Here is a 70,757-nt window from a genome sequence, read left to right on the forward strand (position 1 = left end):
AGAAAGTGTCAACAATCAAATGTAGAGAAACAGATTTCATGATGCTTCTACTCACCCTGGAAAGCCCTTGTTGTGACCTTGACACTTGTATCTGCCTGATCAGATATATCTGCCTGATACAAAATGTGACTATAAGATGGGGAAACAGTTACACGGAAATACCTGTCTTATCCTTTATTGACATATCTTGGGGACATGGCTATGTGGGAAGTTGAAATAAAAATTAAATGTGTCCTGAGAGGGCTTCCCTGGTGGCTCAGTGGTTAATAAGAATCCGCCTGCCAATGCAGGGGACACAAGTTCGAGCCCTGGTCCAGAAAGATCCCACGTGCCGCGGAGCAACTAAGCCCGTGCGCCACAACTACTGAGCCTGTGCTCTAGAGCCGCGTGCCACAACTACTGAGCCCACGTACCACAACTGAGCCCGCGTGCCACAACTACTGAAGCCCACACGCCTAGAGCCCCTGCTCCGCAACGAGAAGCCAGTGCACCACAACGAAGAGTAGTCCCCGCTCGCCCCAACTAGAGAAAGCCCGAGCAGCAATGAAGACCCAACGCAGCCAAAAAAAAAAACAGTGTCCTGAGAATTTTGATTTTTTAAAAAATAATTTTGGAGACGCCCCTGCCTTGGGGATTTCAGAAAAACAGGTATTACTGACCCATGGCTTCTCAGGAGCGGAGCACCCACCTACTCTTAACAAGAAGCTCGTTGGTTTCCCCCAGATCTTCAGCAACGCGTTAGTGGTGAGGTGAGCGCTGGCAGGAGGGACTGGCAGACAGGAGGCCGATGCCGCCACGAGGTAGTATGAGAAGGGCAGGCGGCAGCCTCCCTCGGCGCTGACCATCAGTCAAGTCCCTGAGACGGTCGTGGGCAGCCAGTGCTGACGTGAGCTGCAGGGCCCCACCAGGGAGGCCTGGCTCAGCCTGGTCAGATCAGAGCACCTGGATGGTCGCGATCACCTGATGTCACATCTCTCCCCCCAAATGAGATGTCACCGTCAGAGAAAGATTTAACTGGATCTTCCCAGGTAAAACAAGAGGGGACACCGAGAGAGGAAACACTCACTGGGAAGGTCCCCTGAGACACAAAGGACCCTCTTAAATGTGGGATCCCTGGAATGGCCTGATCATCTATCTCCAGTGTGTTTCACGCAGAGTTAGCTGGGGACAGGAGCGCAAGCGTGGGGCAGGGGTCTTCCCTGACAGAGCTGGGGAACCAGAGCCTCCTGCCATCAGAGAAATCCATCTACTGAGAAAAGGAGCTGCAAACCACAGTCACACGATTTCTGGATCCATTTTAACATCTTGTTTGTCACCGTGTTGCTGTCATCATCATCTGTCCATAAATGGGGCATCTGAGGGACAGCAAAGAAACAGAGAGGGGGTGGGAAGATCTCCATGGTCGGGGCTGAAAAGAAAGACACCCGAGATGCAGAGCAGGTGGAGGTGGCCCTGGAGGAGACAGGACAGCAGGCTGCGTCAGAGGCTCGGGAGGAAGGGGATGGAGGAGAGGGGAGGGCTCCCAGCAGCCTGCTCTGTGGGGGGCACAGGGCCACTGGTGCCTGGGCTCCTGCTTTCTACCATCCACGTTCTGCTTTTCCACCAGAGCTGGCCGAAGGGTCCCGGCCCGCAGGAAACCCCCCCGTTAACCTCGGCCCACCACATTCCTGCTCAAGCGGGGAGCTTTCAGACCGTCCTATTTTGCGCTGGCTGGTGTTCACGTGTGACTGCTGCAGGTCTTTTCTTAAGGTGGACATTTCTCTCCTGACTTGGATTCGAAGCTTCTCAAGAGCAGAGACTCCATTTCTTCCTTGCTCCGGTGTGTACCCACCGCCACTAGGCAGGGACGGTCACAGGGGCCGGGGAAGGGCTCTGTCCTTCGCCTCCGGGAGCCTGACCACGAGGCATCAGATTCCAGAGAGCAGGGCAGGCGGGCTGGGGCAGGGCGGAGGGGGCGGAGAGAGGACGGGTGAAGGAAAGCGCGGGGGTGAGCGAAGGGCGAAGGCGCCGTCACCCCAGAAACGCGTCGTAGTCCATGTACCACACCAGCTGGCCGGACTCGGGCCGGACGCCCGAGATGGGCCACTTCCTGGGCTCGCGGCCCACGCGGCTCACCAGCAGGGCGATCTCGCGCTTCATCCGGCCCATGACCAGGACCGCCACCTGGCGGGCGCGGTTGATGACGGGCAGGCTGAGGCTCATGCGCCGGCGCGGGCCGGAGGGGCTCGTGGTCAGCACCACCAGCTGCTCGCCGTCCAGGCCGACGGGTGACTGAGGGAAGAGGGAGGCCGTGTGCCCGTCGGTGCCCATGCCCAGCAGCACCAGGTCGAAGCTGCTGTTGGTCACCAGGGTGGAGATCTCCTCGGCATAGGCCTGGGCGCCCTGGTCCTCCTCGGCACAGAGCCGCTGGCGCCGGTGCACGGGCATGGGGTGGATGTTGTAGTAGGGGACACGCACGTGCTGCAGCAGGTGAGCCTGCAGGCCCTGGAAGTTGGACTCGGGGTCCCAGAGCGGGACGCAGCGCTCGTCCACCAGCCACAGGTGTGTGTGGGCCCAGGGGAAGCCGTAGTGCCCCATGGCCAGCTGCTGGAACAGGGCCACGGGGCTCGAGCCGCCCGAGAGTGCCAGGTGGAACTCGCCAAAGCGCCTCACAGCCCGCACAGCTGCAGCCTCGATGTCGCCGGCCAGCCTGGCGATCAGCTCCTCCGGCCAGGCCGATATCAGCGGGCTGTCTCGGTACTTGGCCCCGAGAACCTGGAAGTCGCTGGGCATCGGAGCAGAATCCGGCCCCGGCACCAGCTGCTCCAGTGGTGGCTGGGAGAAGGACAAGTGGCTGCCACTGAACTCAAAGTCCAACAGGTGTCCATTCTCCGCTCCTCCTGGGTAGAGGCGTGGGACCTCGTGGGCCAGGCTGTCCAGCAAGGGCGTCCAGAAGACCCAGGAAGCCAGCAAGTTCTCCATGGCGATGAAGGAGTCCTTCCGGCGGTGGAAGATATGAGAGATGAGGATGGAGTAGGCGTCCTGCTCCCTCACAGGGCTGTAGGCGTAGTAATCGGACAGAGGGCGGCCAAAGAGGCGAAGCCCAGGCTGGCCCTCCACTTCCTTCCAGCTGGCGGAGGGCAGGGAGGGCCTGAACAGGTTCCTGCTGACCAGCACGGCTGGGCTGCCCAGCTCACCGTGGCCAATGTAGAAGATGATCTGCTGAGGAAGGCAGTGGCTCTGGGCCGGGACCCAGCGCTTCTCGCTCTGGGCACAGTACGCCTGGTCCTTGAACAAGATCCGAACGTAGCCCACTCTCTCATCCAAGGCTTTGCCGGACATCAGGATGAAAGGGACCCCCTCCCAGCGAAGGTTGTCTATGTGAACGAGGATGCCTGGGGTGACAGGGGGACAGTGGAGGTGATGCTCCAGCATAAGGACCAGGTCCTCTCGGCCCCCTCGCCTTCCTCTCCTTTCCTTCCTGCCAGCAAGCCTTCCCCTCTCCGAGCCCTCCTCTGGGCACCCCTGGCCTCGCTAGCCTCACCCCCACCTTCCACCTCTTCTGTTACCTTCTCTTCCCAGTCGGTGCTTGAAAAGCAGCCTCTGGGGCCACCTCGGACCCCCAGCTCCCCGAGGCACCTCTCAGAGTCACCGTCCCCAAGCCAAGGGGAACTGGGCTGAGAGGCTCCACCCAGAGGCTCCGAGAAGAGTCTCAAGGAGGGTGGGCAAGGCAGCGGCGATCCCGACCGAGTGGGTGTGGGTTCCTAGGGAAACGGACTTCCTTCCTGTTTGCAGAGCACTCAGGACACGCTGAGGCCGTCACATACAGGGCGAAGGGGAGGGCGGACAGGGTTCTCAGCCACAGGCCAGTGGGGAACGGCCGTGCAGGTGAGGAGACCTGCAGCGGGGACCACGGCACTAAGAGCCGGACGCCGAGTGCCCCCCGGACTCGAGTCCCAAGCCTGGTTTTCCCACATACTATCTCTGCGTGACCTTGGGCAAGTTTTGGCAACTTGACTGAGCCTCACGGTTCCTCACCTCTAGAGGGGGATGATAATCACACCTGCCTGACGCGTCTGTACACGTGAGGATTAAATGAGATAATGTATATAAAGTGCCAGGCACGTGGTCAGTGCCCGACGAGCAGCTGCTGCTCTGGCTGTGGCGGCTGTTATCTCAGTGGCAGGGAGCCAGCTTCCCCCAGAAAGCTCTGAGCATGTGTAAGTGTCCAGAGGATGGCCCCGCTGGGCACCTGCCTGACCAGCGTGGTGCCTGCCCGCTGGGGGTGCCCCCGGCTGCAGCAGGCAGGCCTGCAGCCTCTCTGGGGGCTGATGTAAGCTCCACAAGGGCAAAGCCAGGTCTGAGCCCAGACTGGCGAGCCCTGGCAGGGTCCGTGGACGTGGACTGAATGGAGACCATCACTGAGGTGTCCTCCGCCCAGAGGGAGCCAGCAGGTGACCCGCTGCTTTGAGCTGGCGGGAGGTCAGAGAGGCAGGGGCATTTCTTCCTCGCCACTGAGCACCCTTGTGAAAACCCCACTTCAAGTCCCTTCCAACCCAACCTGAAGGGCGTCCGGTTTGGGAGCACTGCTTCCGTCTGGGGGATATGGGTGGGGGGCGGCCCAGCAGCCCGTGCCCAGCCCCGGAGCCCACCTGCAAACGTCGGCGTCAGGCTGTGGAAGCTGTCTGGCTTCTGCAGCTCTCTGCGCACCTGCCCACGGTAAGCCTGGTACTGGCCCACGACAGCACTGCCCCTCTGCAGGCCCCGCAGGGCCCGGAAGGCCTGGAGCTTGTGGCCCAGCACCGCCTCTGCGCTGCTGATGTTGAGGGGCAGCTCCATGGCCACCAGCATGAGGATCTCGGTCAGGTGGTTCTGCAGGACATCGCCGATGACGCCGTACTCCTCGTAGAAGCTGGCGCGACCTGAGCGGCGGGAGGGAGAAGGTCGTAAGGGCCCGGCAACTTTTCCACCAGAGCTGGCCCTGACCTGAGGGCCGCTGAGCCCGCCCCACCTCCCTGACGAGTGCCAGGACCCCCGCCTGTGCTTCGGGTCCCTGCAGCCACACTCCCCAGTGCGGAGAGTGGGCTACGGAGCAGAACAGGGGAAGGAGGGAGGGCAGGCGTCTCTGAGCCACCTCCCTTCAAAGAGAACCATTCTACCAGAAGGTGTCACACCCCTTGGGCGTCTCCAGGCATCTGCGTGGGTAAGGCTCTGGTCCCCGCAGAAGCCAGACTGCATTCGTGGATCCTGGGCCCTGGCCAGCAGGTCTGGCCCTGCGCATTACAGCGAGGGCCTGGGTGGCCTGCTAGCGCACGACCCTGATGAGTTAGTTACCTGACTTCTGAGTCTCTGCTCTGCATCCTGCCATCAAATGGGGCTCACTGCCACCCCCTACCAAGCGCACGAGGCGCCGGGCAACAGACAGGTCCTTGCCCACAGCTTACAGTGAGTGGGAGGGAGGGAGGGAGGGAGGGAAGATGGGAGGGAGAAAAGCCAATAAAGACATTACAGACAGAGCTCATGACAGAGGGTAACGGGCGGGCCCCTCTGAGACCTGAAGAGGCAGCCCTGCAAGAAGCTGGGGAGAACATTCCAGATGAAGGGGAGCTTCGAGAGGAAAAGCCTTGAGGCAGGAACAAGCTCGGCTGCCACGCGTCCAGAAGGAGGTGAGCGGGAGAGAGCAGGCAGGAGGGCAGGGCTCGTAGCACCAGGGGACGAGGCTGGACTTGTTTCTAAGCTCAGGGGAAGCCACTGGAGGGTCTGAAGCAGCAAACATCAAGATCTTCCGTACATTCACGGCCGCCCGGCCTGCTGCGGGGAGAGTGGCTACAGAAAGAGGAGACCGAGGAGAAGGCTGTGCGGTTGCCCAGGGGAGACAGTGGGGCCTGGACTAAAGTGGCATCAAAAAGGCAGCTGGAGGGAGCAGACGGTCCCTTCTGGTGTCAGAACTGACTGGACCCGCCGACCGATGCGGGTAAGCACGAGCAAGGGAGGGACCAAAGACAACTCCTAGGACTCGGGCCTGAGCAAAGACGGGCAGCGGCGGCATCTACTGAGACGAGGAGACTAGGAGAGGGATGGTCTGGTGGAGGGGAAACCAGGAGCTCCGTTTTAGGTGTGTTTAAGCTTAAGACATACAGGTGGAGACGTCAAGTTGCCCGGTGGACAGTTACTGAGAGGGTAAAAGAGGGTGAGACACAGAACACTGATCACAGAGCCTGGCAGTGACAACACCGACACCTGCTGTGCCTGGGACAGTGCGGAGATGCTAGGCACCGCCCCCCGGTCACATCCACGAGATCCCGCACGGCGGGTACCACGACTGTCCCCGTCACACCCACGAGATCCCGCACGGCGGGTACCACGACTGTCCTGGCTCTACATGAGAGGAAAGAATCAGAGGCCCAGGGCTAGGATGAGCCGAGTCAGGAGCTGGTCAACCACACACATTACTCTCCCTCCTCCAGACCTCGGCATGAACTCTGATCATCAGTGACTCAAATACATACAACGCAATGGTCTAAAGGCTTAGGGTTCAAATGCACAACAGCTCAGACGACATGTTCACATTCAGCTGACTTGCCAAGATTTGGGCCAATCACAGCCTTACATACCGAAAAAGGTGACATCACAATAGGAAGAGCAGTCATTTATCCAAGGTTCCCGAGCATCACCTATAACATGGGATCAGCTCTCCCACCCAGCAGCTCCTACTCTTCCTTCAGGTCTCAGCTTCTAGGAGATTTTTACCGACCTCTTGGCCTCCCCTCCTGGGGGTCCTGTCTTTGGCCAGTTCACCTGACTAACTTGGTGCCTGTTTATCTCTCTTCGCTGGCACCCTTGAAGCTCCATCAAAGTAGGACTGCATCTGTCTGCTCCCTGCTGCGTCCCGAGCACCAGATGCACTGCTGCAGTCACATCGCAGAACACTGTATGGCCGAGAAAGTGAACACACACGTGTCGTCAGGAATCACCCTCAAAGGCACACTGCTGAGAGAAAGAAACCTGACTGCTTTGATAAAAATTAAATTTGAAAATATGACATAAAATGACCAGAATAAACAGAATTTCAATCAATGAAAAATATAAGGGGAAATTAGAAATTCCATAGATGGGTTTTATGGATTAGGAACAGCTGGAAATAAAGTCAGTTATTAGAAGACTGATCTGGAGAGATTATGGTGAATGCAGGTTAAAGGGACAGAAAGACTCAACTCTCACACACACACAGTGTGACGGCTCTTCGAAATGAAACAGCACGTTGTTTAGGGAACCGGACACACATAGAAACAAGAAAGAGAAGCAAGGGGAAAGTCCACCTGAAACTTGGAACGCAAAGGACGGGGACTGGGATAGAATTTGGGGGAGGGACACAAGGTTGGCAGGTACCCCGGCATTCGTCACATCATAGTTTTGCATATCTTCCCTAGATTGTGTAAGCATTCTTTTTTATCCGGTCAATATTTAATTCAAACAAACAAAAAGAAGTGGCTCCCGGTTCAGACCTGCCCGGCCCACCTGCCCTGACCGGGCTCGCCATCTCTCTCGAGCCAGCTGGATGCTGAGCAGGGACCACCTGCCCTGAGTTCAGCCCCACAGGCCAGGCCTGGTGGCGGCACCAGCACTGCAGGGCAGGAAGTGAGGCCCACAGCCGGCTCGTGGGAAGGTGCCCTCGTCCTTAGGGGTGGAGCGTGGGGCTGCAGCTCTGGCTGAGGAGGCAGAACCCCAGACGCACAGGACAAGCAGCCCAGCGTGCCCGCCGCTGAGAAGCCATGGCTGAGCTCCCGGCCCCGCCGCGGTCTGGTCTCCAAAGTTTGCACACTATCACTGAGAAGACATCAGGAAAAAGACAGTAACGATAATATTGATAATAACATGTATATCAGTCCATTTACCCCTCACAGTAACAACAGATAAAGGGGTCCTACTGCTACCCCCATTTTAAAATGTAAGGAAACTGAGGTTCAGAGAAGTCAGGTAACTGGCCCAAGGTCACACAGCTGGTATAAGGGGGTAAAAATGAGATCTGACCCAGGCAGCTGGCCCCAGAGCCTGCAATTCTCAGTGCCGTCACAGCGCCCCTGTAGCTGCCTGGCACTCCCATCTAAACAGCCGCCTGTGTGGAGCTGAGCAGCACCAGCTCCAGCGGCTTTCAGAAGTGGAGCACGATGGTCAAAGCAGCAAGCCGAGCTGGGTGGTGGAGGGATGGGTCTAGGTAAGAGGTCAGGGACCCCAGCACCTAGCAGGCCAGGAAAGGTGTGAGAAGGACAAGGTAGGGCTGTGTCCCTCAGCTGCAGTCAGGCAGGGGGTACCTCACAGGTATGTGGGCCCACGGTGACCAAATCTTGCAATTTTTAGAGAACATGAAAATCTGGATCATTAAGTATAATCTCACTTGCACAAATAATTCAGATTTTTTAAACCGCTGTGTGTCTCAAAGAAATATATGTGTGGGCTGACTCTGCCCCTGGACCATGTCCTAGTTGGGGTGAGAAGCATGAGCTGGAGATCAGAGGCCCCGACACGCAGGTCAGACGGTGAGGGTGAGCCTGGTCTGGCAGAAGCGGCCAGGTTGTGATTTGGAATAGCAGATATCGAGAACAGATGGAAAGGGCTTTGGAAACTAGACGGAGGGGTTTGAGGAGCTATTAAAAGTTCTCGACCTCACCAGTTAAACAGAGTTACTATATGATCCAGCAATTCCACTCCTAGGTGCATACCCAAGAGAAATGAAAACATATGTCCATGTAAAAACTTGTACATGAATGTTCAGAGCAGCGTTATTCACAATAGCCGAGGGCTTCCCTGGTGACGTAGTGGTTAAGAATCCGCCTGCAGGGGACACGGGTTCGAGCCCTGGTCCAGGAAGATCCCACATGCCACAGAGCAACTAAGCCCGTGCGCCACAACTACTGAGCCTGCGCTCTAGAGCCCACGAGCCACAACTACTGAAGCCCGCATGCCTAGAGCCGGTGCTCCGCAACAAGAGAAGCCCCCGCAATGAGAAGCCCGCGCACCGCAACGAAAAGTAGCCCCCACTTGCCGCAACTAGAGAAAGCCCGCGCACAGCGACGAAGACCCAACGCAGCCAAAAATAAATAAATAAATAAAAATAAAGTTCCCTTCACAATAGCCAAAAAGTAGAAACAACCCAAATGTCCACCGATAAATGGATAAAATGTGGTACATCCATCCACACAACAGAATGTAATTCAGCAAGAAAAAGAAATGAAGCACTGACACAGAGAACCTTGAAAACATTACGCTCAGTGAGAGAGGCCAGACACAGGAAGTCACATATGGTATATTCTATTTACATGAAATGTCCAGAATAGGCAAATGCACAGAGACAGAGAGTAAGTTAACAGTTGCCAGGGGTTGGGGGCAGGGGGAACTCAGAGGTGCAGAGCTTCTTTTGCGGGGTGATGAAAATGTTCTAAAATTGATTGTGGCGACGGATGCACAGCTCTGTGAATACACCGAAACCCACTGAATTGTAAACTTTAAATAAGTGAACTGTATGATATGTGAGTTGTATATCAAAAAAACTTTTTTTAAAAAGGTGTTAAGAGTAGGGAAGTGGAACCCTGAAGGAGGCGCTGTGGGAAGATTAAGCCATCTCTGATTGGCAAGATGAACAGCGAGGGGACTGGTGGAAACGAAATCAACGGGGCAGCTTTTGCTGCAATCAAAGGAAGTAACAGGAGCCAGAGCAAACAGTGAAACACAGAGACATTATTCAGTGCACGAGTGAAGACTGCATGGTCACTGGCTGGATCCATGAAAGGCAGTGCAAGAGTTGTGATCTGGAGGCTCTGGAACCACGCTGCTCGGGTTCAAGTACCCACTCTGCCATCTTTCAGCCCTGTGACCCCGGGCGAGTGGCTCTACATCACATATAAAAGAGGACTGGTCACAGTACCTGCCTTGTAGGGCTGCTGTGAGGATTAATGGGGCTTGGAACAGTGCCTGGCATGCAGGAAACACTAATAAACATTGGCCAGCATTATTATTACAGGGGCTGTGAGAGAAAGGCTACCAGCTGGGCAACTCAGAGAATGGTCACCATTTGAAAATAAAGAAGTTAGAAAAAGCAGACGGTACTTCATGAGAAAAATGCAATGATGGTTTAAGTTCTAAATCTGCTGGGTCTGACATGGTGATACACATCCAGTGAAAATATCTCAAGGGTAGCTGGGCTTGGAAAGGCAATGAATGCTGGAGATAGACTAAATCTCATCACATCAAAGATGCCAATGATGGTGAAAGCATCATTATTTTGTCACCACTAAGAAACAGGCTGCCAATTCAACGATATCACCCCATCAATGGCAAACCCAACTTTACAGAGGTTCAAATATGTAAAAATGTGTGTCTTAGAATCAGTGAAATACAGGAGATTAAAGAGTGTAAAGAGGATAATTAAAGCTTTGAGAACAGATGAATTCTTTATGGAGAGAACACAGCAGAGTCTTAAAAAGCCCTGTTATCTTCTTACTAGTCATTAGTTCAGCAAATCCCTAAGTGGCCCCCTTCCTATTTTTATCCTCTCTCACTCCTGGGGAGAACGCATTCATAGGTTTGCTACCCGCTGTGTAAAAGAGAGCTTCCTTCATTCCTTAATTTCAAGCTTCGGGATGGGGTGGAGGTGCGCCTGTGTTTAGCACAGCCCATACGTTTGTGGACTTTGATCCTTTCCTGCTTAGCTGTACTTCCAGTTAACGTGGAGTGATCAGGCCCAGGGCTGGCACCTCATGGGGGAGAGGACAGGCAGGGAGAGGAAGGTAGGGGCTGGTCCTCCTGACGGCACCCAACAATGTGATTTCTTCTGGTTACCACCAGTTATTGTGGTCTGATTTTTCCTGAAAATGATCCATAATGACTCCTAGCATCCTTCCTAGGTTGAAAGCTGAGGGGTAAAAACCCATCAATACATGAACAAGGACAGAATAAAGCAGGACCAGGTGGGACGACAGGAACAAAGACCCCTATGAACTTGGCTCCCAAACTGTTGAAACCCAGAGCTCGTCCAAGTCACAGGGTCACAAGCACGGGAGCCCCGTCACTTTGCCCCTTGGTCGTGCTGCCCTTCGAAACCTCACGGGGCGGCGCCCCACGTGAGGCAGAAGCAGCTGTGTCCCCCACACCTGAGAAGAGCTGCTGCAAACCTACCAAACCGGCAGGGACAGGGGAGACGGGGGCGCCCGATGTGGGCAAAGCTGTAGGAATACCACTAGCGATGGATGCTGCTGTTGCGAATTTTCTGGAAAACAGTCCGATAAGATGTAATAACCGCCATGAAGTCGTTTTCACCCTTCTGGCCTAGTCATTCCACTTCAGAAGTATACTTTAAGAAGAAATACTTTTTAGAACACTCATAAATGTTCTAGAATTAGACAATGGTTGCGTGACTGTGTGAATATATTGAAAACTACTGAATTGTACGCTTTAAAAAAGGGTAAATTTTATGGTATGTCAATCATATCTTAATTTTTTTTTAAGCGTGCCAAGTACTATTTAAAATAGCAAAAAGTGGAAACTGAGATGCCTAATAATAGAATAATTCATATTCTGTGATATAAACAGAATTGAACAGAAACACAGAGCTACTGAAAGGTATATATTACACAAATTGTCAATACATGGAAATTTAAATACATATGTAAGTGAGAGAGAGAGAGAATATTATGTGAAAAATGGACGTAAGAGAATGGCAGATCAATTACGGGTCTTTATATAACCCAACACAAGTCACCTACAAGCCACGTCGAGCCCAGAGAGACGGAGAACACTGCTGCTTCCCCGCTCCCTGCCAACCTGGAAGGAGAACAGCATCTCCATTTGTAGAGTATTTCTATGCACATTATCCGCTTTAATCCTTAAAACAATCCCAAGAGAGAGGTAACAGGGGTTACCATCATTATGTAGAGACTGTGCTGAAGATGAAGCCTTCAGATCTGGGACCAGAAACCCCCTCCTCATTGCCTCCACACTGTGGGAGATCCGGATTTTCCCAGCAAAACAAAAAAAAAACTAAAAGCCAGCTGCCATCTCTACCAGTAGCTTCTGGGACCGCTAAAAATAAAAAGGCGGAGGGCCAAGGAGAGTGAGGGACCACGGGCTGGAGGCCCGGCAGCTGCCCTGGGCTCACCTTGCAGACAGCCCTACAGACGGCTGGAAGGGGAGCTGAGCGACCTCTCAGCCCCTCCTCACACACCAGGCTGGGAGGCAAGACAGCTGGTGCGTACCTGGGAGGATGCTGGCTGCCTTGGTCCCTCAGGGAGGGGTACGGAATGATCAGTCCAACCCTCAGAGGTCAACGTGCATCATGCCAGTGTCAGAACAGGGACCCTCCCAAAGCAGTGACAGCTACACTGTCCTCAGGAAGTCTCCCTGCTTTCTCCTGCCAAAAAAAAAAGAGCCTTCCAGCCAGAGGGGAATCTAGGGCAGCAGAGAGACGGCCCGAGCACATCCTGGCAGGAAGGCCAACTGCCGACGGCCTGGACAGACTGAGGCTGCAGGCACAGTGGTTAGGAGCTTGGGTTCTGAGGGGCCACCGACCTGGGACCACATCCCAGCACCCCCGGAAGAAAGGGCAGCCTGGCCTGCACAGCTGCACCTCAGTCCATGAGCGACCAGCCCCCCTTTCAGCAGAGCCCTTCCCAGTGGCCGCGATGAGGGCCGGCAGGGGTCACCTCCACACACAGGCTAGTGGCCCAGCCAAGGTCACTCTTCGGACGGCCCGGAGTGCTGCTTCAGGAGACCCCGGCAGGTACCCAGGGTTTCTGTGACTCTCAGGGGCTCACTGGATGGGGACTCCCCAGAGGGGTACCCCAGATGAGGCTGAGAGCAAGCTGGGCGCTGGGGCTGCAGAAGGACCACTTCTCCTCCCACCTCCCCTTTGCTCTCTCCCCCTCCTGTCTATGCAGTAGCCTTGACTGCAGCAAACTCCTCTGGGCCAGAGGCTACGGCAGAAAAGGAGAAAAAACCTCTCCCACGGCCGTGGAGCGGGGGAGCTGGGGGCCTGGATGGTGGGGCTGGGGGTCGGGGAGACATCCAAACCACCTTGCAGCTCAGAAGCCCCCGTGCCAGCGCCCGCAGCCCCTCCCTTTCCAGCACTCAGGCCGCAGTCTAGGCTGCCACCAGGAGCTGGGCCCTCCGGGGCCTCCTGGCACAGGAGTCAGCGAGGGGGATGGGGGAGGGGGAGTGCCGCCACACTCTGTCCTTCTGCTTAACGGTCAGACCACGCGGCTCGGAATCCTGCCTGGACGCTTGCTGGCCATGCTCAGTCCTGCTGCGGCAGCTCGCCTGCTGAGCTCATCAAACGACATCAAGACACTGTGACCTCTAGCGGGGAGGGCAGTCTTTCCTCCTGCAGCCTCCCACCCCCAACCCCACGAGGAGGCACAGCCGAGGCCCTGATGTGCTGGGACAGGGCCTACTGGCCATGGTGGGGCGGCTGCAGGGTCCCCAGCTCCTGCAGGACCTCCCTGGGGGACGGGTTCCAAAACAGGACCCAGAGGGGAGAGCAAGGATCCGTGCTGGGGCCACAGGGCTGTACCAGGCCGCTTCCTCGGGATGCAGAGAACCCTGTCATTCTGGGTCCCTGAGCCCCAGGGGAAAGAGAGGCAGGCAGACAGAAGGTGGGGGGGAGGGAGGGAAAGAGACAGACACAGACAGAGAGAAGAAGAGAACCCTCTGTCCTCACTGTTACCGAGGACCCAGGTCCACAGCCCCACCCTGCGGGGATGAGCACAGAGGCAGGAAGTCATCCCACCATACACTATCAATGCCTGTGTATCCAACCAGCAGGTAAATGGGCCGACCAGGGAGACCCAGCACCCAGAACAGCTGCAGTCCTGCTGGCCACCTCTGACAAGGACAGTGGGCTGAACTATCCCCCTCTGGCTGCAAGCCCCTCAGGGCTGGTGGCTCCCCGCCGCCTGCCCTGCTCTGTCTCTCTCTGCCTCTGGGCCAGGTGAAGCAGCACGTGCTCTGGGGTTAGCAGCAGTGAGATCCACTGCTCGGAGCCCACACCCCGAAGGCGACAGGGCCTGAGCTTTGGTCACACACAGCAGCCCTGAAGGCAGAGGCGCGGCGCCACCCTCCTTCCTGGACCTCGGCTGTTACATTGCCGCTCAAACCCGAGACTCTCCCTGCCATAGGCCTGCCGTGGCAAACAGACCTGCCCAGGCCTCTCCCTGCCTTTCTGTTTTGCCTTCTGTTTTCCTTTCTCCAACATCCAAAGGTACCTTCGCAAGGATAAGCAGGCCTGCAGTTTGCCTAGCCCCTGGCTCCGCAGGGATCCTGCAAATGACATCAGATAGCAAGAAGGATGGGGTGGCAGGGTTGGAAGAAATAAGAGGCAACGACGCCAACTGGTAACTCCAGACATCACGGCTCTTCCCCAACCCGGGGTGGGCCCGGGAAGGAGTTGCCAGAAATGGGCTAGGAGAGAAGACCCCGTGTCAAGCCCAGGCAGAGAGGTGCTGGCCCCTGGCCCTGGCCCACAGCTGGGTTGCCAGGCCTCCTCCCATCCCGCCCCACGCTCTCAGCACCGGATCTATAGCTCATCTCTCTGCAGATGAAGCCAGGGCGCAGCCCAGCCCTCACTGCCGCCAGGACACCCAACACACACAGGCACAAGGAGGAAACCCACGGCCTGAGCCCTTGCTGAGGACAGGAGGGGAAACGTGGGAGGCTTGGGAAGGATCCCCGAGACCCACGAAGGCTCGCTGCAGTGCGGAGAGCACCTCTTTTCTCCTATGGGTTCCAGATGGAGAAACCCAGCTCCCCTAAAGGACAGCAAAGCCCTTCGAGGCCTGCCTCCTGCCTGACACCCCAGCCCACCGTTCCTCCCCTCCCCACCCGCCCGGCCCCAAAGCACCAGCTGCATCATTCACTGTGGAGCTTGTCCTGATATATCACCTCCCCCAGTGAACCCCTGAGGTGTCAGGGGACTGCGGCTGGGTTTCACACCTCTCTATCACTGCAGCCCCCAGAGAGCTTCTATAGCGCTAAACACACGTTCAAAGACAAAGGGGAGAAAGCTGAAGAGAGTCACCAAGGGAAAGAGAAAGAGACAGACATCCTGGTCCCCCATCCAGGCCCGAGGGGCCCTCCCCTCCGCCCAGGCACACACTGTGGGGTGGGGACGGCGGCCTCCGGCACTGCCGCTCAGGCTGCGGGACACAGTGGTGGGGACGAGCTGGCTGCAGTGGTGCAGAGCCTGGTGCCGGAGCCAGACTGCCTGGACCGGGACCCGGCTCCACCACTTCCGGCCGTGACCTTGGGCTCGTCACCAAACCTCGTCTGTAGGTGGAAGCTGGTAACAGTGCCCATCTCATATGGCTACTGGGGGCATCAGCAAACAGTAGAATGAGCTTTAACGATTTGGGGTAAGAACCGATGCTTTGAACACACACAGTCAACGCTCACAAGACGTGATGGAATCACAGAACGCTGGAGCTCAAAGGGGCCTCAGCTGCTGTTGTCGACACAACCCGCTGGCCTCACAGATGAGGGACAGGAATGGACGTGCTGAGGTCGCTCGGACGCAGAGACAGGCCTGACACTCAGGTGTCCCTACTCCCAGGTCAACACCGCTCATTCCTGCGGTGTTTGGTCAGCACTTCCCAGGTGCGTGCCAGGTGCCAGCGAGGAGCTGGGAAAGACAGACGGGGCGGGGATGAGACGAGGCCAAGAGCGCAGAGGGGCAGGGACGGGAGGCACGTGCGCTCTGAGTGTGCGGCAGGAGCGGACCTTGTCAGGACGGTCAGCAGAGGCTCCCCAACAAAGTGACCAGCGAGCTGAGAACGAACGCACAGGAGGGACGGGAGGCGAGCAGGGGAGGGAGGAGAAGGCCGAGGGAGCCGCTGGTGCCAGTACTGAATACAAGCCCGGGAGCCCTCGTGCCGGCTGCCGGTCTCCACCACACTCCCAGGAAAGCCAGCTGACCTCCCAGGGTTCGTTGCCAGCCAGTGTTTCAGCACCTGGGCCAAGTCTACTTAACGGGACTGCATGCTCCCTAAGGGCAGCAATGACCACGTGGGGGTTGCCTGCAGGCACCCTGGGGTGTGGCATGACCCAGAGCTGGGCACACGGCAGGTCCTGGAAGGAGACCACACACCCGCAGAAGCTTCCCTCTGAGAAGCACCGGCCAAGGCGTGGGGGCCAGGCAGACCCTCCAGTCCTGCGGGCCGACGCCTCACAACAGACGCGGGCCAGCGACCACGCACACACCTTCTGCGTCCACGGTCTCCTTCATGATGATCTCCACCCGCTCCACGTGGTACCGGTTCCAGAGGCCGTCCAGGGCCTTGCGGTTCTGGTCTCGGAAAGGCAGGATCTGGGCCACCACCTGCCAGGGAAGGAGACTGTGGTGCTGTGGTTCCTCTCAGGACGAAGAGGGAATCCTGACCCAAGGAAGGGCCCCCAGCCTCTCTACCCCCTGCTCAGAAGAGACGCTCTCTGGTGCAACAGTCCCTGGACGCCAGGGCTTCACAGCCCAGTAAGGACTCCAAAAACCTCTCAGTAACCTATACAGGGTTACCAGCTTTTTATTTTGCAAAGAAAGAAAATATTTAAGGATTCTCTATCTTCTATTATCATCAATTTTTAATAAAAGAGATATTTTAACACTAAAAATGGAGCAAGAAAAGCTTCAAACTGAATACCATCCAGTTTTGGTTTTTTTTCTAATTTCTCCCATAAACAAGAGAAAAAACCTACCAGGATGGGCAACTGGCCTGAGGATTTGTCTTTGGAATATTGCAACTCCAAATAGGGCTGGACGGAAGGCGATGCCTCTGCCCCAGATGACTATGTGGTGCCCCCGCTGTGGCCCTGGGCCCACGTCCTGGTCAGCACCAGAGAACACAGGTGCCTGTGTATTCTCTGCGGCGGTTTCCGGGAAGAGGTGTCCCGAAGGGGCCGTGAAGGTATGTTCAGAGTGAACTGGCCAGCTGACTAGCATCACCCAGGAGGCCAGCCCCTCGCTCCACCACAGGGCCTGGATGAGAAGCATGGACTTAGGGTCCCTATTACATTTTAAGATCTCGTTACCAGCCTTCTGGTTCAAAACAGAACTCAGGAAGAAAAAGGTACTGAGAAAGAGCCGATGGGCGTGGAGGAAGGTGGTTAATTCTAATTCCCACAGCATGCCCAGCTGGAAGCCAGGTCCAGACCCCAGAGTCTCAGGGCCCCCTCTGCAGAGAATGCAGGGCAACCCGGAGACATCAGAGCCTGAACCCTGGCTGGGAAACAAAGAGCTCAGGATACACTAAAGAACAGGTGGCTGGACACGTGGACATGGCCCAAGCAGTCCTGCCCTTGCCACTCACCGCCTTTCCTCTGGCCTCCTGCCTCCTGCCCACAGTCAAGATGACCATGGGAGCCCAGATTTCACGATGCCTTCAGGCCCAATTCCGCCATTGGTGTGGCCCTGTGGACGGGGTCTACCTGCACCAGCTCCCTCCACCCCAGCAGGCTCCTAGCTGCAGGCTCACCTGCTTGCCCAGGTAATGGTCCACCCGGTACATCTCCTCCTCTTGGAAAAAGCTCCCAAGTTCTGTGGCCAGCTGCTGGGCTGAGCGGTGGTCACGGCCAAAGGGTTTCTCAAGGACAACGCGCAGCCAGGCACCTGGGCCTGGACGGCAGCTGCTGTTGATGCTGCGGGCAATGTCTGCATAGGCGAAGGGTGGCACCGAGAAGTAGAAAATCCTGCCGGCCTCCTGGAGGCCTTCGTGCTGGACCCGGGCCTCAATGTCCTTGCTCAGGGCCAGATAGTCCTCAGGTGTCTTCAGGCGGCGGTACTCGCTCAGCTGCTGGAACTGAGCCTTGAGTTCAGCACAGCGACCGGGAGCTGTGTCCCTGGGGCAGGAGAGGGACTCCAGGACCTTGGCTATGACCTCCTGGCCCTGCTTGGTGCTCGTCAGAGCAGTCCCGTGGAAGCGAAAACTGTGGCCCTTCCCCGCCTCCTCCAGGTACAGCTGGAACAGCCCCTGCCATAGGTATTTTCTGGCCAGGTCCCCGGTGGCTCCCAGCAGGATTACGGAGACGTGTCCCTGGAGCTCCTGGGCCTGCAGGCAGCCCAGCAGGGCCACGCACACGGCCGCCGTGAGCATATTCCAAGCGCCTGCGTGCCTGGGGCACATGGGGAAGACAGACAAGGAACAAGGAAGGATCAGACACGGCTCAGGCGGCTGCGACGCGGGAGGGAAACACACTTCTAGGTTATCAAACACTTCCTGCCTGGCAAGAAACAGCCACCTGGTTCTCAGGAAAATGTTACAGTCCCGCAGCTTCCCTCTCCCTCCTCAGCAGCTTGGCTTCTCTGCCTCAGTGGGTCAGGAGCCTGCCCCGTAAGCAAGGACGCCGCCACTTGCTAGAGGCGGGCAGTCCTGCTGCAGGAGCAGGGCAAGGGGGCACCAGCCCCCGGGGAGGTCCCAGTGCTGCCGTGCGCTTGGGGCTGTCCACTCTACGACCGAGGCCAGTCCCGTCCACAAGCACGGGTGGCCGGGGCCATCGGAGCAGCAGGCCTTGGTCTCGGATGACGGCTGGAACTTTGGGAGGAGACGTCACTGCCCCCTCACTCCTTCCTCTGCTCTTCCCTGTCTACTGGGCTCCAAGCACAAAATGATCACTAATCACTGCTACAGCACGGTGATCAAAAACATGGACTCCGGAACCACGTGGCTGAGTTTGAATCCCAGCTCAGCCCTTACTCTGAACAATTATTTAACCTCTCTGGGACTTCCCTGGTGGTCCAGTGGGTAAGACTCCGTGCTCCCAATGCAGGGGGCCTGGGTTTGATCCCCGGTCAGGGAACTAGATCCCGCATGCATGCCACAACTAAAAGATCCTGTGTGCCGCAACTAAGACCCAGTGCAGCCAAAATAAATAAATAAATAAATAAACAAACAAACATTTTCAAAAAAAATTATTTAACCTCTCTGTACCTCAGTTTCCTCATCGGAAATGGGGGTATTAGTGGTACCTACACCATAGGGCTGTTACAAGGATAAAATGAGTTAACATTGAAAACATGTTTAGGACAATGCCTACCCCCTATAATGCACTATGTAAGTGTAGCTATCATTATGGAATATTGCTAATAGCAGCAAACACTGAATGCTAGCATGTGCCCAACACGGATCTAAGCAGTTCTGTGCATTGGCTCTCACTGAATCCAGACAAGAGCCCTGAGAAGAACCAGTGGAGGGGGTACTATCAGAGCCCCCCCATTTTGCAGATAGACAAGCTGAGGCTCAGGCAGGTGAAGGTCCCGTGGTGAGAAAGCGGGGAGCCGGGCAGGCACCAGGCTCCTTGGCTCCAGAGCTGATGGGCAGCAATTACACACTGCAGCCTCGCCAAGGTTAGCCTAACTTCTTGGCTAGTTTTCAGCCTCAAATTTGAAGCAGCTGACATGCAGGAAAGGCGAGAGGCCTTGGACCTGTCACAGATGCACCAGAGGGTTTAATTTCTCTGGCCTTCTGCTCTGACCAAGGCTGCAGGGCTTGATACGCTCAATTCTTACTCCGTGGCTCTCCCATTCTCCAGTTTCCTGCCAAGGCCAGTGCTTTGAAGGAAAGGCAGAGGAAGTGGGAGGAAAGCAACTCGGGTTCTCAGACATAGGTGCGGGGACCGGGGCCCAGCCTGGGGTGTGGGAAGACTGAAGAAGGAACAATAATAATTATTATATGGCACTTATTATATGGCAAGTATTCTACTGATAAAGGATTAACAGAATCCTCAACAATGAGGCTACAGTCTAGTTATACAGATAGGGACACTGAGGTTTAAAGAAATAGCAGGACTTCTGAAAAGGCCCTGCAGACCTTCCCACACCCCGTTACCATCCCCTATATCAAGGGACCAGACCTGCCCGACTCTGACATCGACCCCTCCTCTCACTTTGCCCTTTGCCTCTTCCCCATCTCTCTTGAGATCCAGCTCCAAGATGGCCCTGGTTAGGGGCCAAACCAAGATGAGGTTCCAGCAACAGTGTCTGCACCAGAATCTATAGGACACCAGACATTCCCATCACTGGAGCTTTAACTGAAGGACCAAGGGACCACATGAGCAGCCCCCCAGCTTCCTCTTCCACTGTCCCTTTATCTGCACTCACGCCCAAATCCACAGATGGCCTGGAGAACCATTCCACTTTCTTCTCCTGCTTTCCTGTCCTTGGCCCTTCAAGCATTTCTTTCTCACCTGGCAACCGCCCCTGTCTGGAGGGAAGGAAAAGCTGCAAGGTCAGTGCAGGAAAGAGGCAGCGAGAAATCTGAAGCCCAGAGAACAGCCTGGTGAAGGAGGAGCCGCCAGCTGGCAGCCGCGTCTCAGAGCTCCTGACCGGATACTGGTAGCCAGAGGTCTGGACGTGCCTGGATGGGCAGGTGAGGGAGCCCTGAGGGCCAGCACGTCTACCCCACCCCAGAAAACTGCAGAAAGCCGTGACGCTTGGCCACTTGGCCTGAGCCGACCCCTGGGCCTCTATTTAACCGTGTTCTGGCTCTGAAGTCTGCTGCGGTCTTCCCTGCCCAGCCCTGTCCGGGCTCCCAGTTCTCAGGTTAGCCGCCCTTATCTCTTGCTTCCGTCCCCGGCCTCCTTTAAACAAACACAGATCAGAAATATCAGTTACTGCAACATGGTTGCTTACTCTGTGGTTGCTAAACAACCAGGGAACCACCCTTTCCTAAACAAGTCAGGGGGTGGGGCTCTGTGTGTTTGGTTTTCTTATCACCATGTTTTTTAACCTTAACAGTGTTTCTCAAACTTATATGTGCTTATGAATCTCTTGCGGAGCTTTTTAAAATGCAGATTCTGATGCAGAGGATCCGGGGATGGGGCCTAAGGTGCTGAAAGCTGGTCCAAAGAGCCCACTGTGAGGAGAAGGACTCTGGAACACTGAGCGGTGAAGCCCAGAGCCAGGGCTGTTGTCAGAGGAGCATCAGATGAGCCGGAGGGTTTTCAACCTGCCTCCTACTCCCTTCACCAAGGCAATGAACCTCTGATCCAGCAGGCCCAGGGCAGGTGCAAACATGGGTATTTCAAAGCAGCCTCGAATGGTTGAGACTTGCCCATCCCCCTGCAAAACCTGGTTGCTAACGACCTCGAGCCTAATACCTGACGTTTACCAAGCAGTCAGCGTGTGCCAGACGACGTAAAGGCACTATCTCAACCTTCCCTCAAAACACTGTTGGGAAGGAGTTCTGCAAGGATGCCCATTTTACGGATGAGGAAACGGTAGGTAAAGTCAACTGTTGAGTCCCAGAGCCTGAGGCCCCAGTCACTGTGTTAAACAGCTCCCTTAGTCGAGTGGAGGAAGGTGGCCTTTGGGTAAGAGGATGGGCTCAAGGCCACCTCTGAGCTGTGTGACCCAATTAAGTCACCTAGTCAGTCCTCACCTTACAAGTGGGCTAATACCCCCAAACTAATGGAGGCTTGCGAAGATGAGCGGAGATGGTAAAAGCCTTGCCATTTCCTCCTCTCAGGGTCTACAGAGCCCAGCCCTGCAGACAGCACAGGACACACCCCAGCATCTGCTGGTCCTTACACCCTGAGAGGAGGAAGACGGGTGCACAGGTGTCCTCCCTGCTGCCCCGACAGAGAATAAACAGGCTCAGAGAAGCCCAATTACGTCAAAGTCGAGGTCAGGGTCCCCGCGCTGGAGCAGAGGGGAGGTAACAGGGAACCAGATGGCTCTACACCCACCTGTGGCCTAAACTGCTCTTGGGCTGCGAGGCTCTGCTTTTGAAGGATTTTCTGAAGCACTTCCTCCTGCCTCCTTGCCTACTCTGAGAGGAACGGGCTGTGAAATACAACTCCTAAGATTACATACTTGAACTTAGCCAAAAAACACGGAAGTGGCATTCCAACGGCTGATCCTGCTATGCATCACTTCTATTTTTAATTAATAAATAAGAAAACTATTAGTGCAAAGTTTGAGCCGCTCCAGGACAGGAGGACAGTGTATTAGACTGTGGATTGGAACACATGATGATCCTTCCCCAGAAGAATCTAAACACCACGTAACCTTGAACATGCATGTACCCTGGTGGGCCTCAGTTTCCCCATCTGTGAAGAGATGGAGCTAAAGGACCTCTACAGCACTTTCCTGCCCCTAAACTCTGTTTTCCAAGGAAAGGAGATAACATCTCTATTATCAGGGAGACGGCCACAGCCTTTCCGTAAGGGCAGTTTAGTGCTTGCAGCCTTAGGCCAATGCAGCAGGGCCCGGATATACAGGACTGAAATAGGAAGCATGGAGGTGATAACTGAGTGTCACCCAGAAGTTAAGGCCAAACTCTTCGAAGCTATAACTTCAGTGTGTGGAGGATGCGATTTCATTTACGACAATTATTATTCAAGATACTTGCCAGAAACACACTACGCTACCAAGTGCGGGGCCGCGGCGGCATCCTCTGGGGGTGACAGGCTCGGGACGCAGAGTCGGGACTGACCGGGCCCACGTCCAGAGTCCAGGGCACCTCTCGCTGCCGCCAGCTCCAGGGTGAGGGGTTCCTACCAGGCATCCTGGGAGACTCACCTTGTAAAGTGCGGCTCTGCTAACATCCCCAAAGCTGCGAGCACTGACGTGGCCAGCCAGAGGGTACGGACCAGAAGCGGGGTTCCCGTCTGTTCTGCCCAAAGTGAAAGAGGCAGATGTGGGGTGCACCCAGGACCAGTCCCGGCACAGCCCCGGCCTGAGCGGGCGCTCCAGCAGCAGAGACGTTTCTGGGAAACCACAGGACGAAGCACCTCTGATCCTCTGGTCCCAGCAGACAAGCGGCAGGAGAAAGGAGCTGGGAGGTGAACGCCAGTGGCTGCTGCCGCTCTGATCCCTTTCGCAATGCCACGTTGACACCTTTGACCTCTACCTTCTGTTTGCCCAGCAGGAGGAAGGGGGATTTCCTTCAAATCACAGCTCAGGAGCTTGGAATGTTTAAAAGAATGCATGGGAGTAAAACAAGAGTTCAAAGTGAAGGTGACTTTTAGCTAAAGTACAAGGGGAAGTGGCCAGTCCCTTCTACACTCGCCAACTCCAATATGTTTTCTGCACTCTCCCCTTTGTGTTCTGGGTCCTCCGTACATCCCCAAGCAGATGCCAGCTGGACCCTTCATGATGAACTGTGACCTGCAGGCATCCCCCTCAAGGCTGGACAGGACAGGGGACAGAATCCGTAAGATCAGCTCTGAGGCTTTTTCCTCCCTAATCTCAGAGAATCCTTATTCCCATCACCTCGTTACGTATCAATCCTGGGTCTCTGTGACCCAAATGGTGTGCATACCTGCACACAAGACGCCATTGCTAAATCTTCAGGCATTCGTCAAGTCAGTTGTTAAACACAGCCATTATTAAAAACCGAATTACACAAATTTATAACCAAAGAAGTTATATTAAAAACAAAGGGATTAGGGGAATTCTCTGGTGGTCCAGTGGTTAGGACTCCAAGCTTTCATTGCCAAGGGCCCGGGTTCAATCCCTGGTCAGGGAACTAAGATCCCGCAAGCCGTGTGGCTCAGCCAAAGAAATAAATAAATAAATAAAACTCTTAAAACAAAAACAAAGCAAAAAAAGTTATTAAATACTCAAAACTCAACACTCCCTAATTGATTTACTTCATTTTACTATTATCTATGCTCTTGACATTATTTAACCTATTGTGTCCGTAAGGTGAAGATAGATACTCTGTAACGGTGTGCTTGAGGCTGGCCAGCGTGGGAACATTTACACGGCAGGTGTCTGTCGGCAAATGCCATCAACCTGCCTCCCCACCACCAACCGCCACCCTTTCAGAGGTTGTTAAACATTCACCAGCACACAAATGCCCATACACCAAGTGGTTATTTCCAGTCTGGACTTTCTCCCCCTAAACTCCCTTCTCGTACAATCAACTACTACTCTGACACCAACAGCTGGATGCCCGCAAGACTTAACCACGTTCAAAACTGAACTGACTTATCTCCCAAATGCTCCAAATGCAGATCTTCCCCATCCCTGGCAAATGGCACCTCAAACCTTCCAGGTGTCAGGCCAGAAACCTTGGGGTCATCCGATCTGTCAGCAAGTCCTACAGTTTCTGCAACCAACATTTGTCTAGCATACAACTACTTCTCACCATTCTCACCTCCTTCCACCTCTCCACTCTGGTCCCAGACACCATCACCTCTGTCTGGACCACTGAGGGAACCACCTCACTGGCCTCCCGTTTCTATCTTTGCCCGAACCCAGCAGAGTGATCTGTTTATAGCATCAGTCAGATTATGTCATTCTTCTGTTCGGTGGCCTGCGGGGTCTACACATTCTGGCCTCCCATCTATTACCTCTTTGATCTTTTCTCCTATTCTCTGCCCCTCTCTGGGCTCCAGCCACCCATCCTCCTGCCTCAGGGCCTTTATACTTGCTGTTACCGCTGCCTGACCTACTTTTCCCTGCAGATGTCCACGTGGTCCACTCCCTCACTAACTGCAATTCTTTGCTGAAATGTCACCTTCTCAGTGAGGCTTTCTCAGCCGACTCTGAGTAAAATTGTAAACCTCCAACCCTCATCTCATCCCCTGCTTTATTTCTCCCCGTAGTACATATTTGTATGTGATAAGTATATTTATTTTGTTTATTGTCTGTCACCCCTCCACTCAAAAATGTAAGTGCCAATGAGGACAGGGGTTTATGTGTTTTGTTCACTGCCCACCTCCAGGGCCTGGCAAAACAGGGCCTAGCACACAGAAGGTACACTATAAATATTTGCTGAATGAACAAAAGAATTCCCATTGCCCAAGTCCACCATCACCTGTGTACGAGCACCTGCGTGTGAACGATGGCACGAAGGAATACATCTCTAATGGTGACTTCAAGCACGGTGACACAGCACACAATAGCAGCAGCTCACTACCTGAAATGATACTATGAACAATAAAAGAGAATATAGAGTATTTAACTAAATGCCAAATACTGGGCTAAGAGCTTCACAGGCACCATGCCCTTTAATTCTTGCCACAGCTTATGAGATACGTACTATTATTGTCCCCATTTTTAGAATGAGTAGAGAGAAAACTAAGGTGCAGAGAGATAAAATAACTTACTCAAGGTCAGGCAGCTCACAGGTGAGAGGATTTGAATACAGGCAGCCTGGTTCCAGCACTTACTTCCCACCTACCTGTAAAATGTGTGACTACAACCCCAAATAGCAAATTTAAAACACTGTTTTAGGGGCTTTCCTGGTGGGGCAGTGGTTGAAAACCCGCCTGCCAATGCAGGGGACACGGGTTCGAGCCCTGGTCCGGAAAGATCCCACATGCCATGGAGCAACTAAGCCCGTGCGCCACAACTACTGAGCCTGCGCTCTAGAGCCCGCGAGCCACAACTACTGAATCCCGCACGCCACAACTACTGAGCTCGCGCGCCTAGAGCCCGTGCTCCACAACAAGAGAAGCCGCCGCAATGAGAAGCCCGTGCACCGCAACCGAGAGTAGCCCCCGCTCGCCGCAACTAGAGAAGGCCCGCGTGAAGCAACGAAGACCCAATGCAGCCAAAAATAAATAAATAAATAACCCAAAAACCCCCACTGTTTTAGTGTGGACACTGATTCTGCTCCCCTCCAAGACTGGAATGACAGCGGTCTAAACACTCCCGTAAGCAACCCAAGCTGGTTGGCAGCTCTGCTTCCCTGCTGTGAATGGCCGTGGCCTTCCATGTCCACTCCACCAGTGATTCACTCCCCTTCGTTCTGACGTCATGAAGACACTGTATTTAAGCCTGAGTTGCTTTCTTAAAACCTGGAAGGCCCTTTGCCGGGGAAGGGCTCGTTTCTGGACTCCTTAGCCACTTAGTAGCTGTGTGAGCTTACACAAGTTATTTAACCTCTCCCAACCTCGACCACAGAGTGGGAAAACAAGTCGATGAGAAGCACAAAAGGAGACAATCCATATAAAGCACTTGGCACGATGCTTGGCAAACAGTAAGCGCTCAAGAAACGTTAGCCTCTGTCATTATTAACCAAGAGCATCATGAGTAAAGCGACTTCTCTTGCTCGTCTCTTGGAACTGCTGCAGAACCAATTAACTTCCCACAACAGAAAAAAATGCCAAGGAACAGCACATCGACAACTTTGTGACCTTCCAGTCATACTGATGAAAAATCAAAGGGATATAATGCTGAGATGGTTAAAAAAAAGTCCCCACCCCAGCCCATGAGGGGTTTATAATCTGGCCCAAAAAATACAGGAGTAGAGTAAACTTCTAACTCTGCAGCCCTGGGCCTTTCACTTAACTACTCAGGGCCTTTTCTCCAGCTGGAAAATGGGGATCATCCACCTCATTTTAATGTCTTGGGAAAAACCCCCCGTATCATGACGGTGAAAATACTTTGAGAGGTAATGGTGGTAAGAGGTCTCCTAGACAGAGAGCCACCCAGTTCCCAGCTCAGGGCAACAAAAAGCCAAACCAGACATCCTGCTCTGTCCGTGGGTTAGGGCCTGGCAGAGTCCATGGTGAAATTTGGCAACAAGCGATGACATTTTGCCTCGTTCCATCAATAAAGTGAGAAGTGGGTAGGCCACAGATGACCAAAGGTGCCTCCTGGTTTCCCTTTGTCTGCCCACAGATTTGACTGTTTCCCTTTTAAATAGCCTAAAACCATCTGACAATAAAAGTCACTTAGTAAATTCTAGTCTTTGGATAAAAATAACTTTGAGTGTTTGCCTGGAGTGGTTATTTGCTGAGCAGTTACGTACCTCAGAGAAACATGTACACAAAATACCACCTAAAAATGAGCTCTGTGCATGTCAAACACTGAGCCTTTTTATCTCAGGTGCTCCTAAAACTTGCCAAAAGATTAGCCTCATAAGCTGATCACTGTAGAAAATGTACAACATAATTTAAAATACACCCAGCCTGCTGGATGCTGGTGGGGGACCTCGACGCCCAGGGAGACAGGAGGAACCCCCAAACGAACCGGTAGGACGTGGGCGGACTGAGCGGGGAGGAGAAGTGGAGGCCGGAGGGCGCCCCTGAGGGCGTGAGGGGTGGCTGAGAGGGGGGAGGGGTTCCCACGCCCGGAGGGACCCCTGGGGGCTCGGATCAGGGGGGAGTACGCCCAGCGTTTCCTCTGCCCAATCTGCTGGGGAAGCCTGCCCAGTTATCGGGCCAGGTCCTACGCCCGCCCTCAGAGGCCCCCTCAGGGCCCCATTTGTCCTGGGGGCATAGGAGGGAGGCGGGGGGGGGGGGGGGGAGAACAGGAAAGGCAGGCGGGAGGGGCCCTCCATGACCGGGGCAGCGGGAGCGGGAGAGGAGCAGAGGGTGTTGGCCCCGCCCACTCGACCCTGGAAAGCATGCTGGGCTCCCAGGTGGGGTCCCCCGCCCCCTGAGACCAGAGGCGGGAGGCACGCCTGGATCCCTTCTGTTCCACTGAGCCTAAGCCCCACCTCCCACACCTCCCGGGGGCCTTTTCCAGCCCTGTGGTCCTAAGCATAGGCCCCGCCCACCACCCAAACCCCACCCCTGCTTAGGCCCTGCCATCCACAGCCAAGGTCTTTTCCACCTTTTTTTTTTTTTTCCCTCCTCTTTTTTACTATTGCGGTTCTGTTTTACCTTCCGGTTGTTGTTTCATCTATATTTTTATTTTTATATTCTTTCTAACGTATATGTTCATTTCCTAGTCTAATTTTTTTACTTTGTTACCGTTCTCTTTTTTTTTTTTTTTTTTTGCCACCCCACATGGCGTGCCGGACCTTGGTCCACGAGCCGGGTGTTGGGCCGAAGCTCCTGAGATGGGAGCTCCAAATATGAACCACTGGACTAACAGAGAACCTCAGACCCTAGGGAATATTCATCAGAGTGAGGTCTACCGGAGGTCCTCATCTCAGCACCAAGACCAGCTCTACCCAACAGCCTACAAGCTCCAGTGTTGGAAGCCTCAGGCCAAACAACCAGTAAGACAGGAACACAACACAATCCAACTCATCAAAAAAAAAAAAAAAGAGAGATGGCAAAAAAATATGTCACAGATGAAGGAGCAAGGTAAAATCCTACAAGATCAAATAAATGAAAAGGAAATAGGCAATCTACCTGAAAAAGAATTCAGAGTAATGATAGTAAAGATGATCCAGAATCTCGGAAATAGGGAGGCATGGATTGAGAAAATACAAGAAATGTTTAACAAAGATCTAGAAGAACTAAAGAACAAACAAACAGAGATGAACAACACAATAACTGAAATGAAAAATACCCTAGAAGGAATCCACAACAGAATAACGGAGGCAGAAGAATGAATAAGTGAGCTGGAAGACAAAATGGTAGAAATAACTGCCGAGGAGCAGAATAAAGAAAAAAGAATGAAAAGAATTGAAGACAATCTCAGAGACCTCTGGGACAACACTAAACACACCAACATTCGAATTATAGGGGTCCCAGAAGAAGAAGAGAAAAAGAAAGGGTCTGAGAAAATATTTGAAGCGATTATAATGGAAAAGTTCCCTAACATGTGAAAGGAAATAGTCACCCAAGTCCAGGAAGCACAGAGAGTCCCATACAGGATAATCCCTAGGAAAGACACATATTAATCAAACTAACAAAAATTAAATTCAAAGAAAAAATATTAAAAGCAGCAAGGGAAAAACACAAAATAACATACAAAGGAATCCCATAAGATTATCGGCTGATTTTTCAGTGGAAACTCTGCAGGCCAGAAGGGAGTGGCAGGATATACTTAAAGTGATGAAAGAGAAAAACCTACAACCAAGATTACTCTACCCAGCAAGGATCTCATTCAGATTCAATGGAGAAATCAAAAGCTTTTCAGATAAGCAAAAGCTCAGAGAATTTAGCACCACCAAACCAGCTTTACAACAAATGCTAGAGGAACTTCTCTAGGCGGGAAACACAAGAGAAGAAAAAGACCCACAAAAACAATCCAAAAACAATTAAGAAAATGGTAATAGGAACATACATATCAATAATAACCTTGAATGTAAATGGGTTAAATGCCCCAACCAAAAGATACAGACTGGCTGAACAGATACAAAAACAAGACCCATATATATGCTGTCTACAAGAAACCAACTTCAGACCTAGGGACACATACAGACTGAAAGTGAAGGGGGGGTGGAAAAAGATATTCCATGCAAATGGAAATCAAAAGAAAGCTAGAGTAGCAATACTCATATCAGATTAAATAGACTTTAAAATACTGTTACAAGAGATAAGGAAGGACACTACATAATGATCAAGGGATCAATGCAAGAAGAAGATATTAACAATTATAAATGTTTATGCACCCAACATAGGAGCACCTCAATACCTAAGGCAAATGCTAACAACCATGAAAGGGGAAATCGACAGTAACACAGTAACAGTAGGGGACTTTAACACCCCACTTACACAAATGGACAGATCATCCAAACAGAAAATAAATAAGGAAACACAAGCTTTAAATGACACAATACACCAGATAGATTTAATTGATATTTATAGAACATTCCACCCGAAAGTGGCAGAATACACTTTCTTCTCAAATGCACATGGAACATTCTTCAGGATAGATCACATCTTGGGTCACAAATCAAGCCTCGGAAAATTTAAGAAAATTGAAATCGTATCAAGCATCTTTTCTCACCACAACACTATGAGATTGGAAATCAATTACAGGAAGAAAAAACTGAAAAAAATACAAATACATGGAGGCTAAACAGTGCATTACTAAATAACCAAGAGATCACTGAAGAAATCGAAGAAAAAATAAAAAAATACATAGAAACAAATGACAACGAAAACACGAAAACCCAAAACTTATGGGACACAGCAAAAACAGTTCTAAGAGAGAAGTTTATAGCAATTCAATCTCACCTCAAGAAATAAGAAAAATCTCAAATAAACAATTCAACCCTACACCTAAAGCAACTAGAGAATAAAGAACAAAGAAAACCCAAAATCAGTAGAAGGAAAAAAGTCACAAAGATCAGAGCAGAAATAAATGAATACAAACGAAGAAAACAATAGCAAAGATCAATAAAACTAAAAGCTGGCTCTTTGAGAGGATAAACAAAATTGATAAACCCTTAGCCAGCCTCATCAAGAAAAAAAGGGAGCTTTCCGGGCGGCAGGGAGGGAGGGCGGCCTGCTGGGTCCACGCGGCCTCGGGCCGGAGCCCGGGTCCCCGCCCACCCCAGCGCCTGGCCGAGCCCCGCCCCCCGCGTCTCCATCGCGGGTCGCGGTGGTCGGATGTGCTCCCGGGTCCGCGGGACAGGCGGGCGCAGAGGTCCCTTGTGTTGGCGGGGGTGGGTGCGGCGAGGTTCCGGTGCCTCCGCGGAGCATCGTGGGTCTGGGGCTGGGGGCGCCGCAGATTGCTGTGCTCTCCGCACTTTCCCGGCTCTGAAGCCTCGAGAACACGGCTAGGCAGCAGTAGTTTAATGGGGAGTTTGCCTGCTGGGAACTAGGGGCCTGCTGGGGTCTCAGTTCTTGGCTGGCCGCGGAACACGAGGTTGCCAGGTGTGTGACGGCAGCAGGCAGGAGTGACCCGCTGGTGCAGTGATAAGCAGGAAAGGAAGGACAGCGGCTGTTGGCCTGTGAACCTAGGCAAGAATGACCAGCTGACACAGTCCAGACCAAGGTCCGTGGGCCCAGCTCGGTCCTGTGCGTCTGGTCAGTGGAATAGACCTGCACGTGTGGCTCTTGTCACTCTAGGACTGGCTTCAGGACAGATCCTGCTGATGAGCCCAGGGCACCGCCCTCAGTTCTCCAGGAGAGTGTGCCGGAGTGGAGCCAGGGGGGTGTGCCTGACTCAGCACGGTGGCCACGCACGTCCAGTCTGCTGGCAAGGGCAGTGGGGAGTCGGGGGAAGTCATGGCCTTGGGAATGTCCTCTGATGAAAAAGAACCTGCGGGCTTATAAAATAACTTGTGTGTGGAACGTTGGTGTGTTGAAAAGCAGTTCTGTGTGCTTTTCCCCCCTGGTGTGGATCAGCAGTGCTGAGGCAGCAGGCGGGATACAGAAGTGTGAGCAGAGACCGTCTGGAGTCCCCAAACTCCAGGGAAACTAAAGGTGACAGCCAGCCTAGTGACGAGGACAGGAGCTGGGGGCGGTGGCGCTGGCGGCAACCCAGCAGGTTCCCCTCATCTCAGGGCCCTAATCCTGGCTCCAGCCGGGTGGTCAGGGGAGCTGCAAGGTCTTATGGGCGAGCAGTCCTGAGCTGTTCTTCGCTGTGTTTGGGTCATCTCCCCCCATCCAAGGGGAGAAATCTAGATGAGATTTAAGAATTAGTGCTTTAAGAATGTGGACCTTGGGCTTCCCTGGTGGCGCAGTGGTTGAGAATCCACCTGCCAATGCAGGGGACACGGGTTCGAGCCCTGGTATAGGAAGATCCCACATGCCGCGGAGCAGCTGGGCTCGTGAGCCACGGCTACTGAGCCTGCGCGTCTGGAGCCTGTGCTCCGCAACAAGAGAGGCCGCGATAGTGAGAGGCCCGCACACCGCGATGAAGAGTGGCCCCCGCTCGCCACAACTAGAGAAAGTCCTTGCACAGAAACGTAGACCCAACACAGCCATAAAAATAAATTAAAAAAAAAAAAAAAAAAGAATGTGGATCTCATAGTTGAAACCTCAGAAGACATGTTTTCAGCACAGGGTGTTAAAGTGAACGGAAGGATTCAACCCCTTTTCAAGGAGGGTGTCTCCATGTGGGCAGAACTAGAGAATAAATGGGTCTTGAATAAAAAAAAAAAAAAGAAAGAAAAACGGGAGAGGACGCAAATCAATAAAATTAGAAATGAAAAAGGAGAAATCACAACTGACACTGCAGAAATACAAAGGATTATAAGAGACTACTACAAACAACTATATGCCAATAAAATGGACAACCACGAAGAAATGGACAAATTCTTGGAAAGGGACAATTTTCCAAGACTGAACCAGGAAGAATTAGAAAATATAAACAGACCTATCACAAGTAATGAAATTGAAACTGTAATTAAAAATCTTCCAACAGACAAAAGTCCAGGACCAGATGGCTTCACAGGCGAATTCTACCAAACGTTTAGAGAAGAGCTAACACTGATCCTTCTCAAACTCTTCCAAAAAATTGCAGAGGGAGGAACACTCCCTAATTCATTCTATGAAGCCACCATCTCCCTGATACCAAAACCAGAAGAAAATATCACAAACAATGAAAATTATAGACCAATATTACTGATGAACATAGATGCAAAAATCCTGAACAAAATACTAGCAAACAGAATCCAACAACATATTAAAAGGATCATACACCATGATCAAGTGGTATTTATCCCAGGGATGCAAGGATTCTTCAATATACACAAATCAATCAGTGTGATACAACACATTAACAAACCAATGATCATCTCAATATATGCAGAAAAAGCTTTTGACGACATTCAACACCCATTTATGATAAAAACTCTCCAGAAAATGGGCATAGAGGGAACCTACCTCCACATAATAAAGGCCATATATGACAAATCCACAGCAAACATCATACTCAATGGTGAAAAACTGAAAGCATTTCCACATGATCAGGAACAAGACAAGGATTCCACTCTTGCCACTCTTATTCAACATAGTTTTGTAAGTCCTAGCCATGGCAATCAGAGAAGAAAAAGAAATAAAAGGAATAGAAACTGGAAAAGAAGTAAAACTGTCACTGCTTGCAGATGACATGATACTATACATAGAAAATCCTAAAGATGCCACCAGAAAACTACTAGAACTAATCAATGAATTTGGTAAGGTTGCAGGACACAAAATTAATGCACAGAAATCTCTGGCATTCCTATACACTAACAACGAAAAATCAGAAAGAGAAATTAAGGAAACAGTCCCATTTACCATCACAACAGAAAGAATAAAATACTTAGGAATAAACCTATCTAAGAAGGTGAAAGATGTGCACTGAGAAAACTATAAAGCACTGATAAAAGAAATCAAAGATGACATACCATGTTCTTGGATTGGAAGAATCAATATTGTGAAAATGACTATACTACCCAAAGCAATCTACAGATTCAATGTAATCCCTATCAAACTACCAATGGCATTCTTCACAGAATTAGAACAAAAAATTTTACAATTCATATAGAAACACAAAAGTCCCCAAATAGCCAAAGCAATCTTGAGAAAGAAAAACAGAGCGGGAGGAATCAGGCTCCCCAACTTCAAACTATACTACAAAGCTACAGTAATCAAGACAGTATGGTACTGGCACAAAAACAGAAATATAGATCAATGGTACAAGATAGAAAGCCCAGAGATAGACCCACGCACATATGGTCACCTAATTTACGACAAAAGAGGCAAGAACATACAATGGAGGAAAGACAGCCTCTTCAATAAGTGGTGCTGGGAAAACCGGAGAGCTACATGTAAAAGAATGAAATTAGAACACTTCCTAACACCATACACAAAAATAAACTCCAAATGGATTAAAGACCTAAATGTAAGACCAGACACTATAAAACTCTTAGAGGAAGGCTTCCCTGGTGGCACAGTGGTTAAGAATCTGCCTGTCAATGCAGGAGACACGGGTTCGAGCCCTGGTCCGGGAAGATCCCACATGCCGAGGAGCAACTAAGCCCCTGTGCCACAACTACTGAGCCTGCGTGCTAGAGCCCATGAGCCACAACTACTGAGCCCGCGTGCCACAACTACTGAAGCCGTCACGCCTAGAGCCTGTGCTCCATGACAAGAGAAGTTACCATAATGAGAAGCCTGCACACTGCAACAAAGAGTAGCCCCCGCTCGCCACAACTAGAGAAAGCCCACTCGCAGCAATGAAGACCCAATGCAGCCAAAAATAAATAAATAAATAAATATATTAAAAAAAAACTCTTATAGGAAAACATAGGAAAAACACTCTTTGACATAAACCACAGCAAGACCTTTTTTGGCCCACCTCCTACAGTAATGAAAATAAAAACAAAAATAAACAAATGGGACCTATTTAAACTTAAAAGCTTTCGCACAGCAAAGGAAACCATAAACAAGACGAAAAGACAACCCTCAGAACGGGAGAAAATATTTGCAAATGAAACAACAGACAAAGGATTAATCTCCAAAATAAACAAACAGCTCATGGAGCTCAATATCAAAAAACAAACAGTCCAATTAAAAAATGGGCGGAAGACCTAAATACACATTTCACCAAAGAAGACATACAGATGGCCAAGAGGCACATGAAAAGCTGCTCAACATCACTAATTATTAGAGAAATGCAAATCAAAACTACAATGAGGTATCTCCTCACACCGGTCAGAATGGCCATTATCAAAAAATCTAGAAACAATAAATGCTGGAGAGGGTGTGGAGAAAAGGGATTCCTCTTGCACTGTTGGTGGGAATGTAAATTGATACAGCCGCTATGGAGAACAGTATGGAGGTTCCTTAAAAAACTAAAAATAGAACTACCATATGACCCAGCAATCCCATAACTGGGCACATACCCTGAGAAAACCATAATTCAAAAAGACACATGCACCCCAATGTTCACGGCAGCTCTATTTACAATAGCCAGGACATGGAAGCAACCTAAATGTCCATCGACATTTGAATGGATAAAGAAGATGTGGCACATATATACAATGGAATATCACTCAGCCATAAAAACGAACGAAACTGAGTTATTTGTAGTGAGGTGGATGGACCTAGAGTCTGTCATACAGAGTGAAGTAAGTCAGAAAGGGAAAAACAAATACCGTATGCTAACGCATATATATGGTATCTAAAAAAAAAAAAAATGGTACTGATGAACCTAGTGGCAGGGCAGGAATAAAGACATAGACATAGAGAGTGGACTTGAGGACACGGGGTGGGGGGGGGGAAGCTGGGGTGAAGTGAGAGTGGCATTGACACATATACACTACCAAATGTAAAATAGATGGCTAGTGGGAAGCAGCAGCATAGACAGGGCGATCAGCTCTGTGCTCTGCGAGGACCTAGAGGGGTGGGATAGGGAGGGTGGGAGGGAGACGCAAGAGGGAGGGGATATGGGGATATATGTATACATATGGCTGATTCACTTTGTTGTACAGCAGAAACTAACACAGTATTGTGAAGCAATTATACTCCAATAAAGATCTATAAAAATAAATAAATAAAAATAAAATATACATGGGAAAAAAACTACACCCGGTCTACCCAGGTTTCCCTCATTGGCTACCTTTCACGAGCTACGGGCCTGGTGGGGGGTGGGGACAGAGGGTTGGGGGACAAGCAATTTCGGCTTATGATTTTTCCAGACGTTCTCACTTCCAGCTACACATTCAAGTTTGAGTGAGCAGATTTTCAGCGACCCAGATAGGTTTACTTCTGCAAAACCATTCATTGGATGAATGTGTTTGAAACGCTGATCGAAACCTGAGCGCTAATGCCAAAGATTAAGCAGATTCCGGGGTGGGGGAGTGGGGAAGCCGCAAGTTCCTCCTCTCACTGAACTGAACTGCAGAAAAGCCTGGGAAAGGGGACGCCGCCGGCCCCTCCGGACCAGCCTCGACCGCGCCTGGCTGCCTCCTGCCCACCCGCCACCAACCAGAACTGCCGCGCCAGGGGATCTACGGAGGCGGAAGCGAACAATAATTTATTTCGCGGGAGGAAGGCGGGGAAGGGAATTCGGGCGGGTGGGTGGTGGCTGGGGTGACTCTTCCCAACTAAACGCCCAAGGATTTCACAGCCACGCGGGGCCGGCCTCTCGGGCCTGCGGGTTCGGCTGGGTGCGAGCACGCAGTCGCCCTCCGGCTGTAAATAATTCCTGCGGCCAAAGGAGCCGGAGAGAAAGCGGGGGATGCAGCTTACTTCATCTCGCCCGTCAGAGCCGGCCGCTTCTCCGGGAAACGTCGAGGGCGGCGCAGGGCGCCCGGTGCTGCGAACCGAGCTCAGGCCAGGCCGGGGCCCCGCACATCCTCTTCCGCCCGCCGGGCCCACCCTAACAGGGGCGCGTCACGCGGCCCCGCGCCTAACGCGCGCTCGGGTTTCGCCAGCGACGCCGGGGGCGGCGAGCGGGGATGGCGCGAGGCCAGGTCCGGGCCGACCGACCCTTCCCGGCCCAACCCGAGACGCGTCACTGTCCGCGAGGACGGTGCACCCGCGAGACCTGGACCTCAGACCCCTGCGACCTCGGCGCGCGCGCGCGCGCAGAAGGGCCCCCCGGGCCAGGGACGCGCACGCGCAGTGGGACGAGGCGAGGGGCGCGCGCAGTGGGGCCGAACCAGGGGCGGGCGGCGGAGGCGCAGGCGAGACCACGCCCCCTAGCTCCGGTCGCTGGGGGTAGGGGGGCGGGGGTAGGGGGGCGGGGGTAGGGGGGCGGGGGCAGGGCCCTCCCGCGAGGCCCTCCCACATGATTCCTTGGTTCCCGTGGATGGGCTGGACTTAAGAACGAAGTGAGCGGACCCTTCTCTGTCGCCCTGGGTTCTGTTGTGCATCGTAGAGGCCGCCTTCTGGGACACACGAGGGCCGAGGGAAGTGGTTGTGTCGTGGAGCCGGGTTGCCCACGATCTGGCACAAGCTGTGGGACCTGGAACAGGTCACTTGACCTCGCTTTTCTCCATCTATGGAACGAGCGGCTTGGTGTATCCCATTTTTAATATCCAGAAGTAGTGATTTAGGGGTGGGAGAGCAGGCTATGGGCCGTGTCTCCACCAGGCAGCTTCAACTCTCTGCCTACACTCGTGTGACCTTGAAGACACTAACCTGTGATAAGTGCCCAGGAAGTGGTAGCTTGCACCTATGTGGCTTTATTAGCAAGATCGTGGATGGGAAGAAGGCCTTCTCTGCGGGGTGATGGTGAGGTTATAAAGAGATGACAGGGTGAGCTACCTCTCTGAGCACTCGGTGGTATGCCGGTCCCATGCCCCACTCTTCACCATTATCACGCAGTACCTGACCCTCACTCTCACCTTCATGCCCACTTTCCTCCCAGCCCTACAGTGTGGTCAGTGCCCCCTGTGGGGCCGCAGCCATCAGAGAAGCTGCTGCTCCTTCCTGCTTCTCAACAGACCCCGGGGGGCCTTGAGTTAAATAAGGCAGGGCTGCTGCTACATTGACCAGCCAGACCACCCAGGACCACCTCCTGGATGGTCTCATCCCGACTCCTGAGCATCTTAGCTCTTTCCCTTCTTCAGACCCACCTTCCTCCCATCCCAGAGAAAGGAGAATGCCTGGTCACCTGTGCTGCAGAGCGCTTGACCACCCAACAGAGGGCATTCTGACCAGAGAAAGAAAACTATTAGCAGCGTTTGATTCCATGAAGGTTCCATTAGAGGTAGGAATGTCAGGAACTAGCAGAAGGAACTTGGCAGTGGCCAGCAGGACTAAGTAGGGCCAACAGGCGTGATTACCACACAGGATATTAAGCAAGAGGGTTCCAGGAAGGCTGGGGAGCCAAGGGGGGCTGGGCTCCACTGTCATCAAAGCCAGGGGCCATCTGGGGGCCTGCACGGAGCTGCTGGGCCTCAGCAAGGATTTGGCCATACGGGGTGGGACCTGAGGGGAGAGTCAAGGAGCCAGGTCCCTGCCCGGCTGCCTCCATAGCTGGAAGTGGGTGGGAGGGTCTAGGGCAGCGGCCAGCCAAACCGTGCTGGACGATGCCAGGACTTGGCCAAGAGCCCTTCCCATGTTCGTAACCCTGGGTGCACTGTGCACTCGCATAGCATGTAAACTGGGGCCAAAGGAGGCACAGATGGGAGAAGGCAGTGCTCAGAGACTGATATGAGCGGTGGGGACGTTTCCCAGATCCCCGTACAGCCAACGTCGGTTACCTCGAGGGCACCTTTCAAAACATCCCAAAGCCAAGTCAGCAGTAACCAGCTTATTAAGAACATGCATGTGTCCACTTAGGTGTCAGTGGGGTGGGGACTGGGGAGTGACATGAAATGAGCCTAGGGTGTCACAGCTGTCCTCCCTGCCAGTACTTCCATGCCCACACATAGTTGATATGTTTTCATTTCTCTACCCTCCTCCCTCACTCTTAGTCCTTATCTCAGTCTCCTCCTGATTCTGTACCTTCTAGTCTGATCTGGACCATTACTTTGCTTTCTTTCTATCATGAAAACAATTTGGTTTCATCCAGGTGTGGGAGCATTGCCGCCTAAAACCAAAAATCTCAAAGCTTGTCCATGGAGCTTTATGATGAGCTTTAGCACCTTTGCATACCTAAAGCTTTTCTCATTTCTTTGCTAACAGCAGCTACAAGGCCACATCACAAGGTACACCACATCACAGGTTATGCCACATCACAAGGTACTCCACATCCCATGGGACCAGGTATGCCCAAAACCCTCTGAAGGAAGCCGGAAGAAAGGAGTGATGCCCTGTGGTGGTGATGGAGGGTGTCCCGTGACCTGAGCTGTGTCTGCAAGGAGCGCCCTGGAGCTCTGTTTGAAGCTGACTTTTTTTGTCTTCCTAAACTGTGGGGTAGGCAGAAGTCAGGGTTAATTCAGCCTGCTTCCCAGATGTGGAAAGTGAGACCTGGAGAGATGAATGACTCACAAGAGAGGGCAGTGGAGTTAGAAATAAAATCATGTTGCAGTTCCTATTTTGGGGCAGCAGTTTCTATTTTGGGGCAGCAGTCACTAAGTTAGTTCTACTCCTTCACTCTGCTCTTTGTACAGGGTGGGGAGGAAAGAACAGGTGTCGTGGATTTTCAACCACCAGTACATCTTTTCATCCCCAGGCATGAGAAAGCCCAGCACACTCTCTCTCTCTTGTTTTTCTTTTTTAAGATTAGCTTCATAAAATCTACATAAAGTAGCTACATATTGGTTTTCTATTGTGGCCATAACAGTTGACTACCATTTAGTGGCTCAAACAAAGCAAATATATTATCTTACAGCCCTTTAGGTCAGAAGTCTGATGTGGGTCTCACTGGACTAAAACCAAGGGGTGTCAGGGCTGCTGTGTTCCTCTCAAGGGGAGCCCTTTTCTTGCTCATCTGGGTGTTGGCAGAATTCAGATCCTTGTGGTTTTAGGACTGAGATCCCTGTTCCCTTGCTGGCTATCAGCTGACGGCCATTCCCAGCTTCTAGAGGCTAGCACATTCCCTGGCTTGTGACCTCCTTCCTCAATCTTCATAGCCAGCAATGGCAGGTCAAGTGCTTTGTATCTCTCGTCATTATTTTCAGGTTCATCTCTCTGATGCATCTGGGAAAGGACCTCTGCTTTTAAGGACTCATGATTAGACTGGGCACACTTGTGCAAACCAGGATCATCTCCCCATCTCAGAGTCCATGTGTTTAATCACAGCTACATAGTCCCTTTTGCCATATAAGGTGACATACCCACAGGTTCCAGACATTAGGGCCTGGACGTCTTTAGGGAGTCATTATTCTGCCTACCACAAATTATAAATTTCCAGACTCTCAAACTCTCTTGATTGTCCAGGATCTTTATCACATGATTTTTTTGGTAATAGCTTTACTGAGATATAATTCACATAATACACAATTCATCTATTTAAAGTGTACAATTCATTGTTTTTTAATATACCCACAGAGTTGTGCAACCATCACCACAATCAATTAAAAACATTTTAATCACCCCAACAAGAAACCATGTACCTATTAGTACTTGCTCCCTATTTCCCCCGAACACTCCCAGTCCTAGGGAACCACTAATCTACTTTCTGTCTCTGTGGATTTGCCTATGCTGTATATTTCATATAAATGGAATCCTATAATATGTGGCCTTTTGTGTATATATAGTATGTTAGATAGACACATATATATAATGTGTATCTACATAATGTTTTCAAGGTTCATCCATGTTGTAGCATGTATCAGTGCTTCATTCCTTTTTATTGCTAAATAGCATTTGATTGTACAGATATACCAAATTTTGTTTATCCATTCATCAGTTCTTGGACATTTGGGTTATTTTCACTTTTGAGCTATGATGAATAATGCCGCCCTGAACATATACCTGTTTTTATGTGGACATAATGTTTTCATTCTCTTGGGTATATACCTAGGAGTGGAATTGCTAGGTCATATGGTAACTCTGTGTTTAACTTTTTGAGAAACTGCCAGATTATTTTCCACAGTGGCTGCACCAGTCTGCATTCCTACCAACAATGGATGATCCTATTTCTCACATCCTCGCCAACACTTGTTATTATCTTGACTTTTTGATTCTAGCCATCCTTGTGGGTGTGAAGTGGATCTGATTGTGTTTTTTTGATTTGCATTTTCCTGATGGCTCATGGCATTGAGCATCTTTTCAGGTGCTTATTGGATGACTGTATATCTTCTCTGGAGAAATATCTAGTCAGATTATTTGCCCATTTTTCAAGTGAGTTATCTTTTTATTATTGAGTTGTTAGAATTCTTTATATATTCTAGATACAGGCCCCTTACCAGATTTGCAAAAATTTTCTCCCATTCTGTGGGTTGTCTTTTCACTTTCTTGATGGTGTCTTTTGTAGCATAAGAATTTTTTATTCTGATGTCCAGTTTATCTATTTTTTCTTTTGTTGCTTGTGCTTTTGGAATCATATCTAAGAAGGCTTTGCCTAATCCAATATCATGAAAATTTATGCTTGCATTTTCTTCTAAGAGTTTGTTTTAGCTCGTACGTTTAGGCTTTTGATTCATTTTTGGTTAATTTTTGTGTATGATGTGAGAGGTAGGAGGTCCAACTTTATTCTTTTGCATGTGACTATCCAGTTGTCCCAGAATGCTTTGTTGAACGGTCACATAATGTGCCCCAAACACATATGCTTGGATTTCTATGCAACACTGACATGACCAAAGTCCCTCCCCGGTCCAGTAAGACAGACCCCAGCAGACCAATGCCTGGCAAGCAGCAGATCCTCAAAAAATGTTTGTCAGATGAATGTGGTACAAGGTGGGGAGCTGAGGCCCCCAGTCCAGGGATTGGAGTCCCCTTCACTCTGTGCATGACTCTGGAAATGTTTCCTCCAAGCGGCCACTTGGCCACAGTCTAAAGAGGTGCCTTGGTACCCTTGAGTAAAGGGGGCAAACTAGCAGTGCTCCTACTGCCTGAACCAGATCTCAGGAAAAAAATCCCAAATTTTGTTTTGAGGCTGCCAGGGAACAGGGGGGTCAAGGGAAAGGAAGAGAGAAGATTGGGGAACAGCTGGCTGGGATGTGAACCAGGACAGGGGACCTTGAGTAACAAATTAAGAAGCACCTGTACTCAAGGTCAACATTTCTTGCCTTAAGCTTCAAGAGGCAAAAGCAGGGGAAAGCTCTTGGCTGGCAGATGAAATGAAAAGATAAAAGTGCTGGCAGCCACCCCAGACATCTCTGCACCGGCAAAAGCTGCATCATATCCTTTGGGCCAAGTGGAGACGCAGCCTGGGGACAGCCAAGCTTCTGGAGCAGGGCACAGATGAACCTGGGGTCTGCGGAAGGAGAAGGCACTCTTGCAGGGGAAATGTGATGGTCAGCAGAACCTCACGAGACAGAGGCTGGCTTCCCGTTGGCTTCTCCAGGAAGCAGGCACTGTCTGTCTCTCCCAGCCCTGACACTGCAGTAGCCTGATACGAGGCCAGGAGCTGGGGAGCCTCTGGGGAGCCAGCAGCTCCCAAGTGGCTGCAGGGTCACAGCAGGGGACAACTCCTTACTCCTCAGCCCCTTCCACTCCCCTCTCCAGTCCTGGAAACACAGGTAAGGTACCCCTCATTCATTCACCCAGTACGACATGCCAGGCTGTCTAGGCTCAGGGAACACAGCCATGAACAAGGCTCCTGTTCTCAAGGAGCTTATGTTCTACTCCATGTCGGGGTGTGTGGTAGAGAGATGGACCATAAAGCAGTAAAAGAATAATTACAGAGTGACAAGTGTGATGAAGAAAATAAAAGAGAATAATGGAACAGGATGTCTGACTGTACAGTTAAGGAAGGCCTCTCCAGGGGTGATATGTGACTGAGACCAGAGGGAAAAGGGCCAGTCACACAAAAGCTAGGGGAAGAGTGTTCCGGGCAGAGAGAACAGCACGTACAAAGGCCCCAAGCCAGGAAATAGTTTGGCATCTCTGCAGAACTGAAAGGAGGCCAGTGTGGCTGGAGCACTGAGCAAGGGGAGACCTAAGAACAGGTTGTAGAAGCTGGGACACGTGGTGCCTTCCAGGCTACGGAAAGGAATGTGGATTTCATTCTAATTTGTAGTGGAAGCCCCTAGGGAATTTTAAAGAAGAGAAGGACCAATCAGTTTTCATTTTGGAAAGTCCCTGGGCTTCTGGGCTGCAGGCCTGGAGGAGAAGCACATGGAGTGGGTGGGGGTTATTGTAGGGTCCAGACAGGCTAGGGGCACAACTCCAGGATGTATTAAAATGTAGATGTTATTACTATTCAGGTAGGGCAAGGCCAACAGATCAGGAGATGACTGCCATTGAGAAGGTAGTTTGTTACAGTTCAGTTCCCAAGAAGAGTGGGCACGCCCTGCCGCCCACGCAGGGCCACGTGGGGATGCACCAGGGTCAGCCAGGAGGCAGAGGGAGTGAGGGAAAATGTGTACAAGGGCCTTTATAGTGGTTTCCAAGGGAAGCATGGGCAAGGCAGGGTCAGCAGGCTTAGGACTGGCCAGTTTGAAGAGTTTTCAGCAGGCTCTGGGGCGTAGGGGCTGTCCCCTAGTTGTCTGTATCTGGTCCAGGGTGATTAGGGCAGGTAGATAGTGGCCCTGAGTCTGAGAGCCTGATAAAGAAGGAGGTTGGGGGCGTCCCTGGTGGCGCAGTGGTTGAGAATCCGCCTGCCAATGCAGGGAACACGGGTTCGAGCCCTGGTCTGGGAAGATCCCACGTGCCGCGGAGCAGCTGGGCCCGTGAGCCACAATTACTGAGCCTGCACGTCTGGAGCCTGTGCTCCGCAACAAGAGAGGCTGCGATAATGAGAGGCCCGCGCACCGCGATGAAGAGTGGTCCCCATTTGCCACAACTAGAGAAAGCCCTCGCACAGAAACGAAGACCCAACACCGCCATAAATAAATTAATTAATTAAATAAATAAACCCAAAGTTAAAAAAAAAAAAAAAAAGAAGGAGGTTGGAGCTTAGGGATCTGGATGGGTTTGTTTGCTATGAAAGGCACGCGCCAGAGTGAATCACAGACTATTTCTAGGAATTGGCTAGCCCTGGGAGGGGCAGTCCCTCCAGGGTCAGCAAGGCCCTGATGTCAAAGCATCAGAAACACATGGTTGACGTACAAGGGAGGCTGTATTCTGTGGAGAGAGGCTTCCGGAGAGGAAATTGATGGGATCTGCTGATGCATTAGACGTAGGTGATAAGGGAGGAGGAATAATCAAGGATGCTGCTTGGCCTTTTGGCTTAAGCAATTGGGTCCCCCCACTCTCAAGCAAGTCTTTTTTTTTTTTTTTTTTTTAGTACTTTATTATTTATTTATTTATTTTGGCTGCACTGCACGGCATGAGGGATCTCAGTTCCCTGACCAGGAATCAAACCTGTGCCCCCTGCAGTGGAAGTGTGGAGTCTTACCCACTGGACCGCCAGGGAAGTCCCTCTCAAGCAAGTCTTTGAGGGCCCAGGAGACACAGCTACCCTCAAGGAGCTTAAACTCTCGTAGGGGAGCCAGGTTTCAAGTAGGGACAGTTGGCAAGTCAAGTCAGTGCCATTAGGCTCCCTGAAATATGAGTGTACCTTGCCTTAAGTAACAAAAATGTTGCTGGAAAACAACATGTAATTCAGATACAATATTTCCCTCATGTACTTGTATTACCATTTCAGCAACCATAATTTCTGATTGGCTTTCACTTGTCCAAGGCCCAGGACTCGTGATGAGGGTCTCTGCTGATATTGTCCAGAGATTTAATGCTTCTATAAACCCATCTTATCTGTGCCAGAAAACCTCTTCATAAGCATTTAAGATGAGGGCTTTCAGAGCTACAGACTCCTTTGACTATATAAATGATTGCCTTTTAACTTTTTGGTTTTGTAAGATCTACTTCTGTTAAACTCAATGATATATAACAGTAAATAACTTTTATTATTATTATTATTTTAAAATCAAGATTAAGAAAACAGAGCACCCATGACATAAAATAGGCGCTCAATAAAAAATGTTCCTGTAATTTTGATGATGTAGCCTCCATGAAAGGTGGGACTGCTGATGTATTTATATGTTTCAAAGCTACAAAGGAGCTCTTTCCCCAGAATATAATCATCTTGACCTGGTTAGGGACCAACTGAGCTGGGAATGCTGTAACACCTAAAGTTAATGTTCTCAAGTTCTTGCTAGTTTAGATGCCATACAGCGTATGGCATACGGTACAGATGCCGTACTGTGAGGATGGCAATATTGATTGCTGGTGATAAATGTGATCGTGCGGTTTGGGGCAGGTGATGCGGAGTTGTGTGGCTTTCCCCGACCAACCTCCCTTGGTGCGGGGGCACTTCCTGTCACATCCGATTGGAATTCACACATTTGAAATGATCGGATGTCAGTTGCCAACGTCCACTGTGATTGTTTTTCGGCCTCTCTGTTTTACAGGAAGTGTCTTGTTAACTAGACTATAAATGCTTTGAAGGGGAGCTGTCTGGTGGCTACTATATCTTGTGAACATAAACCCCAGAACGAGGGTCTCCTTAATACATACTTGTGGGTTAAATAGATGAATTAATTAACATTACATAGCTGTCAGCTGGCAGATCTTTGTCAGATCAACTTTTTTTTCAACGTATGCAAAAAGTCCCATTTGATTGTGCATCAAAGGACCCTAGAGAGTGAAAAGGTAACCCACAAAATAGGAGAAAATATTCGTAAATTTGTAGTGTTTAGAATATATAAAGAACCGCCACAATTCAGCAACAAAAGAAACCAAACAACCCAATTCAAAAATGGTCAACGGATTTGAATAGACATTTTTCTAAAGAAGATATGCAAATGACCAAAAAGCACATAAAAAGATGCTCAATGTCATTAGTCATTAGAGAAACGCGAGTCAAACCACAATGAGACAGCACTTCCCACCCACTAGGATGGCTGTACTTAAACAACCAAACAAAAAAGGGAAAATAACGAGTGTTGGGGAGGATGTGAAGGAATCGGAACGCTCATGCACTGCTTGTGGGAATGTAAAATGGTGCAGCTGCTATAGGGAAAACAGATTAGAGGTTCCTCAGAAAGTTAGACACAGAATTACTATATGATCCAGCAATTCCATTCCTAGTTATATACCCAAAAGAACTGAAAGCTGGGACCCAGATACTTGTTCACCAACATTCGTAGAAGCATTATTCACAATAGTCAGAAGGTGGAAACAACCCAAGTATCAGTGAACAGATGAACAGATAAACAAAATGTGGTACATCCACACCATGAGATATTATTCAGCCACGAAAAGGAATGAAATTCTGGTACATGCTACAACATGGATGAACCTTGAAAACATTATGCTAAGTGAAAGAAGCCAGACACAAAAGGACAAATGTTGTACGGTTCCATTTATTTGTGATGCCTAAAACTGGCGCATTCATAGAGACAGAAAGTAGAATGGTGGTTGCCAGGGGCAGGAAGAGTGGAGAAATGGGAGTTGGTGTTTACTGGGTACAGAGTTTCTGTTTGGGAAGATGAAAAAAGTTGTGGCAATGGATGGTGGTGATGGTTACTCGGCACTGTGAATGCTTAATGCCACTGAATGGTGCACTTAAAATGATTAAAGTGGTAAACTTTATATTGTGTATGCTTCATCACAATAAAAGAAAATACTGAAAAGAAAAAAGAAAGTCACATTGGGGCAGCATCCCATGGATGAGGATCTGAGAGGCGTCTGGCTTGTGCAGTATCATTTAGCCCAGGATACCCTGCCCGCCTGTCTCCCCTGTGCCCTGGGATTAGAACAAGCCAGTCATCCTTTGACCTTTGTATGGGGAGTGCTAGACACACAGAGGTTTATCCCCGAGACTGACACTTTTCAGACCTGGGACAGCAGCCAATGTCCACACAGCAAAAACCTCTTCAAGGGCCCAGTTCTCGTTTCTACTTCTGCATCCCTCTCAATGCCTCCTCAACTGTCCAGCTGCAATTTTATTGTAAAAGGTAATTATGTGTTAGCTAAAATCAGACACTTTGCCTTGATATCAACACCAGTCCATTGTAGGAGAATGTTGAGTATGTGAGTCCCCATTACAAAGTAAAAGGCATATGAAACTCAAACATATGCCGGGGTCTCTGAAATACTTCATTCTTAGAACCCACGCAATTGGGTAACAGGCTAATAATGACGTTCTCCTAATTCTTCTAGAATTAAGTGCCACATGGATGAGACCCCCAAATGAGTTTATCTGTATTAAGTTCCAGAAAGTTGGCTAATATTAGAGCATGGCTCCCAGGTACTTAAAGAAATCCGAATTACAAATAGAACAGGAATGAGTGCAGCCATTAGAAGAACCAGCTCCGCATAAACAGGTACTTAGAGGTGAAGCAGGAAGTGTAAATGGAGCCCTAATTAATGCCTTGCTTATTGTGCTTTCCTGCAACTGGGAGATTAACCCTGAGATATTTTTAAAGCTTTCACATGTAGCTGGTACCTTGAACAAGTGGGACTCATTGGGTGCAAAAGACAAAACTTCATCTTGCCCCACTGCCGGTTCAAACCTGCTGGGACGCTTACTCCACCTCTGGATGAAATCTGAAACTGAAATCTTGGATGAGATCTGACTTTCTCAGCCTCTCTCTCCAGCCAAGATTTTAAATGTCTAGTCCCATATAATAGTCAGAACCCCAGAGTTACAGCTTTTCCCTGCCCCCAGCTCCTGGAGGGGAGGGGCTAGGATACTGTTTTTCTACCTGGGCGGCCCTCCGATTGCTAGCTGTGGCCTCTGCCTGCTCCCGAACTGCAGGAAGAAGACACGAGAAAGCTACAGGTGAGGTTTACCTGGACTGGGAGGTCCTGGGCTGGCATCGCTGCTCGCTGGGCTCAGCAAATATTCAAAGCTTATCACACCAGGCACTTTGAAGGGTCTTTGGAAATTTCAGCAGGGAAGAGCTGACACCTGCTGTTCTTTTGACTCCTGTGAAAATGCCTTCTCTGGCTGGCTTTTTGTTATTTGTAATTCCATCCCCAGTCCCTGGAGATCAGACTTCTTCCTCTGAGGTCTCTTTTCCCCTCCAGGCGATCTATTGGGAAGATCAAAGACTCTCCCAGATGCACACCTGGTCCCCAGAAGCTCCCACCTTGAACCGGCTCTCAGGGAAAGAATGTCACTGCCAGGGGGGTGCTTTAGCCAGGTGTCCCTTCTCCACCTTTCGATTTCTCAGGCGGGAGTTGCACGGGGCCCTGGGGCACCTGTGTTGCCCTCTGAGTTCTTTATGTAAAGATCCCTTCAGCCAGCTGGTGGTAAGGGGAAGCAAGTCCCCGCTCCTCCACGTGGGGGCGATACTCGCGGGACAATGACCACTGAAAAGCATTCTTCCCTCATCTCAAATGTGATGCATCTTTTTTCTCTCTCAGAGTAGTTATTGAGCTGATGGACGCAAAGCAGTCACTTGACCCCTCCTTCGCATGTTTGTCCCCGTGGAGCTGGGAATGGTGGCCTCCCAAGACTGGACCCATGACTGAAACGGAGCCGGTGAGTCCCTTTAGAACATCTCATTACACACGCTTTTAATGATCCAAAGATTGAGGGCAAAGCAAGGATTTCTTTTTTTTTTTTTCCCCATCTTTTAAGAGTTTTGCTTCGTACGAAATCTAAAAGGTGAAATATTCTCAGCAGAATTCAAGAGAGCCATGCAAATCACTGAGTGATTTCAGGAGACCCAGAAAATTGCCCCAAAACCCGAGTCACTGAGAAGAGCTGCAGCTGCTAATGAAGGTCTTTACAGCCCGCGTGGAGCATCATAGGACCGGAATTCTCCTCCACTGGATGAGTTTTGTCAGGAATATGAGTGATTTCCCCACCCAACCTAACCAGTCTCTTTCCTCACCTGACCTAATCAGGAAGGAACCCAGGCACTATCTCAGGCCATTTCACACCCATGTATCACCCCCACGAGGGCAAGCACCCCATGGGTGGGCGCAACGCAGCCCTCCTTTTATCCCCTGCTTCTACACCATGTCCGGCACATAGCAGGATCTGGGCAAAGCCTGAATTGAATTACAATCTAAGGGTAGAGTGGGGAGAGCCACAGAGACCTGAAATTTATTCTTCAAGGAGTTTACTCTTCTCCTTAAAAAATTCTTTTAAATTAGATTTTAGATATAAAAAGATCAATCTGCTGCTTTATTTTATTACTCTTCTGTTATATTAAACTGTAACCCTTGGTGGCTTAGGATCGTAACAAGTGAAGTCTATAAAACAAAATAGCAGGTGTGTTAAAATTGCCTATATTTTTCAAAAGTGTGCCCTTAAGGTCCTCCTGTGGAAAGGCCAGGTATCCTAATATGCAAGGAAAGAAGACATAGTGTTTTATTGTCTACCTGCCTACCTAATATCCATTCTCCCCTTCCTCTACTAACAAATCCTTGATTTTTTACAGTGTGGCAACGTACACAGTTATAACACTACATCTCCAAGCTTCTCTTGCCGCTAAATAGGGCCACGTGATTAAGTTCTGGCCAACGAGTTGTAAGCAGAAGTTATCAAGTATTATAGAATTTATGAAAAGGGGGATAGACAGCTGGCATGTGCTTTTTTCATATTCTTCCTCCACCTGCTCCTTGCTTCTTGCCTGGAATGCTGATGTGATTGCTGGGGCTCCAGCAACTCTCTTGGCTCATGAGGTGACAGTGAGTCTGGAAGTCACATGCTAAGAATGAGAGAAGAAAAAGTTAGGAGGAGCCCAGGTCCCTGATGACACTGTGGATCTTTGACCTCCAGAATTTTTTTATATGAAAGAGAAATAAACCTCTATTTTGTTTAAGTCTCTACTTATGGCTTCTGTCATTTACACAGTTCTTTTTTTTTTTTTTTTTGGCCGTGCTGGATCTTCATAGCTGCGTGCGGGCTTTCTCTAGTTGCGGCAAGCAGGAGCTACTCTTCGTTGTGGGGCGTGGGCTTCTCATTGCGATGCCTTCTCTTGTTGCGGGGCACAGGCTCTAGGCACATGGGCTTTGGTAGTTGCAGTACACAGGCTTCAGTAGTTGCAGTGCGTGGGCTCAGTAGTTGTGGCTCGTGGGCTCTAGAGCACAGGCTCAACAGTTGTGGCACACGGGCTTACTTGCTCCATAAGGCATGTAGGATCTTCCCAGACCAGGGATTGAACCTGTGTCCCCTGCATTGGCAGGCAGATTCTTAACCACTGGACCACCAGGGAAGCCCCCATTTACACAGTTCTTATCTGTTACATCTGTTACAAAGGATCACTTAAACACCCATCATTTTATTTTACCCATTTTGGAAGGAAATCTCTCTAGAATACATTGCACATTCTCTTCCTTTTTAAAATCAAACATGTAGTGAACATAGGGTTGCTAGATAAAATACAGGATGTCCAGTCAACTTGAATTTCAGGTAAGCAACAAATAGTTTTTAAGTAAAACCATGTCCCAAATATTACATGGGCCATACTTAGACTAAAAAATAATTTGTTGTTCATCTGAAATTCAGATTTAACTGACAGTCCTGTATTTTTATTTGCTGACTCCGCCAGTCCTCACTGAACAGGCTCTTCTCCTGCTGTTCTCTATGATGAGGTGTATGGTGATGCACTGGGGACCTCTGGAGGCTTGGAGGGCTCTTAGCCCTTATGGAAATGGACCAGATTGCCATGCTTTTTATTCCTATTCCGCTCTTTCTAATGTTGCCATCTCTTCTTTGGTTGCCAGTCTATCGATTGCCCTGTCTGTTGCTCTCTAAGTGAGCCTGCCTGTCCTAGTTCCTCACCCCACCGATGATGTGCCCTGGGAATCTGTGGGCAAACATGGTGTTTGGAGCACATGCCCTGAAGCTGAAAGTCTGGGTTCCACTCCAGGTCCCCCCACTTTCAACTCTATGACCTGGGGCAGCTCATTCGACCTGTCCAAGCTTGGTTCCTGTCTAAATAATATGGGGGCAGTCAGAGCCACCTCCTGGGTTATGTGAGGCTTAAATGTGGGAAGTGCGGGGGCAGCACCGGCCCTTAGTAAGCGCTCAGCAAATGGGGTAATTGCCATGTGGTGGGCTGAGCAACCGGATAGCCAAGCCCGAGAAACAAGGATCTGAGCAGAAAGCTTCTATAAGCAAAACATGAGCAATGGGGACACTGAGGTCACCGAGAGGAGGAGTGGGAAGGAGAATGGGGGCCAAAGGCCAAAGTCAAAGGAGAGTGGGAGAGCTCACGCAAGGCAGCCAGTGATGGCGGGGGTGAGTGGATAGCAGGTGTGTTATTAGGTGCCCCCTGCAAGATTCGTATGCTGAAACCCCACCCCTGGTACCTCAGAGTGTGACTGTATTTGGAGATGAGGTCTTTAAAGAGGTGATTAAGTTAACATGAGGTCCTTAGGGGGCCCTGATCCAATCTGAGTGGCATCCTTCTAAGAAGAAGAGATTAGAACGCAGACACACACAGAGGGAAGAACATGTGAGGACACAGCGAGAAGATGGCTGTCTGCAAACCAAGGAGAGAGGCCTCCGGAGAAGGCAACCCTGCCGAAACCTTGGATCTTGGACTTCCAGCCTCCAGAACTGAGAGAATACATTTCTGTCGTGTAAGCTGCCCAGTCTGTGCTGCTTTTTACGGTGGTCCCAGCAGGTTAATACAGGTGTCGAAAGAGAAGGCTGTGGGAACATGGCCGTAGGCTGAGCGCCTGGGAGCAGTCATGCAGCCCTTGATCCAACAGACATTCTCGTTGATGTTGCGGGGCGGGGTGGGGTGGGGGGCTGGCATTGATACCAGGTATTCTTCCTGCACAGAGTGTCCAGGGATGAACACTGTCCTTCTCCTGAGAGAACAGATGAACCAGAGAATCACAGACAGTGACAGATGCCGGGCTGTGGGGACTGATTGGGAAGGAGCAGGGAGCCAAGAGCCACTCCAAGGAGCCCATCAAAAGAGGCTCTTGGGCTTCCCTGGTGGCGCAGTGGTTGAGGATCTGCCTGCCAATGCAGGGGACACGGGTTCAAGCCCTGGTCTGGGAAGATCCCACATGCCGCGGAGCAACTAGGTCCGTGAGCCACAATTACTGAGCCTGCGCCTCTGGAGCCTGTGCTCCGCAACAAGAGAGGCCGCGATAGCGAGAGGCCCGTGCACCATGATGAAGAGTGGCCCCCACTGGCCGCAACTAGAGAAAGCCCTCGCACAGAAACGAAGACTCAACGCAACCAAAAATAATTAAAAAAAAAAAAAAAAAGAGGCTCTTCCAGGAAGAGAGCTGGGCTGACACCTGAAGGTGAGAAGGAGCCGTCGGGGGCTGTTCAGGGAGACCAGGAGGAGGCCAGGGGCTGCTGGAACTGCTGAAGCTGAGCAGGAGGGAGAGGTCAGCCAAGAGGAGGTGGGAGGCTGGAGGCAGGGGTCAAGGCTGGACCTCACAGCCTCCTGGGCCTTGGTAGGGTGTTTGCATTTTATTCTGAGATGAAGGGCAACTCCAAAGGGGTGCACTATGGCAGAGGGACGGCCTGCTCAGCCAGCGCTTCCCCCCGGCCCGCGTGTCGGGGAAGGACAGCAGTGACTTCCTTGGGACGTGATCTGCAGAGTCGTCATGTGGGCTTGTGGGAAGCCAGCTTTCATGTATGGGGGAAAATTAGAAGTCCCCAAGCGGCGGAGATCGTAGGTTTGCCTGGAAATGAAGAATTCCACTGGCACAGGTTGAAAAGAAAGGGAATATGTTTGTTCATTCATTCATTCAGTTATTCATTTACAAAAATGTGTGGAGCTTTTACTGCCTGCTAGGCGCTGTCCTAGTGCTGCGAACACAGCAGTGAGTGAAACAGCCAGCCTCTCTGCTTTGGGGGAGGTGGCACCCCGGTGTAGGGACACAAATGCTAACGAATAAACAAATAAGTGTACAATGTCAGGTGCTGATATACCTGCTCAGAAGGCAAGGAAGTGGTCCTGGTGTGCTATTTTGAAGAAGAGAGTGACTCTGATGAGGGGACATTTGGGCACAGGCCAAGAGATGCAAGTTCCATGGACACAGTGAAAGATGCTTATGGCCGAGGACCCCAAGAAGGCTTCCTTGCACTGAAAATATTTTTCATCAGGCAGCCAGGGCCTGAAGATGCCCGCATCATCCCTTGGCAGTTAACACAGACATCCTGGGGAAGAATCTCAGCTTAAGCTGTGAACCTCCAATGTCTCAGCAAAGATACATTAACAATCTATGGAGCGCAAGCTCACCTTTAGCCCAGTGTGGACAGAATGTGTGGCTCTCCACTGCTCTGCACATAGAAGGTGCTCAATCAACACTTTTTTTTTTTTTTTTTGGCCGTGCCACGCGGCATGCGGGATCCTAGTTCCCCGACCAGGGATCGAACCCGTGTCCCCTGCAGTGGAAGCTCGGAGTCTTAACCACTGGACCTCCAGGGCAGTCCCTCAATCAACACTTTTTAAATGAACAACTGAGAAAACCCACAAAGTGCATATGTAAGCTGGCAGATCTAATATTTGACCATTTATGGTTTTTTTGTTTAAACAGACTACGAGGCAGATCAGGAGGGTAGGAGATTGCTGTCCCCCAGCTGACCATGAAGAAGTAGGAGGAAGAAACAGTGTGACTGTTTGGGGTGGAAGAGTTCTCACTAATTGTAAAATGCATCTGACTCTGCAATCCTTGTGCCCTCACACGACATTGCTCGGAGCAGAAAGAACTCTGCTCAGCACAGCTGTCAAACAACGTAGGAGATTCAAGGCGGGCAAAGCCTTTATCTTCTGTTGAAGACGATGAAAGCCACCCTCTTGGACCCCTCCCTGGTGATGGTGATTTTGTGTTGATAGAGAAAAGGCCAAGCACATGGAAGTCATCACAGAAAGCTTTACTCGTCCGGAAAGAAAAGCCACAGTGATGCATTCAACGATGTTCTCCAGTCCCAACCCAGATGCTTTGCTATGTAAAGGTCAAGGGACTTTTTATGATGTAAGAGGCAGGGAATCTCCTGAGTCAGATGGCCATCTCGAGCTTATCTCCAGGCAGCACTGCTCCTGGGCCTTCAAGGGTTCTGCCTTGTCCTTAAAAGGGAAAGACCCTGATCTAGAGTAATATTTTAGAACAACTTCCAGATAGGACACTTTCCCTAGGTTGAACCTAGTTTTCTACTACTGCTACTGAACATATAAGAGACAGTGGGATTGTTGCATATTAACCCCGCATAAGGCAGCCAATGAAAAAAACTGGGGCTGTATCTGCCTTCCACCCAGCAGTTTGTGTGCAAAGTGCTCAAGTTATTTCTCAAGGCCTAAGAAGAAATCTAAAATGGATTAGAACTTGTTCTTTCTTTTTTAAAATTTATTTATTTTATTTATTTGGCTGCATTGGGTCTTCGTTGCTGCGTGCGGCTTTCTCTAGTTTCAGAGAGCGGGGGCTACTCTTCGTTGTGGTGCGGGCTTCTCATTGCCGTGGCTTCTCTTGTTGCGGAGCACGGGCTCTAGGCGCATGGACTTCAGTAGTTGCAGCATGCGGGCTCAGTAGTTGTGGCACACGTGCTCAGTAGTTGTGGCACGCGGGCTCAGTAGTTGTGGCACACGGGCTTAGTTGCTCTGCAGCATGTGGGATTTTCCCGGACCAGGGCTCGAACACGTGTCCCCTGCACTGGCAGGCGGATTCTTAACCACTGAGTCACCAGGGAAGTCCCCTAGAACTTGTTCTTGAAGAAAGTGAAAGACTCACCAGATTTGCTAAAACAGCCTGGGAAAGAGGATCCAATGCAACAACCACAATGTTGGCATCTCCCAAAGACCACTGTTGTTCCCAAGTTTCTTCTATCTTGTTGATTTGAAAATGGATGCTTGTTTTTGTTTCGTGTTAATTACTGACCTGACGGGTGTCTTGTTGATCACGAGGGACAAAGATGTGCAGTGACATGTCCCCTCCGTTCTTAGGGTAACCTCGTGGGCTTATCTGCACGGTTTACTTTCCTGAGTCCCTCCCGTGTGTCTAAAGGCTGCAGAGGCATCCCTGGTAGGGATGGCAAAGGACAATGCCCAGAATTTAGATCAGCACAGAGCACACATTCAAACATGCCCAATAAATATCTGTAAAAGAAACAAATCAGAGATGCGGGTTGGATAGAAAATCAATGGTGTCAAGTTGAGAGAGAGAGAAGTATCTGCAACCCCAGCACGACTGAGCAGAAGTGTGGTTAAGAGCACGGGTTCTGGAGCCAAATGGCCTCCATCCTGCTACTCAGTAGCTGTGTGACCTAAACCTCTTTGTGCCTCAGTTTCCTTGACTGTAAAATGGGGGTGATGATGACAGTACTTACCACAGAGGGTTGTTGACAGAATTAACTAAGTCGACACAAGTAAAGCACTTAGAGGCCAAGCATTCCGTACACATAGCTCTTAACTCCTTTTTTTTTTTTTTTTTGGCCTCACCGCAAGGCTTGTGGGATCTTAGTTCCCCAACCAGGGATCGAACCCGGGCCCTTGGCAGTGAAAGTGCAGAGTCCTAACCACTGGACTTCCAGGGAGTTCCAAACTTCTCTTTTTTTAAATTCAATCTTTATTTTATATTGGAGTACAGTTGATTTACAATATTTTGTTAGTTTCAGGTGTACAGCAAAGTGATTCAGTTATACATATACATATATCCATTCTATTTCAGATTCTTTTCCCATATAGGTTATTACAGAATATTGAGTAGAGTTCCCTGTGCTATACAGTAGGTCCTTGTTGGTTATCTATTTTATATATAGTAGTGTGTATATGTTAATCCCAAACTCCTAATTTATTCCCCCCCTCCCTGCACCTTTCCCCTTTGGTAACCGTAAGTTTGTTTTCAAAGTCTGTGAGTCTGCTTCTGTTCTGTAAATAAGTTTACTTGCATCATTTTTTTAAGATTCCACATATAAGTGATATCACATGATATTTGTCTTTCTCTGTCTGACTTACTTCACTTAGTATGATAATCTCTAGGTCCAACTATGTTGCTGCAAACGGCATTAAAGGGCTCCGTGTGGTGGCACCTCCAGAGACTGGGATGGGATCAGCACCGTGATATTCCATTGCTGTCGCTGCTCATGTGAAAACTTTCAATGGACAATGCAGTGGGTTGAAGGATGCCCCCCCCCCACAAAAAAAAAAGATGTGGAACCTGTGATGACCTTATGTAGAAAAACGGTCTCTGAAGATATAATTAAGGAACTCAAGACAAGATCATGCTGGATTAGGATGGGCCCTAAATCCAATGACAAGTGTCCTTATAAGAGAAGAGACAAATGAGAAGGGAAGAAGTCACACAGAGGAGAAGGCCACGCACATGAAGACAGAGGCAGAGATTGGAGCGATGCATCTACAAGGCAAGGAATGCCCAGAATTTCCAGCAATCGGCAGAAGGCGGGAGAAAGGCATGGAATGAATTCTCCAGAAGGAACCACCCTGCTGACATCTTAATATCAGACTTTTGGCCTCCAGAACTGTGAGACAATAAACTTCTGTTGTTTTAAGCCACCAAGTTTGTGGCAATTTGTTTCAGTAGTCCCAATGCAGATGACCCTGTAGGTCTCAAAATCGGAGGAGACTGAAAAACACTTGCTTTGGTTCCTAAGCCTTAAGTATGGTCTTGTCTCTGAAGGTAAGAAAATGACTTGGTATTTTTCCCACTTTCAAAGAGTTGAAACTCCTTGGCCTAAGTCTGCGTACCATCTAGGGAGGGGAAAGTGACTCACAGAACGGAGAGGTGACCCTCAAGGTCATATGAAGAAGGGGCAGAGGAAGCCGGCTCACCTAAGGGGCAGGGGGATGGCAAATACAGTGCGAAGTTCACAGGACCAAGGATCTGGAGGTCCAAATTCTAATCCAGGTTCTTTCTCTCACTGGCCAGGTGACCTTGCGTGAGGCCCTGCCGTTTCTTGGGTGTCAGGACTACCCGTCTGTGAAATGGGGGGATGGGGCTGTGTGCTCTCTGGGGTCCCTTCCACTGGGACCCTCCGTGAGTCTGCGGCCACCCCTGCCACAACCAGGGGTGCAGCACGGAGGGTGCCAACAGCCTGACCATGGCTGGTCCTTGGGTCTGCCTGTCAGCATAGCCCGTGCCGCACAGCCTTACCTGTCTGCCAAAGCCTGAGAGCCAGGAAAGTGGGTGAGGGTGGCTGGCGGATGCGGTGCCCATGTCGGCGCTGGCACACTGCAGCTGGGTGGCCCTGTGTGTCCCAGGCAGGATGCGGGCAGCACAGCCTTCCCCCTGGGTCTGTTTAGAAACCAGTCACACACCAGGTTTTCCTTCAGTCATGAAATGTACGTGAAATTGATGCAGTTGGTCCTTCTGAACAATTGATTTAGGAGTCTTAGTTTCCCTCCCCGCCTTTCTCCTTAATTGACTTTTCTCAGACTCTCAGTCTGCATTAAATTCAAAATCTGGGAATCCCTTCTTCTCCCCTCACCCTGCTCTCCATCTCAATTTATCTACTCTGCTTTATCTTTCGTGGATTATATTAGGATGTGCTATTTTAACCATATCTGCATTTAAAGTGCAGCTCTCTCCTGGAGTTTTCCCAGTTAAATCCCTATCTCAATCTTAAAACATATTAACTTTCACAGAGGTAGGAGCAAAAACTTTAAGAATCACAGACATGTCAGGACAAAAATTTACACGTTGTGGCCATCTTGTACATTTCATGTGCCTGCCAATTTTTAAAACGGGATTTTCTTGAAGGAAAGCAAAACTAGAGATTTTCCCAAACTGTTGAAAATTTGCCAGCCGACAGAGAGGAATTTTCCTATTCTTCTGACCCTGGGTCTACCTCTGTCCTTTTTTTGGTAAAGTGATGGTGTAGACTTCTGCCTGAAGCAAAGCAGACTTGTCACTCATGGCTTCTGCTCCTTCCTGGGCATCAGGCTGCAGTTCTCAAACTTCTGAACAAGTCACACCTTCTCTAAAATGTGGTCCCAGGAAGGAAAGAATTAAGGATTCTGCAGTCCCTGTCTTCTTTTCGTTATTTTTTTTTCTTTTGCCGGAAAAGCATCTTCAGGTGAACAAATGTGGGAGGTGGAGCAAAGCCTTGGACCTGGTGGTAAGGAGGGTTTTTGGAGATGCGCCTCTGTAGGAGCGGGCATCTTGCAGTGTCAGGGGTTTAAATTAAACCAGGATGGGGGAGGGAGAAGGGGAGAGACCATCCCCGCGCCTGCAGCGTTGACTCCTGGCATCATTTCGGTGCAAGGACCCAGCTGACACTTCTTATTTTGGGTCCTGCCTTCCCAGCAGAAGTCTGCAACTTGCCGGCATCGGGGCAGGACGGCAGCCGGCAGCCGCTGAGCAGAGGAGAGAGGTAACTTTCGGGAGGGGTGTGTGGGTTTCTTGATGCTAGACCATCAGCTCATTTTACCCGCTCCTTAGGTAGCCGGCAGAACGATTCCCTTTTCTTTGGGTTTTTTAAAAGCTTTCTTTTCTAAGAAGCTGAAGCCCTCTCCCTGCACTTTACAGCAACTCTGGGCTCCATGAAGTTCATCCAGGTCCCTCCCCGCATGGCTTTCCGTGCAAGGAAAGCTGAGTCAGTTGCTCACAGGAGTAAAATTTTCCAAATAATTTTTAAATGCCATTAGAATTATTTTTTTTTAATTCGGTTTCTTTCTCATGTTGGTTTTATGTTTGCACCTTGTGTTTTAATTCAGCTACGATGAATATAAGTTTGTGGAGGAAATTTTGGTGGGTGGTTTTGTGATTTAAAAACAAGAACTACTCCATTGCAGTCGTGCTGCAGTCCCAGCAACCTGGTTTAACTGCAGAGGCTATCACGGTGCAGTCTGCCTCTCCTCTTTACCCTCGCTAGAGTCTGAGTCTCTGATTCCCACCCGCCTGGCTTCTCCAAGCAAGCCCCCCATGCCCCACCACCTTGCCCACCCACCCTCTGCAAGGGACCCCGGTAAGTGCGCTGATGTCTGTGACACTTGGGGTTTGAAGGAGAATTTGGACACTGCAGCTTTAAGAATGCCGTACTGCGAAATCTTTCTCCTTCAAGTGACTGCAGAACCTCAGGAGCGGTGGGGGGGTGGGGGGAGGAGGAGGAGGAGAGAGAAAGGGATACCCACTCTCGGGTCAGCCCGTTGGGTAACTCAGACTGGGGAGCGCCGAGCCCTGGGCGAAATCCAAAGTGCGTTCAGGACCTGACTTCGGGTTGGTTCACATGCTTGGGCACGGGGAGACCCCACAGACTCACTGATGAGTTTAAGCTTAGTCCTTGCCTCGGCGCGTGCGTGCGTGCGTGCGTTTGTGTCTGGTTAGCTGGCTCTTTAAGCCGTGTGGAATCGGGCTGGAGAATTCTGGTCTGATCTCTGTTGTGATCTTTCCAGCCTGGCTTGATCCCTGGGAACACAGAGGCAGCCTTCACTGCCTTATTCATTGGGGGTGGAGGTTTTCTTCTTGTGGGTTTATTGAGATGTGCTTTGGAGGGAAACTTGAAACAGTGATTTGCGATCGCAGGGGCAGAGGCTGCAGCATTTAAGAACGGATGAATTCACGGACGTGTTAGTAGTGGGTGTTGAATTATGATGCACGGGGCTCCAGGCAATTGTGGGGGGCTCCATAAGAAGCCCATCTAGATGGGGATGGGGTTCGCACAGAAGCAGTGGAAAGCACACTTGGGGCAGTGGCTCTTTCCGGGGACATGCGCAAGGAGCCCAAGGCGTCTGAACTCTGGTCTCCGGGACCAGGCTCCTCCCCATCTCGCCAAAGGGCCGCCCCAAAGGCAGTTGCTGCCTCTGTGGGTGCCGGTGGAGGTGCGCCAAGGCTGGTGCCACTGGCGTGGCATTCCGGGACATGCAGTGCCTGGATCCAGGCCTGCATTGGGGGTGATGCCACGCAGGGCCAACGGTGGCATGCGCCCAAGTGGTCCCGGGCACTGGATGGGCTGAGCTCCTGTGCAGTTCTTCCCAAAGCAAAACGGTATCTTTTTACAAAAAAAAAAAAAAACTTTAGGTCTCTCACTAAATCTGCTCTAAGGATGCGCAGCAAACCTCTCAGATATAAATTATCCAGGCAAGTCCCTGAAACAGCAACTGGGCCAAGGCTGGCGGTGTGCCGTGACCTCTGTGGGTTCTGCATTGTGTTCTGGGTCTTGCTGTAGACTGGAGCCAGACTTGGAGGGTCATCTTTAGAAAACCCTGCCTGCACTCTGGCAGGGGCTGCAACAGTTGAAGCTCCTTGGGGCATGAGAGGTGGTCCCATTGAACCCTCTGCAGGCATTTGGGAAAACCCGGGCTCACAGACATATTTTATAGGGTCTTAGACCGCATAATTGCCTAGATTGGAAAAGCCCTCTGCAGGTGAAAACAAACCTCCTCCCCCGAATTAGGAGTGCCTTGATACTTCTCTACTTTCAAAATCCCTGTCTCTCTGACTCACTCCACCCACTTTTTATATGTTCCCTGTGTATTTAACACCATCTTTGACCTCGGCTCATAGATCTGTGGCATGGGCTTGCAGAACCTCCTGAGATATAGAGCAAGTTAATTTTTCCAGACTGACATCCTTGGATGTAGAACACTTCGAGCCTGGTGTACCCAGATGAATCACTGGGGTCCCACACACTAGGGTCTTTGGTGGTCAGCATCGTGTGGTGCTGATGATGGAGCCTCATTGGTGCAACAGGCAGAACTTGCCCCTCCCCCCAGAAAGCTGCTAGGATGTGCTGTTTGGACAAACCTTGACGAATTTTCCCTTATCAGTGGGATGGAGGTGTCAGCGGCCTCTCTGCCCTGGGGAGCAAGAGACTAGAGCTGGCATGCCCAGGCAAACTCCTCTCCCATTCAGTGCCTCCCTCCCCTGCCTGGATGACAAACGAGCCTCCTTTACATCTGGAATTAATTCCTTTATATCTGGAATTAGCCAAGAGAAAGGCCTCTTGTCCGTGGCTGCAAAGCAAATGCCACTGTTGGCCCCAGCATCCCGCCCACATCCACTAGTCTCTGGTCCCCTAAGGGGAGGTCAGGTGAGACAGGAACTTCACAAATGTGCCCCAAGGGGAGCAGGTGACCCCAGAGCCCAGCCCTCAGACATCACTGGAGCTTGTGAAACGAATGACATGTACTGCCAATATGAGATGAGAAAAGGGGTTTCTACAAGCTTCTCATCGTGAGAGCTCTCCTTCCCTCAGCAGGTGCTGTCAGGGCCAAAGTGACCCCATCAGGGCAGTCGGGGAAGAAGCAGCCAAAGTGGCGCAAGAGCCTCAGGGATGGACAGGCGGGTCTTAGCCCCTGCAGGCCCCTGGACGCCCTCATCTCTCAGGGAGTAGAACGGGGAAGCCAGCTGCTGAGGAGCTGGCATGGCGAGAGCTGGCCCCATGCTGGACAGCGAGGGACCAGCATTTCCCAAGGTTTGCCTCAGGCAGAAAATCCAGTGCAATTGATGACGACCACTACCCTGCCCCCATTTCCGCCAGGTCCAACCCAAGTCCAGGGGCTGCAGGAGGGTGGGAGCAGGAAGAAACTCTCCCCCACCCGGCCCACGGGTCAGATCCAGGGGCTGACATGGGCCTGGGTTGATCTTTAAAAAGAATTCTCTCTTTCTATCCCCCAGATCACTTAGAGCAGGCGCATCCTAGCCCTGCGATTGTGGCAGGGAAACGGTGAGGCTAGAGCTGGTCCCTAAGTTAGGTGGGAGGTGTGCCTGGAGGGGCAGGAGCGGGTGTGCGCCTTGGTCCCAGGCTCCCCGGCGGCGGCTCGCAATGCACCAGTGCTGACTCAGTGCTTCCCGCGCGCTCTCCTCTCCCACCCCGTCACCTGCCCCGGCCTTGGCCCGCGGAGCCCGTGCTGCTGGTTCTCCGGGTCTCCTTGCGCAGGGGCGGTTGGAACCCAAGCTGCTGCAGGCCCTCCCCCGCCCTCCCCGCCGCCCGGGCCAAGTCAGCAGTGCTGGCTGCCGCGGGGCTGCAGCAGCGGGCGGTGCAGAGGCCCTGCACCACTGCTCCGGGCTGGCGGGCGGCGCGCCACTGCCACGCTCGCGTCCCGACGGCCACCTCCCGGCGGCTGCGCGCAGCCAGCGCCGAGACAGGACTCGGTCCCTGATTGGTGCAGTGAGTGAGTCTCGGGCTTTATTTATACAACATTTTCTGCACGACTCTACTTCATCGGAGTTGAGGGCTGGGGCCGGAGGCAGCCTCCCCGGCTGGGAAGGATGACAAACGGAGGCTCTCGTAGCGACCGGCTTCGCGCATCCTTGGATGGGCCATTTTCACAGGCGCTTCTGTATGGAGCATCCACCAAGAGTGAAGCGTGATTTGCCAAAACCTCCATAGAAGAACAGGACGTGTGGCACCTCGGAAGGGATGGGAGGTTAATGAAGCCTTTGGGATGAGCCCAGGGATGCTGTGTCTGGGCCCTGGCTTTGGACCTCCTGCTCTGAATCGTGGACACCGGTCTGGAAAGTGAGACTGTCTTTCCAATTGGGGGGGGTGGTAAGAAGGGATTCCCAACTCAGGCATCCTCTTGGGTGAGGGCAGAGGGACCTTCTCGGGACGTATTCTTGAATGCTCCGCTCAGGATGTCTGGGAAAGCCTCCGGAGACAGATTGAGGCACAAAGGCGGTGGCAGAAAGGGTTTTTCCCAGTGTCGAGTTAGTTGCAGAAGGTTAAAGTTGGATGTGGAAGAAGTCCAGCTTCCCCTACAGAGGGAAGCAGGGCCAGCAGATGTGGGTGGGGTCTGGTAGCTGCTGACCATCCTGGGTGATGCGAGGGGCTGAGGTGGCAGGAGGGAGGGGCTGGGGACAGAGAAGGCAGCCCCAGGGAGCCCAGACAGCACCTTCTGCCCAGAATAGCAGCCTCTGGTGCAGGTCTTCATTTATGCCAGTGGCATGAAAATGCTGCCCGACTCGTCCCCTGGGGCCTGTTCCTGGCAAAAGCCCTGTCTCCTGGCAAGATGGGAAGTGATGTCACACTGCACACATGAGCCTGTTCTTCCGGGGCCGTTCGCAGCTGTGAGACAGTTCGGAGACCGATGCCTCTCACTGTCCCGGACCCTGGACTTCTGTGGGGAGAGCCTGGGTGCTGGTGGCTGCTTCCTCCCATTGCTGGCTTGAGTGTCTCCACCTTGGAGGCTGCCCTTGGAGCCTGCATTGCACTGGGAGGGGGAGGGAGATGGCAGAGGGGGAGGAGGAGGGGGAGATGGCAGGGGTCGTGGGGGCTGCAGACCCTGCTCCCTGCTGATGTCATCAGTTTGGGGGCCTGCACAGATCTGACACTAGGAGCCTTCCTGCTCAGCCTGGGACAGGTGCAGTGCTGAGGCTGCCAGTCTTCCTGCCAAGGACGTGGGGACAGGCAGCTCTCGGGGGACTGCCTGCACCCTCCAGGCAGAGCCAACTGGCCAGCCGAGTCCCTGGGGCTCCTGCAAGGACTAAGGTATAAGGCAAAGGTAAGGGCCATGAGAGCAAATGGTGGGCCTGGATTTCAGCAGGAAATAGGACACTGGTGGTGCCCACCTGGTTAAGGAGCAGTGCCCCAAATCCCGAAGACAGGGAGGACCAGGAGGCAGGGTGGGGCGGCGGGAAAAGGCTCCAAGGCGCTGCTGGGATCCTAGGGCCCCAGGGCCAGATCCTGACCCATGGCACTTCCCCACTGACCGTTTTTGCTTTTCACCCAATGCAGAGTCAGCGGTTTCTCTGCTGTGCCCATTCTCTGCAGATCTGATTAAGGTTCAGAACCTGTCTTTCCTCTTATGCGTGCAAACTTTAGCCCCACAAATGAAAGATACTTTGAAATCATCTGATGCCAGCCCCGAGCTCAGAGACAAGGACCGGGAGGCCTAGAGATGAACCAACTTGCCCAAGGAGACAGGAAGCTCAGGGCAGGCCTGCGAGTCCCTAGGATGTGTTTCAGCCAGCATGTGAGACAAGGATGAAGTCATCAGCGCTGGACGCATCGATTGCCCCGACTCCAGGGAAATAGGACAAGGTAAGGAGATTGGGGACCTGGAGGTGACACAGACCTGAGGTCCTAAAGACCATGGGCAAAACTTACTGGACATCAGGAAGTGCTGCTCCGGGAACTGAACCCTTCCTTTGAGCAGGTTTGCAGCACCTCTGGTTTACGACTCTCACTGGGCAAAGTGTCCAGGGGAGAAAACATGGGGCTTCTTTTATTGTTGTTCCTCTTTGCAATTCCGGGAAATCGGGGCCCCTGGAGCCCGGCGGTTGCCAGTCTGGTTATTAGTGCTGTAACTCAGGCTTCCTCCAGCAGAGGGCGCCCGAGGACGCAGGAAGGAGACGAGCCGCTCACTGCGGGGCTGGGCGTTTGCGGAATTGGGGATGTGAGTTTTACTTGGTCCCATGCATTCAGGCAGAAGAGTTTTTCTGGATTTTGTTTTGACGCATAAAACAGAAAGTTCACCTAGAAATTTCCCTGCCATTCAGGATCTGTGTCATCTCCTAGGTCTGCCCACACTTCATTTTGGCCTCTTAGAAAGGTTGTGGAACACAACACAGAGGGGTGTGCTGTCGCTTTCCTTGTTCACAGTTCTCAGAATAGGCTTGATGGGTCGTTTGCGCCTCTGTTGTCCAAGGAAATATCACAAAATTCCCAGGGAGAGCTGGCCATTCTTGAATTTAGAAACGCAGCTAGAAGTTGACCTGTCCCGTGCTGGGGCTCAGATTCCTATTGCAGTGACCAGGTCAATACCTGTCACTTGATTTCTGGGGGCAACTTGCTTCAGAATCTATGTGCTGGGAGTGAGGCATCTGGCTTGGGCTTCATGTTCAAAAAGGTTTTTAGATTTTTTATATCATTTCTAGCAAACAGCTCAATTCTCTCATATTTGAGTCATGTGTTAAAAGCATTCAATTTTATTTTATTTTTTAAATTTTTTATTGGAGTACAGTTGATTTACAATGTCGTGTTAGTTTCAGGTGTACAGCATAGTGATTCAGCTATACATATACGTATATTCATTCTTTTTCAGATTCTTTTCCCACCTAGCATATTATAGAATATTGAGTAGAGTTCCCTGTGCTATACAGTGGGTCCTTGTTGGTTATCTATTTTATATATAGTAGTGTGTATATTGTCAATCCCAAGCTCCCAATTTATCCCTCCCACCCATGTTTCTCCTTAGGTAACCACAAGTTTGTTTTTGAAATCTGTGAGTCTGTTTCTGTTTTGTAAATAAGTTCATTTATATCATTTTTTTATTAGATTCCACATATGAGTGCTATCATATGATGTTTGCCTTTCTCTGTCTTACTTCTAAAAGCATTAAATTTTAAATGTTTAAAATGCATTTTTCTAATCCTGTTTTGACATTTCTTCAGTCTGTAAACTCCCAGGTCCCCTAAGACATGGCAAAGGCCTGGATGTCTCACGTCCTCTGAAAGGCCCTGCCACGTGCAAGGCACTGCCCCTTTGTGGTCTGAAGGTCACCTTGCCCTGCAGCCCCAATATTGTAAATAGTCCATTCAAGGTCTCAGAGATACCAGGCTTCTGTCTGTGTAATAAACGTGCTTATTTGACAACAGGGAGTAGACCAGACATAAATGGTTTTTAAAGAAAAGTACAAATTAGGTTTTTCTTCAAAACAGAAGGAGTAAGATAGGGCTGGCTCATGATAAAAATGTGAAATGGGCCCAGCTTGTCTTTGATGTTCCCCTCCTGCCTTCATCCCACTGGCCTCCCAGGCGACCCCGGAGGCTCAAAGGGACCCCGGGTCACCAAGGAGCCTCCACTTAGCACCTCTGCTCAGCCTGGCTGCCTGAGCGCCACGTTTCTGTTGCGTCTGACCCGTCTCTCTCTTCCACCCTAGAAAGTTTCAGAGGTTCCTCCTGGCAAAATCCCCCTTTGGAGTGAAGGTTGGTGAGGGAGACTTGAACAGACCTGCCAGCACCTGCAGACCGCCTCCTTGCGTACCTGGTGCTGGAATTGGATTGTTTTTCACAACTGCTTTGCTTCTTGGCTTTTCTAGGTCCCCACAGGTCAAAAGTGACTGCTCTCCCAAGGCGTTCCTGCCAGGCAAGTGGGAGAGACACAGCTCCAGCAAAGACGTCCTGTGAGTGCCGCTTATCTCTTCCAGATGCTGGCAACACATGGTTTTCTGAGGGCTGTGCTAAGCATTGTTCCTATTTATAGAAAGACAGGGGTGATGCTAACCTGCAGCAAACTACAGTGAAAGGAGCGACGGCTGCAAATACGTAACTTGGCAGTATCCATCCAAGGGATTGAGGATGGGTGTTGGTGTGGCCGCTCAGAGAAGGGGTTCCAGTAAGGACAATGGTCCGATGCATCATGCATGAGAATCATCCCTGTGGTCCTCATGTTGGAGATGTTTATATATTCTAGAATCTGGGAGCCTTTCTGGCTTTCTCGTTGATCTCAGCTATCCTTTAGGGTAGACTTACTTTAGATGGGCAGCCCCTTCCACCAATCACTGTGCCTTTTTAACATCTGTCCCATTTCACAGTGGCCACACCTGTCCTCGGCATTTCTACAGTATTCGCCACTCAACAACCTCAAAGCCCAAGTGTGGAATTCTGTTCAACTCAACCCCCAAGGATAACCCTCTCTTCTATAAAACAATCCACATTTCCTACTGGCGTGGGTTGACTTTTCCTTTCTTTTTCTTTTCTTTTTTTTTTTTTTCCTTTCTAGTTAATCAATAGAGTAACGTAGTTATCTATGTCAGAAATAAAGTGATTTTGGGAATTCCCTGGCGGTCCAGTGGTTAGGACTCCGTGCTTCCACTGCAGGGGGCCCAGGTTCGATCCCTGATTGGGGAACTAAGATCCCTCAAGCTGCGCGGTGCAGCCAAAGGGAAAAAAAAAAGTTAAAAATAAAAAAAGTAAAAAAAAGAAATAAAGTGCTTATGTTAATATTTTCTGAATTAGAAGAGAACTATCACTTTTTCCCTCCATGGCCCTTTGACTGTAAGAAATGACTATTGTAACCATGGGCTTAGGGACCTCCCTAGTGCTATTTCCTCTGATGTCCTCCTGGGGGCCAGGATGGAAAGTGGCTTAATGGTTTCAGCCTCTGGTCCTCACTGCCCATTGATAACGATGACAGTGGTGACCAAGGATGGTGGATTTGGGCCCCCAGTGTCCCTGTCTGGTTCCTTTGGCCTCAGGGAGGGGAAGAGGACTTCTTGGTGTGTTCCAGGACCAGCAAGGAGGCTAGTGTGGAACAGAGTCAGCAAGAGAGACAGTAGAAAGAAGTGAGGTCAAGAGTCAGTTGGGGGCTGATTCAATTGAACTTCTTTGGCTTTGACTCTGAGCAAGGTGAGGTGCCATTGGAGGGTTTTGAGTAGCAGAGTGATGCGATCAGATTTCATTCTAAACAGATCAGTCCTGGATGCTGGGTTGAGGACAGACTTGGGGAGCAAGGGCCAAGTGAAACCAGTTAGGAAGCTATGACAATCAGCCAGGCAAGAAAGTGATAGTGGTTTAGAGTGGAAACAATGAATGTCATGAGAAAAAGCAGAGAATGGTCTGGATTCCTGCTGTATTTTGAAGGTGGAGCCAACAGGCTCTGCTGAGGGACTGGATGCAGGAGAAGAGAGACAGAGGTCAAGGATGAACTGCAGAGTTCTGGAAGGAAGGAGTTGCCATGTGTGGAGATGGGGGAGACTTCAGAGGAGCAGTCTGGGGAGTCAGGGTGGAATCAGAACTTTAGTTTGGAATGTACCATGTTTTCAGATTCTTATTACACACCCACAAGATTTTGGATTAGCATTTGGCTATTGGAGTCTGGAGGTCATGGCTGCAGATATTAATTTGGGAGTTGTCAGTGTATAGATGTGATTGATAAGCTTTGAGGCTGGATGAGATCACCCAGGGAGGGAGGGTAGGTGACCTGAGCCCTGGGGTCCTCGAACACAAAAAGGGTGGGAGTAGGGGAGGAACCAGCAGAGGAGCCTGAGAAGGAAGGAGTGGTGGGTAAAGTAGGTGAGAACCAAGAGACGGTGGCATCCCAAAATCCAAATAGAAAGGAAAAAAGAGTTTCAAAGATCAGGGAGGGACCAGCTCTGTTAAACGATGCTGAGGCGTCAAGCAAAATGGGGGCTTGGAATTGACCATTGGGTTTAGCAACATGGAGGTCATCGGTGACCTTGATGAGGGATGAGTAGAACAAAAGCCAGCTTCAGTGCTGCCTTCCTAGACCCAGTGGGCAAGAAAGAGCATCTGCCAGACCCGGGCCCATGGCAGCAAATTGGGTGGGCACTGACCCGGCAGCCTTCAGGTCCTGAAAGCCTCACTGGCTCAGACGAGGCCCCTCCCTTCTGCCATAGGTCTCAGCAGGTGCAGCTGCAGGGCCAAGGGGCCTGTCCTCTTGTCTCCAGTGACTGCAGAGAGACAGCCTCCAGGCCATTAGTCTACGGAGCCATCCAGATCTAGTTCTGGTCTGATTGGGAGCTGCCAGCACAAGTGACCCATCAGACCGTTCCAAATATTGTGCCCAGACTCGATCACTCTACTACCTGTCAAACACCCTCGTGTTCATATCCAGACGGCTGCGTTATCATCAGAGCACATCGGTTGGCTTGATATTGAAAGGCCTTCTGCCTTCAACTAAGTTAAAGGACAATTTGGTGATCAAAGAAAAGTCTCCTTACCGGGGTGCATTTGGGGATCCCAGTCCCCAAAAGTGGATGGTCATGGAGACCCCTATCAATACCTATTATGCTTCATGTAATGAACAGTGTCTTAGAGTAAAGCACAGTGGGTAGGGAACCCTGTCTTAGGTCTCTTTCTCATAAGACCCTAAAACACAAGCCAGTGTGTGATGTGGCCCAGGTTGGCAATTCTCTGATGCTCTGGCTTAATTCAGGATACGCTTAGAGCTGCATTGTTCCATACGGTGGCCACTAGCCACATGTTCTAATGCACTGAGGAACTGAATGTTACATTTTACTTAATTCCAGTGGTCACGTGTGGCTAGTGGCTACCCAATAGGACAGCAAAGACATAGAACTTTTCCACCATCACAGACAGTTCTATCGGACAGCATCATGCCATTTTTAACCTTTTAAATTTGATGCGAGGAGGAGATAGGGAGGATGCAGGCAAGGAGTCTTCTGAAATTGTAAGTAAAATTTTGTGTGATGTGAGTTGTTGGGTTTTTTCTTGGGAAAGGTTAATAGCTTGCATCAGATTCTCACAGGATTATGTGACCCAAAAAAAAGCGAAGAAGCATCAGGATTGGCAGCCTTGGGGGTGAGCTGCGGCTCCAGGGTTCTTCGGGGGGATGGATCTTTGTTCTTCTCACAGTTCTCTGGATGGGAGCTTGGGGCCCTTGTCAGTTTAGGCATTGAAAGGAAACTGGCCCTATTTTCCTCTTTGAACTGGAGAAATGGGAGGTAGCAGGTATGTGTATTTATGAAAGTTGCAGGCAGCAAACAGACCTGGGCAAAGTCTCACTTCTCTGGACTCAAGGTAGGGGAGTTTTCACTCATCCCAACAAAAATGGCTGGGGTGCCCTTGTGCCTGCCGCCTTTGTCAAATCGTGCCCTTGTGTTTGGAGGTTAACTGCCTTTGGGATTCAGCAGAGGTCCAAATCCCAGGTCTGTTGCTTAGAGGCTGTATGACCTTAGATAAGGCCGTGGGACTGAAGCTTCTCTGAGGCTCAGTTGATCACCTGCTAAATGGGCATAATAGCAGGGATTTCATAGACCTGCTGGGGGATCAAATGAGATCAAGTCTGTAAAACACATAACAGTGCATAACGTATGTAATAAGGACTTGATAAATGGTAGCTAAATAATGTATGTGTGTGTATGTATCAAATATCTATCGATCAATCAATTGCTCCAAAGACAGATCTCTCCTAAGAATAAGTTGACCTCTCTCTGTCCTCAATTAGGAAAAAGGTGAATTTGATGCATAAGCCACAGGGCAAATTTAGGAGCTGGAAAATAAAAGAACCTTAAAGCTTTGCTTAGTTAAAATGCCCAGTCAGCATAGCAATGAGTAAACACTTAAAAGTAATTCTCCCCTTTGTACAGCATTTTGACTTCTTACATTTATTTGCTCTTTTTAATCCAGTGGCGATTTCTTCACCAACCCAACAAGTCAAGTTGTGCTTCCTTATTCAGAGGTGGGGCTTCGAAGAGTGCTTGCTGACACAAGGGCTTTGCAAGTGCTAGGTAGGCTCCCTGGAACATCCCCGCATGATACACACAGGCACCCACCCTGGCCTGTCCACCAGCACCCCACCAAATGACTCTCTGATGTGCTGACTGAAAAAAAACATGCACAACCTAAAAGACGAGAGTTATGGTTTATTCGGCAGACATTCTGAGGACTTGAGCCCAGGACACAGCCTCTCAGCTCTGAGGGGCTGCTCCGAAGAGGCGAGGGGGAAGCCAAGAGATCGAGGAGTTTTTGCAACAAAGACCAGGTAGTCAGAACATCAAAAGATGACTGTTAAAGAAAACCAGACATCTTAAATTCAGGAATTTAGCACTTTTCTATGTATGGGAAGATGCAAGAGTCTGGGCTCACTGAAATCATCCCTTTGATATGCACCTCAGCTCTCTGGGGCCAGTGATCTGTGCTTTCTCATCCTGAGGCTCTTCAGGGTGCACGGTTGCGGGGTGGCTGCAGTAGTTGACTGCTAGAAGCGGTGGGGGGGGGATCCTGCTTCCATCCTGAGTTCCCTCAGGGCTCACCATCAGGGTGACTGTAATATGGTGGCTTGATGGCTGCAACATCCTTTGTTTACTGATATGGCAGGCAACATTTTTCATTCACAGATGCAGGGTTGCAATGAAGAAAGTCCTCGCCCAAACCCCCTTTCTTCTGCAGGGTCCAGTCTAGGAGGGCCCTGTGTCCCCGTAGTTCTGTATTTGAGGGCATAAAAGACAGGCTGCCTTGGACCTGTGGCCACTTGTTCCTGAGACGGCCACAACGAGGGCCCCAGCAGAATGGCTGCAGCCATAGGATGCCTGACCCCTTGTGTTACCCACACTGGGATTAGATCTTCTATGTCAGGGGAGTTAGTGTTTATCAAGAGTGCCGGGGCTTTCAGACGACCTGCTGGGTTCATGCCATGTATTTCCAGGCAGTAAGGAAGAATAGTGACTCCTTTTTTTTTTTTTTTTTTCTACTGAGATATAACTTACAAACCATAAATTTCACCACTTAAAAGTATACAATTTGGTGGGTTTTAGTGTACAGTCAGCCCTCTGTATCCGTGGGTTCTGTATCTGTGAATTCAACCAACGGTGGATTGAAAAAAATTAAAAGAAAAATTTCCAGGATGTTCCAAAAAAGCAAAACTTTAATTTGCCGGTGCCAGCAACTATTTACATATCATTTACATTAAATTTACAATTATTTACATTGTGTTTATATTGTACTAGGTATTGTAAGTAATCTAGAGATGATATAATGTATATGGGAAGATGTGCCTAGGTTATATCCAAATACTACGTCATTTTATATAAGGAAGTTGAGCATTCTCAAATTTTGGGATCTGAGGCGGGTCCTGGAACCAATCCCCCTTGGATACGGAGGGATGACTAGATTCACAAAATTGTGCAACCATCCGTATGATCTAATCCCAGGACATTGTTAGCCTATTTTTTAATTCACATTTTTGGACAAGATCAATCTCATTAGGCCGACTGGGGAACAGGACTCCTTGGGCCTCGGTGGTTAGATTTAAGACATGAATGACTCCCGGGTGCACTGTTTCGAAGCTGTGTCTGGGGCGGGGGGCATAAATTGAAGCTTGTCCTTGTTACTTCTGTAGCCCCCTTTCTCCGTAGCCCCTTTGCTTGTTAGTCAGGGGTGTGTGTACATCCGGGTGCTGGATGGATTCTAGGGGAAATACA

The 70,757-nt window shown here is 50.7% G+C and overlaps 1 protein-coding gene and 1 long non-coding RNA gene across 4 annotated transcripts; one reads left to right on the forward strand and one right to left on the reverse strand.

Moving 5' to 3' along the window:
* Positions 1–1,283: 1,283 nt before the first annotated feature.
* On the reverse strand, positions 1,284–36,091 carry H6PD (hexose-6-phosphate dehydrogenase/glucose 1-dehydrogenase). Of its 3 annotated transcripts, XM_061185018.1 has the most exons (6): positions 35,776–35,914; positions 22,529–22,914; positions 17,487–18,123; positions 16,222–16,339; positions 4,632–4,901; positions 1,284–3,374 (listed from the first exon to the last, which is right to left on the reverse strand). In XM_061185018.1, exons 2-6 carry the CDS (start codon positions 22,552–22,554, stop codon positions 2,011–2,013), a joined length of 2,415 nt encoding a protein of 804 aa, XP_061041001.1. In that variant the 5' UTR covers positions 22,555–22,914; positions 35,776–35,914; the 3' UTR covers positions 1,284–2,010. The 3 variants fall into 3 exon arrangements, with proteins under 3 accessions (XP_061041001.1, XP_061041000.1, XP_061040999.1); XM_061185017.1 differs by lacking the exon at positions 22,529–22,914 and having other exon boundaries at positions 35,776–36,091; XM_061185016.1 differs by lacking the exon at positions 35,776–35,914 and having other exon boundaries at positions 22,529–22,938.
* A 10,606-nt stretch (positions 36,092–46,697) lies between these two features.
* LOC133088970 (uncharacterized) lies at positions 46,698–48,075 on the forward strand. The gene is made up of 3 exons (XR_009700564.1): positions 46,698–46,810; positions 47,398–47,515; positions 47,615–48,075. It is a non-coding gene; the product is annotated as an uncharacterized LOC133088970 (long non-coding RNA).
* The last annotated feature ends 22,682 nt before the right edge of the window (positions 48,076–70,757 follow it).

Source organism: Eubalaena glacialis, chromosome 3 (assembly GCF_028564815.1).
Source record: "Eubalaena glacialis isolate mEubGla1 chromosome 3, mEubGla1.1.hap2.+ XY, whole genome shotgun sequence".
Classification (NCBI taxonomy): domain Eukaryota; kingdom Metazoa; phylum Chordata; class Mammalia; order Artiodactyla; family Balaenidae; genus Eubalaena; species Eubalaena glacialis.

Bases quoted from the DNA above. Each gene is read 5' to 3' on its own strand.
- H6PD (XM_061185016.1), bottom strand. From the start codon at position 22,938: ATGCATTCTTTTAAACATTCCAAGCTCCTGAGCTGTGATTTGAAGGAA. The intron at 4,902-16,221 runs GTGTGTGCGTGG...CCCGCCGCTCAG, and splicing joins GGAGACCGTGGACGCAGAAG to GTCGCGCCAGCTTCTACGAG. The intron at 3,375-4,631 runs GTGGGCTCCGGG...CTGTCACCCCAG, and splicing joins CCTGACGCCGACGTTTGCAG to GCATCCTCGTTCACATAGAC.